Here is a 72,089-nt window from a genome sequence, read left to right on the forward strand (position 1 = left end):
AGGGAGGAAAACGGGTCTGCGACGTAGGAAGTGAGGAAGGAAGTAGTCAAGGCGAGCTGTCCGGAGTGTGGGATCTGCTTATGACCAATAAGGTATTTGCAATCCTATGATGCTATTGGAAAGGAGGGAAACAGGTCCGCGACGTAGAAAGTATGGTGAAGGAAGTAGTAAAGGCGAGCAGTCCGGAGGGTTGGAACTGTTTATGACGATTAGATTAATGTATCTGCAATCATAAAATGCTATAGGAAGGGAGGTAAACAGGTCCGTGACGTAGGAAGTGGTGAATGAAGTAGTAAATGCGAGCAGTCCGGAGTGTAGGAACTGTTTATGACCATTAGACTAAGGTATTTGCAATCCTATGATGCTATGGTAAAGGACGGAAACAGGTCCGCGACGTAGGAAGTGGTGAAGGAAGTACCGGTAGTACAGGCGAGCAGTCTGGAGTGTGGGAACTGTTTATGACGATTAGAATAAGGTATCTGCAATCATAAAATGCTATGGGAAGGGATGAAAACGGGTCCGCGACGTAGGAAGTGGTGAAGGAAGTAGTAAAGGTGAGCAGTCTGGAGTGTGGGAACTGTTCATGACGATTAGATTAAGGTATCAACAAACATAAAATGCTATGGGAAGGGAGGAAAACGGGTCCGCGACGTAGGAAGTGATGAAGGAAGTAGTCAAGGCGAGCTGTCCGGAGTGTGAGAACTGTTGTTGACGATAAGATTAAGGTATCTGCAATCATATAATGCTATGGAAAGGGAGGGAAACAGGTCCGTGGCGTAAGAAGTGGTGATGGAAGTAGTAAAGGCGACCAGTCTGGACTGCGGGAACTGTTCATGACGATTAGATTAAGGTATCAACAAACATAAAATGCTATAGGAAGGGGGGAAAACGGGTCCGTGACGCAGGAAGTGATGATGGAAGTAGTCAAGGCGAGCTGTCCGAAGTGTGGGAACTGTTTTTGACGTTAAGATTTAGGTATCTGTAATCATAAAATGCTATGGGAAGGGTGGTAAAAAGGTCCTTTACGTAGGAAGTGGTGAAAGAAGTAGTAAATGCGAGCAGTCCGGAGTGTAGGAACTGTTTATGACCATTAGACTAAGGTATTTGCAATCCTATGATGCTATGGGAAGGGAGGGAAACAGGTCCGTGACGTAAGAAGTGGTGAAGGAAGTAGTAAAGGCGAGCAGTCTGGATTGTGGGAACTGTTCATGACGATTAGATTAAGGTATCAACAAACGTAAAATGGTATAGGAAGGGAGGAAAACGGGTCCGCGACGTAGGAATGATGAAGGAAGTAGTGAAGGCGATCTGTCCGGAGTGTGGGAACTGTTTATGACGATTAGATTAAGGTATCTGCAATCATAAAATGCTATGAAAAGGGAGGAAAACGGGTCCGCGACGTAGGAATGATGAAGGAAGTAGTCAAGGCAAGCTGTCCGGAGTGTGGGAACTGTTTATGACGATTAGATCAAGGTATCTGCAATCCTTAAATGCTATGGGAAGGGAGGTAAACAGGTCCGTGACGTAAGAAGTGGTGAAGGAAGTACTAAAGGCGAGAAGTCTGGAGTGTGGGAACTGTTCATGGCCATTAGATTAAGGTATCAACAAACATAAAATGCTATGGGAAGGGAGGAAAACGGGTCCACGACGTAGGAAGTGATGAAGTAAGTAGTCAAGGCGAGCTGTCCGGAGTGTGGGAACTGTTTTTGACGATTAGATTAAGGTATCTGCAATCATAAAATGCTATGGAAAGGGAGGGAAACAGGTCCGTGGCATATAGGAAGTGGTGATGGAAGTAGTAAAGGTGAGCAGTCCGGAGTGTTGGAACTGTTTTTGACGATTAGATTAATGTATGTATCTGCAATCATAAAATGCTATAGGAAGGGAGGTAAACAGGTCCGTGACGTAGGAAGTGGTGAAGGAAGTAGTAAATGCGAGCAGTCCGGAGTGTAGGAACTGATTATGACCGTTAGATTAAGGTATTTGCAATCCTATGATGCTATGGGAAGGGAGGGAAACAGGTCCGCGACGTAGGAAGTGGTGAAGGAAGTAGTAAAGGTGAGCAGTGTTGAGTGTATGAATGGATTAATGTTTTGGTAATGCTAAAATGCTATGGGAAGAGACTGTATACTGTAGACTGTAGGTTAAAATTATTACGATGCACGAATCAATACATATTTTCGATACATGCAATCGTTTACAATCGAAATTTACAACTGAGTTGACAACAGCAGATTTTTACTCCATAGAGGATAAAAACTATTTTTACTTCCTAAAGAGTAAAAATTCTACTTTAGACCCGCAACGCATGCATTAAAAACGACTGTTATTACTGCAGTATAACCAAAACAATATAATATAAACCCTTGATGACTCCGCTCAATTTTGTGGATGCCTCTGCGAACGCCACCTAGTTGTAAAACATGTCTTTTTCCAGCTGTGAGAAGCATTTTTTTCTGTGGTTTCAGATCTGGTACCATGTGACAACACCATCACCACTATTTGCAATGTTCAACTTATAACCTTGTCAAGTTCCTAAAAAAATCAAACTAAAGAAATATATGTGAAGAAATTCTGAGCAGAGCTAGCTAGCTGCGGGGGTGCGGTTTATAGGCCTATCTAAATCGTTATAGTGTGTTCCTAAGATAGAGACAGTTCGTCAGTCCTCAGAAAAGTATTTATCTTTTGACTGTTCAAAACTTTTACCAAGCTGGTTATCTTGATATTTTGGTAAAATATCCCACCACCATAAGATATTTTGGTGGAGATATATCTTATATAATAAAACAAAACTCTAATTTTATTTACATAAATGATGAACTGACCAAGCAGCTGATGCTCTTAGTAAAAAAGGCCACTTAATGGCGACCTACGTCCATTCCATTCCTTTCCGTTGGAATAATATAAAATCTTATTCGATTAATTGATTTCAGCTGAAATCCACCCAGTTGTCTTACCATCTTTTTACATGGGTATGAGCAATGATACATTGTCCTTGATCAGACACAGGGTTACTTTTTATTAACTAGAATATTCAATGGAGAATGCAGTTGATGTATATGGAATCAGCACAGCAACCCTCATTGAAATACTTTCTTTGGCAGTAGTTGACATTGGTTGACATGTGCAGGGAAAACTGATGTGTTAAGTAGAGCTTTTATTGTTTAGCACAGGGGAGGAGTCTAGAAAGAATTAAGGTTGTACACATTATTACACCACTGAATAGTGAATACACACCGTTTATCGATTTTCATGGAAACATTGATTACAAAATTATGGAATCTTTCTTAGAGGAGTATTAGGGATGACCTCTCAGTTCGGCAATTTCTCATTCAGCCAATTCATTTCCTTACCTTGATGGCTATGCCTTGAAAACCAAGATAAATAGCAGTGTCCATTTAAAGCACCATAAACATCGTGCAAATGTGAAATGCTTACATTACAATTATCTCTGAACTCGATCATTCCACCTCTTGTTTTCTTAGTCCAATTCAAACACTTTTTTCTCTATTCACATGTATTATCTGACAATGAACTTTAAGCTGATGCATTGGATAGTAAATTAAATAACCACGCTTAATATTTGGAGAGAGCATGGACTTGAAATTCTTCAAGGATGCATTATAAGGGTAGATTCATTCCCACTATTAGAAGATGACCCAAAAACTTTTACATTTTTTGCTCAACAATATAATGTCAATTTGATATAGCCTACTGTGTAATATTACGTAAAATTTACGTCAAAATGAGGTAAATCTTTTTACGTCAGATTAACGTTAAATTAAATTAATTTTTTACTTCAGGTTGACGTCATTTAGATTTTTATTTATGTAAAAATTACATGAAAGATATCATTATGATATTGACGTCTTTGACATAAATTTTAGATCTAACTATCTAGCTATCACTCAAGTAGCTTTGTTGAAGACCTTAATTCATGGATAACTCACTTAGGAACTGACAAACTTATGATCTATGACTTTCTCCATTATTCTGTGGAGGGATTCATCAAATCACTTATGATAGGAAATTTAATCAGTGCACTTTTTTATTTATAGGAAAATATTTAAAAGGATATGTTTTTTCCACTACGAACGTTTTTGTGATTTAATATAGACTCATCTTGTTCTTTTTGTTTTATATTTATTTGCAAATAATGTACAGTTATGCTAATAACATGATTCAGAGTGGTTTTAAGAATCAATGATACTAAAAAACTACACACATACACACCACAGTTAACTGTTTCAAATGTGTACATGTAATAAAATATTTCAGTTTTTGTTTCTCTTGGAAATATTTGGTAGAATCGACTCTTTGAATATTATAAAGATGCTCTTTGGTGTTTCCTTTTCCTTTGCATCTTTTTCTGGCTTGATCCTGCAAAAAATTTTATTCTAGTATTATATTTGCCTACCAATTTGAAATGTGTTCGTGTAACTAAGATGGTTTGCCATCACACTTTGGATGCATACATTAGCGAAGCACCGAAGCACCCTTTACAAATTTTTGATGATCTAACAGAAAATCAGTTGTAAAAGCCACCACTTGTCTTGTCTTATATTTGATGTAATAATGGTACATAACCTTTCATGTTATATGTTAATTTTATTTCATATATATAGATAAAGACCACAATTTATTTAAATTTATTTCCTTTTGTATAATTTGTACAATATTCAGATTCAGTTTTCCATCTTCAGCTGACGTGTTCAATGCAACCTTAATTAAAGGTAAACACAATTTTTCTGTATTTTACTTATAATTTTTCTGGTTTTGACACTCTTTACTTAAAGTCCATCCAATCAATAGTCCATAATGTTTAGACTGATAAACTTCTTCTCACAATTTATTCTAAGTCTGAATAAATGACTAAAACCTCTTTACAACGTAAAAAAGATCAAAATAGCTCAATTGGCAAACACATTCATGAAAATTACAACTCACAAACCTGTATAATACAAAGTGTTGTACTATAAAAAGCATGTCAAAGCCGATGGAAAATAGCCCAAGTCCAAACTTGGTGGGGTCCCCAAGAATTGACACCCAGTCGTCTGAAAGCACAAACAAAATTATTAAGTACAGTTTTATCACATTATTTCTTAAGGGTTGGAAGACAGTGTGTGTCATTTATCACATATTTTTGTTTAAATAAATTTTTTTTGTCCCCAAAGTTGTGTTAGTTTATTGTTTTGAGTTGTATACAAAAATATCTACTATGACAGATGTTTCTGAAAAACATTTGCAAAAGAGAAGCTATTAGAACAGCAGTGTCTAACAGTCAGCCAGTGGCGGCCCTAGTGGTTGCGGGGGCACAAGGCAAAGTTCAATAGCGGGCCTCCCTTAATTCTTGAAATACGGCTGTGAGGGGCCCCTGAAAAAAGCATGGCCCGAGGCACCACCTTGTTCGCCCTTATTTAGGGCCGCCTCTGCAGTCTGCAAATAAATGTGAAATCTACAAACCACAGTTGTATGCGTTGATTAGCATCTGGAACAAACTGAAGCAGCTTCCGGTCAAATCACACAGAATACATTCAATACTCCAGCCTTCCGTCGTCTTGTGTCTGAAATGCATCAGGGCCTGCAAAATGTGCATTTACATAACTAATCACAATAAAAGGATAGGTAGCCTACTTTTAAAAATCCTAAAATGCTAGGTCCTTATGTGCTCTATAATACATCCTCAATCACAATAAAAATGTTTTACTGTCTGAGTACCTCACTGGATAAGTTAGGTTAGTGTATAGGTTTATTTGGATCCAGCTAGCGCTGTGACCGTAGCTGCAGATTTGTCGCACAAACTTTAACCTTGCTTACTCCAATAAGCACCACAGCAGGGAATTTGTCGAGACAAAATAATTTCCATTTCCCTGCATTCTGGCTGCTACTACCTTACCGGGTGGTTGTGCCAATCGTACCTTTCCGAACCTTACAGGTTGACCCTTCAATATCTATATATATAATACGTGAAGCCGTTTTTTGTTAACGCAACTCCTCCCTTATTTGTGGACCAATTTCAACGTTTAAGGTGTCAAAAGGTTCGTCTCAATGTTTAGTTTTGCAATAAGGTTTTAGAATTTTAAAATTCCTACTCTTAAGGGCGTGAGACCCTCTCAAAGGTCGGGTTTTCCCCGTAAGAAATACATAGAACAAATTGAAAAACAAAAAAACAGCTGTTTATAAAAAGAAACTCATTAGCTTTTTGGGAGTAAATATTAATGTTTGTAATATTCAGTAGGTTAAGACCAAGTTAGTTAATCAGTTTTGTTGGAAGAACAGAAAATGCCTCAATTTCAAAGAAGAAATGTTGAAAACGAGACAATTAATAATAATAAGATATCTTATGCGTATGAGGATAGTAGAAAAAGAGAGGCCTGGTCTAACAGACCCATCCAGATACACATTCACTTGGTGAGATGAATAATATTTGCCAGCTCTGTTATGCAACTTACTTTGGAATTGTTAGACCAAACATAAGTGAAGGAATTAGTGTTTATGTAGACAACGATCGAGTAGTTACTGTCAAGTTTATTTTAACATATGACTATGATTTTCAATCAAATATAAATGTTTAAAAAAATAAAATGAAAGCTTAATAGAGCAATGGGGGAATTGCGGCACCATCTTCAAATTGAATGCTTCGAATTTTTCGTCTAGTTCCCCGTAGCCTTAGCGAAACTGCTCGAATGATGGAAAGCTGGCTTTGGATCCTCAACCATCCGATAATTTGGGAGTATGGTTTTCTCCATTTTACAGCCAGGGCTTCGCTTGTTCTCCTCTGAAATGCTTCATATTCTTTGTGGGGGACTCCTTCCGTGGAACATATTAATGGTGTGAAGCTTCCTCTGATGTCTTCGGCTGCTTTGTCATATTTATTGTGTTTCTGAACGGCATGGTTTCGAGATATTGTTCCCCATTCTTGGTTGGCGTAAGAGGGAGCGTCAGCGTTAACAATGCGATTATCAAAAAACGCTACTCTCTCAGCCTCCCAAATACCATTAACTTTAAAATCAGCTTTTAAAGCAGGCACATTGGTTGCAGGGTCAGCTTCTCTCATAATAGGCTCGACTTCAACCCCTTTCCAGGCCATATTTGCTATCGCAGCACAGTGGTCTCGATGTTGATCATGCCCATGTTTGATCAATCCTCCTTTTTTACAATTTAATGCATGTGTTAGATTCATAGGTTGATCACAACCATCACATCGTACTGGTAAATTTCTTAGTGTGCGGCCATAGCGAATTGACAAAGCATCTCTGAATTGATCCGGGGACAAATCCGTATGATCAGATGCACATGGTGTCACAGTTAACCATTGGCCAGTATTCCCTGCTACAATTCTAAGTATTGGCTTCTTTTGACTTTCAGGAAGTAATTCCATAATTCGTTCATTATTTGCTTTAGCCAACATGTCTTTTTCTAGTTTTCTCTTCTTTATTACATCTTGTAGTGTTGATACATGATCATTAATCTTTAATGGTTGTCCATTTTTAATGGCTAATATTAATTTTTCTGTGCATTGTTTTGATGCTTCAAATGAAATACCATCGTTCTTTGTCGGGTCCTGAATATTTAAGCCTCCAAAACGAGTAGGGAGAGAGAACAAGTCATGTTCAAGTTCAGAAATCTCTTGTTCGAAAAGGTTGGGAGTGAAATGGCGATGTATGGCAGTTTTTAAATCTTCGTATTCTTCACTAAATCCCTCTGTTACTCTTTGGAGAAATGCCCATTCATTTTGTAATGACTTAGTAAAGGCAGTATACGCTGCTTGAGGACTTTTATGTGCAGCTATGCCAAATTTCTTTATACAATCAACCCATTTTTTTACTTTTTCTTTCACAAATTCCTTCTTTTCTTCTGAGCTACCAATAATACCCCCTAAAAACCTGTACGATGTTACAATTTTCACTTGTAGGTCTCTGAAAATTTCTTCTGCTTTTTCTTTATATTCAGGTTTTACTATCAATACACTTTTCTTGGGTTCTGGGTAATACCCCCATTTTGGCCCTTCAACACGTAAAGCGTTAAACCATTCTCTAACTTTAAGTATTTCACCGAAACATGCAGAATCATCAGCGTACCAGTTTTGCTTCCAATTTAGGCTTTTTAGTTTTTTTACCAAAGGTAATATGCCAATTGCATACATTAGCATGCCTAAAGGGTCTCCCTGAGTGGTTCCTTCTTGACTAAGGATGATTTTATTGCTTCCTCTAAACATAATGGTTGCATAGCCTTGGTATGTATTGAATAGGAAACGAGCGCAACGAGGCCAAAGCACCCTAGCATTCCACAGAGTTAAAGGCCTGCTCAAGGCGTTGAACGCATTTGAAGCATCTACAAGTAAAATACAATTTTGGTTCTTTTCATTGAATAGGTCCGTCATAGCATGTATAGCACCTTCTATTCCAGCTTTCGTTCCGGCGCAGAGTTGGTCAGATCCACATATTTCTTGAACATCGTCACCTGTTACAAAAGCCATGGTTTTTGCACATAGTCTCTGCAAAACTTCTCCAACTCCTATTGGGCGAATACCAGGGTATTTGTTCAGTGCTAATCCTCTTCTAGCTAACAGAGCTCTGATCGAGTTCCAGTTTACTATCCCGTTTGCCATCCATCGAGTTAACGATGCGACTGCTTCCCTTAAACGAGTGCTATGTGCTCCATAGCGTAGCAACATATTCTTCCATTGATCAGCATTTGTTCCGCTAGGGCCAGCACTTCCATGCAAACGTCTAGCCATTTTCTCTATGTGGTCACTGGATATATCTACATCTACCATCAATGGTAAGTTCTCATCAGCTAGAAAGGTATTGTCATTCGGAACCATTTGACGTGGGTGCTTATTTTTTAAAACTTGAAAAACATTTTGACCATCAGGAAGGATATCGTCAGGTGTGAGTACTCCATCGCCGGAGCGATCTGTGAGCCATCTTGTAGCTTCACGCAATTTTCCTTGTAATACCAATCTTGTGAAGATTCTTATTTTCTGGTCTTCTTCTTGGTGTTCTTGTGATGTTTTCATTTGCCGATCACATCTCTCAGCTTCACGTATTAATTCATCAAATTGATCATTTTCCCACATTTCCATTCTTTTCTTCATCAAACTTCTTATGTCAGACCCATTTTTTATCATTTTATCTTTTTGAAGAATGGTAGCACATAAGAAAAATATTCTTTCGGTTGAATTTATACCATTTGGGACTGCTTGGATCTCTTTGGCTAGAACATCTACAAATTGCCTTCCAATTGAACCTTGTGGTATTGTATATTGTCTTCCTTTTAATTTCATTGCACAAAGCCACCGTTTGTGCCATTCATTGTTTTCTTGAGAACTTACAGAGTTAAGAAGTGGAACTCCGAATCCTCTGGTAAATAACTTGTTCATAAAATTGTCTTTAATCATATCATCTTGATTGACATCGTCTGCTGTTACAAAAAATTGAACACTTCCGTGGTCATAGCATTCATTGTATACAGCTTTATTTGTATTATCGGAAATTGGAGTTGGTTTGGCTTTAGTTTTTACTTTTGAGGTCCTAAATTTCACTTCTCTGGAAATGCTTTTAGAAATTTTACTATTAGTAATCATCTCATCACATATTTTATCTTTTCGATTTATTTGGCTGACTATACTTTCATTTGGAATTAAAAGTTCAAAATGTCCACAATCCAAACGGCCGGTTAAAAGTAGGTCCGCTGTAATTTTATGAGAAGATCTTGATATTATTGTTGGTTTATTTTCCAAATGGATGATTCTAGTTTTAAAATGTTTAGCTTGATAAAATATTTTAATGATTCAGGGGAGGCAAATAATATACGCTGTTCAAAAATAGAAAATGAAAATTGCTATCCAAATCTTATAGCTACAAGAGTTATATCCAACCTATTTAGACAAATGAATCCATACTTTCAAAACTTTTGGACAGGTATTAAGAGATACTCCACTGAACAACGTGAGAACGTTCTGATGCGGGGCATATACTGTGACTGACAGACAACACGTTAAAATACGTTAACCAACTTTCAATAGTGTTCCTGCCTTAGCCTATTCAAAGCAGATTATGGCTGTCCAGCTGGTAGCCCGGAGTTTGTGGGTAAAAAATGGAGAACATGAAATGGTTGATACTGTATCACCCCACTTTACAGGATTCTCTACGGAGAAAATTTGTTTTATTAGGGGGCTGTCTCAAATCAAAGAAATAAAATGACCCAACTTAAATTACTTAACACAGGTGCAACAGTAAGGCAACAGTTTTCTTCAATTCCCAATGCTGGAAAAACTTTGTAGCATCATGTTAACTTGAATTGAAGCAGATCGTTTAGCATTCATTAGAAGTTAGTTATCAGTTAAAACTGAGAGCATAGAAATAATGTAGGTGAACCTTGACGACGCAAATACAGATATTTAAAATTATTTTCAAACAAGTGTTTAAACAACTCTAAGATGTAACTAGATTACTCGAAATTAAGCATAACGTTTTCCTCGGCGTTATGTTTCATACTATGCCGCACAGGTTCTCTAGTAATAATTTAATTAGCTGTTGAGCTATTATTTTGAAGGAAATGGTCAAGTGGAGGGGATAAATTTCTTCCCCTAAAACCTCCTAAACATTGTGAACGAAGTAGCCTATACCAATAAATGAATTATTTAATTATATCACACATAAAATACAAAATTTATTTTCCATTTGTCAGGCCATACAACTATTTCACTAACTACTTCACCCCATCATTGATTATTATTTTACTGCCTTAGGTTTTGTAAGCAATATTCATACCTGTGGTATGTACTTGGTCATGGTAACCATGAGCTTGATGAAGGATATCCAAACGACAGCATCGAGCCATGAGATGCAGTGTTGCGAGGCGAGCAGTAGCAGTCCACCCAACGCACAGATACCAACAGACAACAGTGCAACAGCTGTTTGTGACACTGTCTGTCCTCCTCTCTGTTAATTGAAACAAACAGAGATAAAACCACAGTTTTGTACTGTTTCCTCGCAAAATAAATACCAATACAAATAGAAGCTCAACAAATTGTAGAATAATTTGTCGAGTAAAGTATCAATGTAAGTGTTTTACTGCTTTATGACATATAAAAATAATTTATCATTGATAACTTAGGAAACTGCTAGTAAGTACTTATCAATCTGTTGTAGAATCTGATTCGCGTTTTTATGGGAGTTTCATGGTTTCATCTACGCCACAGAGAAGTATAGAGAAAACTTGTTTATGGGATGACTGTGTGCTTTCAGCTCTAGTATGTTAATGTTGTGCCGGAAATATCTTTGTGCCAAGCAAGGAATAGTCGAAGCCGCAAGCACTGTGTGGAAATTCTTATCACACCATGAGGTCTTTCCTCTACGGCCATGAGCGTTGTCACATGAGGCCAAGGGGGGCAGTGCTGGACTTAGGGTTTGGTCGTAACTCGTAATAGTGTTAAAAGCTGGCATGATAACAAAGAAAAAAATCAAAACATAAATTGTCTCCAGCTGCTCAATTGTGGGGTACGTTTATGGTTCATTTTACTTTACTTTAATCATTCTTAAACATTCTTTAAACATTCAACTTAAGATTAACAGTGGTGTATGTATAATAGATGTGTAAATCAGAACACACTGTATGTATATTACACACTGCGGACCTCTTTGCAACTTTTGAAAGCTGGTCCTCTGTAGATTTTTTTATATAAAGAATAATGATTGTTTGATATTAGATAAAACATTATATTACCTTGTAGACAAAGCATTGCATAATCATGACTGTGGTCGCAAGTAGTCCATGAACTGAAAATAAAACATCGTTGAAGAAGACTGGGTTGGTTGCTCCAGGGTGTCTCTTGAAATACTCGTCCTAAACACATACATAAGCATAATGTAGTAATGTTTCTCGTGCCCAAAAACATAAATTTAAACATTTATTATTATGAATAGCACAATATCTGATATTCATACGATTGTATGAATAGTACTTGCATTTTTTACTAGTTTGTTTTAAAACCTTAATTATATGTTTCTTTTTAGCAAATTTCCCCTATAGGGAACAAGCTATTCTTCTCATTTGTGAGAATATTTATTGATGGAATTTGTTTAAAAATATTCTTTTCATACATACGGTACTCAAATTAATTCATTTGAAAGGTTGTTGACACACTTGTTAAGTACCGGTACCAGTATGTCAATCTAAAGTTTTAGGTGGCTCCAATAGTAAAGCACAATAGTAAAGTAAGGTCATGTCATTACATAAGAGAGGTAAAAAAGATGACATGAGAAACTACAGACCTATCTCATTGCTCCCCACCTTTTCAAAGATTATTGAAAAGGTGGTTTTGGCACAGCTGCTTCAACATCTTGAAGTCAACAAGCTTCTCACAAAGAACCAACATGGTTTTGTGAAGGGGAGGTCAACTATTACAGCTTTAGTTGATTTTGTGGAAACATTAACGGATCGAATTGAAGAAGGTATATCAACCATGATATACTTTTAAAAAAGCTAAAAATTTATAACTTTTCAAAAGAATCTGTTTTATGGTTGACTTCATTCTTGACAAATCGATTTCAAAGAACAGTAATTTTTAAAAATAATGAAAAATCAATATCAGAATGGGAAAAAATTACAGTTGGTGTTCCTCAGGGATCAATTCTCGGACCTTTACTCTTTATTTTATATATAAATGACTTGCCTAAAAATGTTTCCAACAACCTTGTTTTATATGCCGACGATACAATTGCAGTTGTCAAATCTAAGAATGATTCAGAACTATCTCTCAAAGTTAAACAAGCCCTATCAGAATTGGAACGGTGGTTCAATATTAACGGTTTAAAAATGAATCAAGATAAAACCCAATTGGTAAAGTTTTGTACTGCTCAGGCAAGAGAGTTTAGTGACCAAAATTTATGTGTTCAAGATGATGCAAAATTTCTCGGGTTGTACGTAGACTCAAACTTAAATTGGAACAAAAGCATTGAAAATTTGATTAGTAGACTGAATTCGGCATGTTATCAAATTATATGTTTAAGAAACACAATTGACTAAAAAACTCGTTTGATGTTTTATTATGCATACTTCTATTCAATTCTTCAGTATGGAATTGAATTCTGGGGCTTTGCATCAAACATTGATTTAATTTTTAAGATACAGAAAAGGTTTTTAAGAATAATAATATTTGCACCTTGGAGAACATCATGTAAACCTATTTTTAAAGAATTAGGGATAATGACTGTTCCGAGTTTAACAATTTTTAAAACATTTTTGATGGTGGAGGGGAAAAAATGAAGCCCCATTTGAAAACTTGGTTGTCTTCTCGGCCTTTTTACACTGTTGAAGAATTTTTAAATTGGAAAGACTTTGATTTGAATGTCTTTTAACTGTAACAATAATTGCTTTGTTATTGTACTGAAATCTATTTGTTTAATTGTTGACACCATTTAAAATCTTGATGATTTTGTAATAAAGTTGTTCTCTCTCTCTCTCTCTCTCCCTCTCTCCCTCTCTCTCTCTCTCTCTCTCTCTCTCTAAATAACTATAACATTTAGGTTGAAACTCAAAATTACAATTAATAAACCTAATTTCTTTTATTTTTTTCTCTACTCAAAGAGAGAACTAGTTGAATATTTACAAAGAATGTGCTACTATTGGGGTTATATATCCTTCTTTTAGATTTCCCTACTGCTCTGTAATAGTTGATATGGAGTCATAACAGATGCCGTTGTATAAGGTTCCTGGTCAGTTTGGCATCATTAAATCATTTGAATGGAAAGAAAAATTTTTTAACGTAGCACATCGTATCAGGGATCGAATCAAACTCAGTTTTTTACCTACAATGCACAACTGGCGCAAAAACACAGGCGATTTTTCTACGACATTGCTTGATGCTATTTAATATAATATCCAGTAAAAGTTATACTTACCTGGATGGATGGTACGAAGTAGAGGCAGCAGTTGAAGATGGAGTAGCAGACGTAGCCAAGCTCGTTGAGTCCGAGGAAGTCAAAGTTCAAACCCACAACACTGTTAAAATTACGTTGTACTTTAAAATAATATCTATTAACAATATTAGTGCCATCGACATGTTTGAACATGAAGTTGCATTTATTTCAATGTTAAGCAATGGTGGGAATTCCCGTCATTAGCACCCAACGTGTTAATCGTGTAAATCGTATTAATCGTTTAATCGTGTAAATACAAGCTGCACACAGAGATGATGGATAACAGATATATTAATTAAAATTGTTAAAGATACAAAAGTGTGTCTGTGTGTTTAGCTGAACAAGTGTGTTAACTAAGATATTTGAAAGTTAATAGTTTTAATCTGATTGTAAAGCATCTGTAACACCTTATGTTTGTAAGACTGATATTGCTTTAGTTTGCAAAATACAATTTTTAACATGGGGCAAATTAAAATACCATGGCGTCGTCCTGTAATCCAGCTACTAGAAGTCAAGAATTGTGTATAGCTAAAGCATGCACAGGCCCGCTTTTATAAACGGGCAGACTGGGCATATGCCAAGGGTGGTTTGGGGGCGCCCGCCAGGGGCCTCCCATAACCACCGCCCACCTGCACTAGGTAAAAAGGGGGCGCTGCTTTTGGGGTTTGCCCAAGGCTCCACTGACTCTTAACACGGCCTTGAGCATGCACTGTGGATGCGATACGCCCTGGTGTGGATTAATGTCCGCACTAGTGAGTACTACGACTATCCACAGTACTATCCTGATAATTAGACCAATTCGATAATTTAATACCAAGACAAAAATATGGTTCGGATTCCACTATAAACTGAATGTCCCTTAGTTTCCTGGCTGTATGGGCTATTAATGAACAGCTATGTGTCTAGGAACATGTCGGCCTTAGTCAAGACTACAAGATCGCACCACTCATCCTACACTCATCTCTATTCATACTTGGCTTAAAATACCTCCATTCAGATTAATATCCATTCCGATCAGATTTGTTGCCATTTCAGATTAAAGTAGTTACCAGCTAGAGAGTGTAATCAAACAAGGGTGCTCCTGAATTTTGTTGCAAAATCGATGGCTTTCACACAATTGATCAAATTAATTACCTTTTTCTACGGATATTGGTAAGCAGCTGCGGATAGAAGGAGAATGTCCACGCAGAAAAATAGATCCAACCACAAACTAGACTGAGAGTCTGTAGCCAATACTTCTTGAGGACAGTGATGTGTATCAGACCTTCTTCAAAACTGGTAACAATCACAAAAAAAGTTATGTAAAATTGAATTCTGCAGCTATTTATTGTTACAGTAGTTTGTAACATTCCCCAACAGCAGTGATAGTTAGCAAATCCATTACGGTATATAAACAAAATTCTGTATATAAGTACAAAGTCTGTAGCTACGTAACCTGAAAAATTGTTTATTTGTAATTTTCATCTTATTCCGGTAAAAAATAAACTAACTAAATAAATAAAACAAGCTCAAATCAAATTAAATCAAATCAATAAAATTTTATTTGATTTGAGCTATTTGATTCTCCAGAGCGAGTTTATAGTTTAGGGATTTATACAATATGACAACACACCATAGAGAATGCTTATGTTAATGGGAAGATGAGTGAATAATGGGCACTGAATGAATGAGTTGACATCGACTTTGTTACTAAGCTGGTTCTTAGCCCAGGAACATTTTAAAAAGCCTATTGACTTTTACAAACAAGGTACGGTATGTAATCCAGAATCCTGTATAACAAGTATCTGCTCTTTACCTGATTCGAACACATTTTCCTTGCAAGTAAACATAACACTATTACTAGTCTTGGAGGTTATACTTTACTTACATATATCTTGCCTCTTTCTTTACATACCTGAAACTGTAAAAAAAACTTGACTATTTCTCAAACCTGAAGGAGCGAGACTGGTTGATGGCAGCTATGATGTGTGTGTAGCCCAGCTCATGTCCTGTAATCTGCACCTCCCACCAGGGGTGTGTGGGTCCTACGTCTTGTCTGGCTGGAGCTACAGTAGCAATATGATGTAGCTTGGTACGTAGGAACACACTGCTCCAACCACTGCAGTTGGATCTAGACAGACAACTAGGATACAGCAGAGGCTATATCTGCACCTCCCACCAGGGGTGTGTGGGTCCTACGTCTTGTCTGGCTGGAGCTATACAGTAGCGATGTGATGTAGCTTGGTACGTAGGAACACACTGCTCCAACCACTGCAGTTGGATCTAGACAGACAACTAGGATACAGCAGAGGCTATATCTGCACCTCCCACCAGGGGTGTGTGGGTCCTACGTCTTGTCTGGCTGGAGCTACAGTAGCAATATGATGTAGCTTGGTACGTAGGAACACACTGCTCCAACCACTGCAGTTGGATCTAGACAGACAACTAGGATACAGCAGAGGCTATATCTGCACCTCCCACCAGGGGTGTGTGGGTCCTACGTCTTGTCTGGCTGGAGCTACAGTAGCAATATGATGTAGCTTGGTACGTAGGAACACACTGCTCCAACCACTGCAGTTGGATCTAGACAGACAACTAGGATACAGCAGAGGCTATATCTGCACCTCCCACCAGGGGTGTGTGGGTCCTACGTCTTGTCTGGCTGGAGCTACAGTAGCAATATGATGTAGCTTGGTACGTAGGAACACACTGCTCCAACCACTGCAGTTGGATCTAGACAGACAACTAGGATACAGCAGAGGCTATATCTGCACCTCCCACCAGGGGTGTGTGGGTCCTACGTCTTGTCTGGCTGGAGCTACAGTAGCGATGTGATGTAGCTTGGTACGTAGGAACACACTGCTCCAACCACTGCAGTTGGATCTACACTATAGACAACTAGGATACAGCAGAGGCTATATCTGCACCTCCCACCAGGGGTGTGTGGGTCCTACGTCTTGTCTGGCTGGAGCTACAGTAGCGATGTGATGTAGCTTGGTACGTAGGAACACACTGCTCCAACCACTGCAGTTGGATCTACACTATAGACAACTAGGGTACAGCAGAGGCTATATCTGCACCTCCCACCAGGGGTGTGTGGGTCCTACGTCTTGTCTGGCTGGAGCTACAGTAGCGATGTGATGTAGCTTGGTACGTAGGAACACACTGCTCCAACCACTGCAGTTGGATCTACACTATAGACAACTAGGATACAGCAGAGGCTATATCTGCACCTCCCACCAGGGGTGTGTGGGTCCTACGTCTTGTCTGGCTGGAGCTACAGTAGCGATGTGATGTAGCTTGGTACGTAGGAACACACTGCTCCAACCACTGCAGTTGGATCTACACTATAGACAACTAGGATACAGCAGAGGCTATATCTGCACCTCCCACCAGGGGTGTGTGGGTCCTACGTCTTGTCTGGCTGGAGCTACAGTAGCAATGTGATGTAGCTTGGTACGTAGGAACACACTGCTCCAACCACTGCAGTTGGATCTAGACAACAGACAACTAATACCACCGGCGTAATGCTAAAAATTGAAGATTCCAGGAAAGATAGATACACCGTAAAAGGTCAAATCACATAAAACATATACTGTATTTTGTTTTTAGGATTTCTTTAGTGATTTGATTTTTAAATATAGAGTATCTATACTCTTGAAATAGGACAAATATGTGATGATATGAGACCTTTGACTGATTTATAAGAGAAGCACATGGGTTCTAATTTTCTCTGGATGACAAGCTGCTGGATCCTAATTCTTAAAAAAAATCTTTAAGATAGTGTTGAGTCTTTTATTATTTTTTAATAGGGACTGATATAAAAATACCCACTACTTTAGCAGGTGCTGTTCATTCTCCTAGACAGTATAACTGCACTTGTCAAGGATTGTATTCTGATGCTAGAATTTTATATTTTCCTGTAAAAGCTGGGCCTCTGTTAGTTGCTTAATAGAACCGATAATTTTAATTCTAAAACTTATAAAAATGTATCATATGGCAATGGATTGTCTATTTTACAGTAAATTACTACGTCTAATGACCGAAAATTTGGTTTTACTTACATCAGAGTGACAGTTTTTGATTCCCCTGGTTGTAAAAAAACCTCATCGGTTGAAGCTTCAAGTTTGGCCTGTGCTTGACATAATCCTGAAAATAAAAATCTCTCAATTATAACCCTTCATAAAATATACCAGATGATTAGTTTGATCGGTCAATGAGTAACGTTTTTAAAAAACCAGTTATCAGTAGTACTGATATTTAGTGGTATTCCAGCTGGTTTTAAAAGAGAGACTGTTTGATGAGTTAAGATTTATATTTATGTATTAACTTATTAGCCTCTTCACAGCAGTAAGGGATAATGTGGTTTTTATATAGGTACAGTGAATTAAATTTTCAAACATCCATAATCATTGATTCAACTAATAAAATAATATTAAATCAATCGTTTGTGTTTTTACAATACAAATAGATTCTACTGCTCGAAAATTTCAATCTCCTAATATTTATCATCTCTATCTATTCGGCTGCAAATTCATCCCAATATTATAACGATTATTATGATCCTCAATATTAGCCTATATCTTCCTCTGTTCTTAATGCTTATTTTATACATTTAAACAAAAGACAGACTTTTGGCTTTAGGTTTTAGGACATTATTGAGCATTGATAGTGATAAATTAACTTACCGGCTAGTAAAAGAACCAGAGAAGGTAAAGTGATCATATTTTCAGTGTTCAGATGTCTCTGAAATAAAATGTACAATTTAAAGAATTGTATAGCTTGGACATCAAGAAAGATATTGATAGAATATTAAAGTATAACTTTAAATGAAGCGGAAGCAGAGAAACTGGATAGTCCAAAACTAGACAAGAACTTGATAACAAACTATATATTTATGGGGATAGCATAACTTTTATTTATTTTCAACTCACTTTTCTTCAGAAAAAGTATAATTTATAAAAAAAATATTCAGTGACAGATTGAATTGTAGCAGAGATATAAAAGAATGTCACTAAAATCTTCCTCAAAGTTGAACTTTTGATAACATAATTTATTTTAATTGATCAGTTTTGTAACCAATTTTAAATTCTTACATAAATTTGTTATCTTAAATATATTTGAAAACTACAGATAAGTACTTATATCACAAGACTTCATACTTAATGATGGAGGAGTTCCTTGTTCCAATGCTCTTGATATTATTCACTGGATGACTTGCATTGTGAGACTTCCTAGTAGCCCAGCTGTTTGTAAGCTCCTTGCAAAAAATAATAACAAAATCAGTAAAAATACTTTCAATTTTCACTTTAGTCCTGTATATAACATTTTCATAATTTTACCATTGACTCTTTCAACTCAACTTAAGTTAACAACATTGTTACAATAATTAATTAGATTTAGTTCAAATTAAAATTTCTCTTTCAAATTTTACTATGATTTTATTCGTGCAATTGAAGCTGAAGTCCGGATTGATGACACAAGGTTAGTAATAGTTATAATTTAAAAAAAAAACTATTGTCAACAATATTTGGGCTACAAAACCTATGTGTTTGATCTTTTTTAAACACAAAACAAAGAAACCTTAAAACTCCATAGTTAAACACATACTTTCATTATGACTTAGAGTATAAAATTTTAACATGGAAATACAAATATTATTTAAGTTAAATTAAGTGAGTGTAGTGTAAATATTTTACCTGACTCCACCCTAATGGGTGATTACGTCAAACCCCCTAAATTCATCTTGCGACTCCCCTAAGACCTACACTAAGTATTCCCTTAGCTCCAATCACCAGAAAGCCACAAACATCAAGTCCACTGCGATCTTTGGTTTGGTAATGAGCTCATTGTAAAACCAACCTCTGAAAGAACTTCTTGTGTGTGTAAATGACTTCTCAGTTTACATATCTTTGACGTTAACTAATGAAGTCCGTTATCTGCTAATGTGTGCTAGATTTATTTTGCAATTTGTGATGCGCCCCTTTGCAATAACGTAATGTGTTCAAACCGAAACTCTCTAAATCTGCAATTTTGTAAATATTTACAAAGGATCTGAAATGTTTAATATTTATTGAAAAATTGCTAACTGTACAATGAAATAGTCTTTCTTGTTACTGTATTCTTTATTACCTAGTAAAAATATATTTTAGAGAAAAATCAAACATTCATAACAACAACAGTAGGTCTTACACAGTGAGTGTGTAGTCATAAATTTTCCAGGGCAGGAATTATAATTTTAGTAAGAACACTGGTCTTACAAAATCTGGAAATGTTTTATCACCAGACAATTTGAAATAAGTAAAACTATTTTATTCGATCAAACAAATTTTTGACCAACCAATGGTGATTTTTTCCTAAAATATTCAACAAAAGATTCAGTTCTGACTGGTAGAGGAAGTTTATTGATAAATGTAAGAGTCATTTTTTATTATATTTCAGTTTTTGATAGTCTGCCTTCATCAAGTTTCATCTTCCCTTTTGTTTTGTAGTTGTGTATTTTACTGTGGTAGGTAGTAAATTCTTCTTTGTAAACACTAATATCTTTTGAATGTTAATCACATAAGATTGCATAATGCATAAAAAGTTAATTTTTGCTGAAATAAACTCAACTACAATCAGTAAGTGAATCAACTACCGGTAGTACATTTTTGTCCTAAACAAATTGTAAGAACCTAAAGTTAGCAATGTTTCACATGTCAAATACCATAATTTTGAGTCTATTCATTCCCAAGTTCACACACAGTACAAAGTTCAAATAGTCAGTTATTTATACTTACCAAGGCAGTTTGGGAACAGCCTGTACAATATTGATTGATTGTGTAGTGTAGTCGGGTGATTAAAGAGCAAATCACTGTCATGTCTACAGTTTTACAACCTAGGATAGTATCTGATATCCGTGTTGAGCAATCCCAGTTTTACTGGAAAATATTAACTATTGGTGAGAAAACCCTTGAAGAAATATAAAAACTTCTTGCATGCACCTTTCATAAATGTTGTGTTTGTGGTGCTGTTTGCTGTTACCATGAGTTTGACTGCTTTTACCTGATTCTCTTCATGACCTTAACACAGCGATAGTAAAAACTTATCGTTCTGACTTCCATTTTGTTTTACAAATTTAGCGCTTTACAATATATACAGGACTATTATTGGAGTTAGGAAGCATAATTTTCTTTAACAGATTTGTTTCAAGGGAGTAGTTTTTCTCTTGTCCATCATTAAGTTCCCATATATGTTCATTTATAATCAAATTAACTTAAATCAGAGCTATTTATTTATTTACATAACAAGTGACTCCACCCTAATGGGTGATTACGTCAAACCCCCTAAATTCATCTTGCGACTCCCCTAAGACCTACACTAAGTATTCCCTTAGCTCCAATCACCCGAAAGCCACAAACATAATACAATGATTTTACTACATCAAAATCCACTGAATTTTGTTGATTTGAGCTGGCCTTGATGAGTGGTGCGGATTCAGAGCGGGGCCCCTTACTACCAAAAAAATTGTATTCCAACAATGATAACTAACAAACACCTCAATAATATTAATATTTATACTCCCGCCTTTTTCCTATTTTCATAATTGAAAAAAATTTCTTTTAAAAATTGGTTCTATTTTATTCCAAGAACGGTCTCCCCGAGGTGCGGGGTTCTGTTCGACGTCACCTTGATGAGTGGTGCGGATTCAGAGCGGGGCCCCTTACTACCAAAAAAATTGTATTCCAACAATGATAACTAACAAACACCTCAATAATATTAATATTTATACTCCCGCCTTTTTCCTATTTTCATAATTGAAAAAAATTTCTTTTAAAAATTGGTTCTATTTTATTCCAAGAACGGTCTCCCCGAGGTGCGGGGTCCTGTTCGACGCCACCTTTCGCTAATGCCGGCTCATTAAATACACTGAACATTTACGGCAAAAGGAATCTATACCAGCTAGTAGGTAAGGTGAACAATATGACTGTAAATTCTTTCGTTTTTGCCCGCAGGAGTTTTCTTGGATTAAACCATACTCTTGATCAAGTGATCAGGGGAAAATGCCCTCCTCTAAAACGTAATTGATTTTTCACCTTTGAAAAAAATTATTGTTGGATGTCTAAAAGCCAGGATTTTTGAGGAGCCTTTTTTTGTTACTTTTACTGCTACTGTTACTGTTACAGTTACTGTTACTTTGTATCCTATTGGTTGATGGAAATCGTATATTTTTTTTGGCCTGAGGGATCTTACTAAGGAGGAGGGGGGCATTTCGGCCAAATTCCTTGGTGTCCGGCTGGATCCTATTCTTTCTTGGTTGGATCACTCATCGGAATTGTGCATGAGATTGGCTTGTGACATTTTTGCTCTAAGAAGACTCTGTGGCGTCGTCTCGCAAAATGTAGTTAGAACAGCTTACTTTGGTTTATTTCATGCTAAGATTACTTATGGTTTGATTGTCTGGGGCAGTGCCTCAGCATCAAAAGATGTTTTCATCCTACAAAAACGTGCCGTTCGAATCATTGCTGGAGTTCATTATAAAACTCACTGTAAACCATGGTTTGTTCATTTAAAAATTTTAACTCTTTATTCTGCCTTTATTCTGCAAAACTTGCTATTCATCAAAGATCAACCAGATTTGGTGCATAATAATGACGTGCACTCTTACAACACCAGAATAAGACATGACTTACAATTGCCTTATGTTAGATTAAGTAAATCAATGAAAAAGCCATCTGTACTAGCCATAAGGTTATTTAATAAGCTACCCCTTGCTATTAGGGACATGAACATTATTTAATTTAAAACTGTTGTAATTAGGTTCTTACTTGCAAATGCATTCTATTCAATTGATTAATATTTGACAAAAAAATTGACTTGCAATGATTTTGTGTAAGATGGGCGAGCCCTTTGTTCAATTCATTATTGTATAGATTATATATTGTAACCTGACATATCCAATGTATTCAAAAGAATATCTAACGGAAATAAAGATCTTATCTTATCTTATCGTATAGCTATAATATGTTCACAAAATTTAGGTGGTTGTATGGGTTTGAAGAAATCTATCCTCTCCACTTGATCCTTTAAAACACACTTCACATTAAAACACTTACCTTTAAAACAATAGGCCATTGTACTGCCGAAACGTCAGCATTCAGCTGTAAAATGTCCATTAGCAAAAAAGTAATGGGGTAACTTCAACTTAAATCTCCTAAATTTTGTGAACGGAATATAGTCTAAATACTGCTTATGGTCTCCAGGACTCCAGGATTTGACTGTGGGGTTCTAGAATAGAAGCTCCGTGCACCAACCACTATTCTAGCCATGTCATTTTCTTCTTCTTCAGGTTCCACAAAATTATTCAACAAAGTAGCTCATTCATAAAATGTTGTTGTTTGTCAGGAAGGCCTTAAAAGTAAGAAATAGGGTTTATAAACAGACAGGTTTAACAAAATGTACCTTTAATCAGTACAAAATTACAAAACTAGATTCTTATCACTATGTCATTGCTTATTGCACATAATTTATATACATATCGATAGATTACATAGGAGTCCACAGTGTCATGGCGGGTGCCAAGTAAGTAGAGCAGTTTATTTGACAACACTGAATATAATTCGATAAGCTAAATTTGTTGTAAAATTACTCACACTATATAATGGTAATACTTTCCCCATTTCAAAACACATAGATCACAATAAACTGAGCGCTCATCATTTCCAAATTACACGATTAATAAATTCAGTACTTAATGCAAGTGGATTTTACAATTTCCAATAGAATATTTTGGCATTTTTCTTATCAAATAACTTAAGTTATGCTTTAGTAACTGTAACTGGCCTTGTCCACAAAATATTTTGAATGAAATATTCATATCAATGTTTAATGAGAATGAAATGCGTTTTAAAGTATGTGTAGCTTGTAGCTAATACACCATAACGGTTGTTAGTATTTGTAGATTTTAAAATGATTCTATGATTTCGATGAGTGATAGACTATGTTAATGCATTAAAATAAAAATACATTTCAATTATATACAAATACTACAATTGTGTCAATTCTGTACCAATTTCAAAGTAACCAGTTAAACATTACTAAGATATGAGACAGAATTGAAATTTTTTGATTGTAGTAGTTTAACTACTGAGATAGGTTAAAATGTATTGAGCCTAGATAACCACCTTTTATAGTACCATATTTGATTTAGTTTTGATTTATTGTATATATACATAGAATTTACAATAAATATAGGCACTATACATTTGGTAGATTAGGATTCACTTTTAATCCTTTGCTTGCAAGAGCATAATCAAGAGGCAGATGCTGCAATTCTATAATTTACTGAGGGGTAGTTCTGCTGCCTTTATGTGAAGTTGTCCTGCTAAATTCTTCTCCAATAGTGTCGATTCCATCGTACTCAGATCCCGTGCCTTCGTCGTAGTAAGCGTAGTCGTAAGAGGCGTCCTTCTCTTTGGTCACTGTAGGTTTGGGAGCGACAGTGCCTTCCGGAGCCTTGCTGAACGGCCTGGGTTGAGGAGAAGCAGCAGTGGTAGACTGGGCGTAGTAAGCGTTGCCTCGGCTAGCAGGTTGGTACGTGGTTGGATTCTGTTGGAAAGGTTTGACTGTCGTCTGCGATTTTGTCGTTTGGAACTGTTTGGGAGAGCTGTAAAACTTGGATGTTGGTTTCTGTGTGGTTTGAGGGTTGGCAAAGTTGTATCCGGCCGAGAGTGTTGCGTTGAAGCCTCCGGCAGGCTTCTGGTAGCTCTTGGCGATGGCGTTGAGGTCGCTGGGTCTGATGTTGGAGCTGGGAGCAGTCTTCAGAGATTCTCCTTGGCTAGGCTCGTCGTAGTTGTCGTTACCCTTGTAGGAGTTGTAAGGGTTGTAGTTTGCAGTGGAAGGTCCAGCGGCATTCACGTTGTAGTTGAACTGGTTCTTAGTTTGCTGGTAGACGTTTGCAGAGCTGTCGTAGTATTTCTGTGTGTCAGGGGCAAATGTAGTGGAGTAAGCCACAACCGGAGTGTTGGTTGAAGTCTTGTAGTAGTTGTCGTAGTTGGCTGTGGTCTGCTTCTGGTAGTAGTTCTGTTTCAGCGTGGTAGCGTCGTAGTTAGAGTTAGCATTAACAGTACTAGGAGAGTTGTATGCTGCTTGGAAGTTGTTTGTGTTTTGGGGTTGGTAGTTGTTGTTCTGATAGTTGTTGAAGCCTGTTGAGGGTTGTTGGCTTGCTCTATTCTGGTAAGCGTTATAGACAGTTGAGGCAGGAGTCGAAGTCTGTTGGTTGTAGTTGAACTGGGGAGCGACAGTCGTCGGTGTCTGGTAGTAGTTTGTCTTGTAGTTTGTAGGAGCAGCAGTTGTTGATGTCTGGTAGTTGTAGTTGGTTTTGTAGTTTGTAGGAGCAGCAGTAGAGGATTGAGTTTTGGTTGAGTAGAAGTTTTGGTTGTAAGCTGGTGCTGCTGTTGATTGCTGGTAGTAGTTGGTTCCTCTGAAGTTGTTGTTTTGGTTGTAGTTGTTAAACGCAGGGGCAGCTGTTGTTGTTACCTCCGGTGCAGCGTTTGTGGAGACAACCGGTTTCTTGTTGAAGGCAAAGTTCTGGTTTCCTCTGAATCTCTGGAAGTCCTGAGGAGTTGGCTGTTGCTGGTTATTGTTGTTGAATCTCTGGTTGTTGTAGTTGTTGTTATTGGGTGGGGCAGTGGTGGGGTAGTTCTCTGTGGTGGTGGTTGGTCGGTTTCTCTGTACAGTGTTGTAACGGTTGTAGAAAACTGTTGTGGTTGTGGTAGGAGCTTCAGTTGGGGCTTGGGTCACCGGCCTCTTTCCTGTCAGTAACTTTCTCACTTGGTTTTTGTTCTTCTTCTTGTTCTTGATCAGCTCTTGTTCTTTGACTGATGGAGCAACATAGTCATCGTCAGGATCTTCCTTGCCCTTGTTTCTATTGCTGAAGAAGTTGCTTGAGCTGCTTCCCCTGCAATACAAATTGTAAATATTAGTAATGTATCTCTATAAGCCAACTCTAACCTGTTGAAAATCTATTTTGCTCATTTAAGAAGCTCATGTAAGATAATAACCCTAACATCAGTCCACCAGACCAATTACAGCTTAAAAATGGACTTTGGGACTGCACAAGAATATAGAATGTTCCGGTTAAAAAAAGGTGTAACCAAAAATAGGTCCTTGGTGTTCTTATAAACTTGTCTTTTAAGTTTGGGTCTCACATTCACCACATCTGCGGCAAAGCTTCGGATGCTCAAAATGATCTCCACTCTACAATATACTGTTTGAGTATATCCATGACTTCCTTTGTGTGCCAACAACTAGAATACATATTTTGTAATCTGCTCGCCTTTTTCACTATCCTCGTTTCGTCCCTATACGGGAAGAATGAGCGTACATCATACTAATATTATAAATGTGAAAGTTTGTGTGTTTGTTTGTTTATTTGTTTGCTTGTTTGTTTGTTTGAAGTTCAATCACGCATTAACTACTGGTCGGATTGTGTTGAAATTTGGTATGATGATAGCTCACATTCACATTCCCGATTAACATATAGACACATTCTTACCTCAAAAATCCTTTCGGGCTCCGCCCCAGTGGCTCTAGAGTTTCCCATGTTAACCTTATGAGTATTCATGTTTAAAAGGAATTAAATAATTTTGCCAGCTGTTTCAACTACACAGTTTGTTTCTATGATATTCAATAGCATTAAAAGATTATACGGTTTACCAACAGGGAGCAGCACCATTAGTTCTTTATACATTTATGACAACAGCTAATTTGAACCAAGCAGCAACAAAAACCTGAGTGTGAGAACTTTACTTCTTTCTATTATTTAGGTGAAGTGGTAGAACATTATGGCTATGGTAAATATTCTATATACTATAGTATACCGTAGATTATAGTAAACCAAATTTTCTCAAAACGTGTCCTCTCTCATTGCAAATGCAAAGCACGAGTATTTAACTACAACTACAATAAGCAATATATACCTACCAACCCTGTACGAAGGACGGGTACTCAGCTAGTCTAGTTTATATATGCGACTTGTGTCAGGATTAATTTAAATTCACCAATGAACGTTTTAATAACAAATATTTCAGCTAGACAATAAATGATTATATTAACCTGAGAAGATCCTGAGAGACTCGTTTGTCACCAGCATCAGCTCGCTGCAAGTACAGATCGTCATCAGACTCCCCGACGGCATTGTTGATGGGGGCATGAGGGCGGTGGGGCTTGGGAGGATGCGGGGCAATACGTGGGGCACTGCTAGGACCCAGAGGGATGGGTGTGGCCTTCACTGGGTTGAAGTTGTTGTCCTGACCTGCAGCAGCAAGAAATCATCAGTCACAATTTCGTTTGTATTATTGTTTACAATGTTTGGTATTATGTATTTTATTCTTACTAGGTTTCTTTCCTTCTTACTAGGTATTCAAAGATACTTTAAGTTGGTTTTCCTAAGCGCAGAGGCAGAACTCAAAAGCAGAAAGCAGAGTCCACTCTCCTCTTCGTTTAGGTAACTTAATGATACCGTTTCTTAGAAGCAAAGCGGATCACTACTGGACACCAAAAAAATTGCTTTTCCTACAGTTACCTAACAATGTACATGTTCTCTCACTGATTTGAGAAAGCAAAGTGGCCAATTTGCTCATCAGTGAGACAATGTTAACATTGTCTCACTCTAATTACTTTGTCTCACTCCAGATTTGCAACGTGAAGGCACGAAATAGTGAGCGCGTAACATGCAGGCAACGTCGTATGCGCGCGAAATACGTTGGCAGCACTGGCTGTAAATCAGCTGGTCAGCTGTTGTACTGTTGTATTTGTCACTTCACATTAAATGATATATTAAAAGTTCACTTCTGTGTAAAAATAGGTTATGTTTCTTCACCAATTTATTTGTTTTATGGTAACTGTAGGAAAAGTATAATGTGCAACTCGAGTTCAAAGTACAATTGCCTCACTCGAGAAACCATTCCTCACTCGCCTACGGCTCGTGAGTAAGGATTTCTCTCGAGTGAGTCAATTGCTCACTTTTCTCACTAGTTGCACAAATAACTATTTCCCCCAACTCCGCTTTCTACATTCTGTTCCCCGCATCTGCGCCTAGGAAAACCCAGCTTAACATATAACAAATTATCAGTTACACCAATGAAAACTGATCAGTTGAGAAATTTATCCAATGAATTTTTAACTTCCATGATATCTTTTTATAGCAAAACCTAAAAGTATACAGTGTCAGTTTAACAGCTGATTACTAACTCAGACGGAAGAGGTCAAAGTTGTCGCTGTAGAACAGAGTGGATGCCTCACAATCAATGTTGTACCAGTCATCACAGATCTGGTTCTCTTGGTCAAAGGCTGTGTCATTGGGACACAGGAACCTGAAGTCTTGTACCTGAAATACATAAGAAAATTTGTCATTAATCTGTGTGGTATCTAAACCGATAAACAGGTTTTTATCAATTTTTTATCTAAGAATGGTGTGCAGCTAAAAAAGTCACAATCTGGAAGAAGTGTATGAGGAGCTTTGTTACTTTATAATTTTTAACATTTTATTTGAAATATGCTATCAAACACAAATGAATTCTAGAAGATGACAAAGTATGTTCTAGTGATCTTAATAGTTTATTTCCTCCCCTTACCTGTTAGAGTAACTCAGCTATTCATGGTAGTAATGTCTTTTACATGTATCAATATAAAATAAAGGAATGTAACTTAGTCTGACTCTGACTATTAAAACCGATAACTATTTAGCTTACTAGCCAGCTATTGAGCTGTTAATTATAGTCGGTTCACAAAATTTAGGCGGTTTAAGGGGGAGGTTCCCCCACCACTTTTTTTGGATTAATCTGTATATCAGCTGACCAGATGTTGGCTGTTGTTTCTGTTATAAGCTAGCGTTAGGTGGAGGGGCTGGAATCTCTTCCTCTCAAACCAAAAATCCAACACCTCCCCTCGCCATCCTATCCTACAATGCTCACGGTAGAGGAAGGGGTTGTTCTCTGTAAGATAGGAATTTCCGCATAGTGCCCGCTTTTCAGGCCCCTCCTTGTTTGTCACAAGTATATTTCCGGCACAACATACCAGAGCTGAAAGCACATGGTCGTCCCATAAGCAAGTTTCCTCTGCACCTTACTTATCTGTGTTGGTATGAATCGCTCTCGTCTCCTACACTTGATTTCTGATAACTTCTACCTACCCCACCCAAGTAAACAACCCAGCTCAACCACAACTTAACATACTTGTACTCATAAACCAATGACACTCACCCCCACACCAGCAACACGCACACAAACGTGGAACATCTGACAGTCTGTCTCCGGGTCTGAGTAGTATCCTCCGACGATCTTGTCGTAGCAGGAAAAGGAAGTCTGGATGTCTGGCATCTCATCTAGGGAATAGTTGGGAGGTCTTCTCTGGGCTAGAGCTACCCCCACCACCAAAGCTGTTGGAACACAGGGAATATTGTTAGCAGAGCTAGAGAAAGCGGAAAGTCGTCAGTTCCCTTAAGTTAGAATCTTGATGGTTCAAACGTTGATTCAGCTGTCATTGATCATTGGGCTTTCAATAAATGGTCCTGGGTAGAGGAAAAGTTGGTCTTAGTGAGTTACAAAACTGCCATCCCATTTATTCAAAACTCCATTTGCTCAACTTTACCTAATACGAACTTTGGCGTGTCTGCATCTAAACCTAAAAAATCTTAAAATCTAATCTAGGTGTATGACTTAATATTGCAACGGACACACCCTTCATATTGTGTTTGGTCACTGTATATAAGTTTGTGGAATTTTACACTATTTGCATGTTCAAACCTCGGTCTGTTTCACTACCCCAATGTTGACCTTTACTTTGATAGCCAAATCGATATATTTATAAATTACAAAATAGCAGCTGGGCTCAAAATTCACTCCACTTGGAATCTAATGAGGAGAATTCAGATTTGAAGGCAAGCAGCATTACTACTCAGCAGTGATGGAAAGAACTGGCCCCAGAAATTTTGACACCTACCACTGCTTTCTCAGAAATGAGTGGGGAGAGAGGTCGCTTCAACTTCGGTAGCCCTTGCCACATACGATTTTATAGCATATATAATGTTCGAGACAAATATAGGCCTATTGGTTTTAGTTGTATGTGTTCAGAAAGTTCTAGAGGAGCATGTTGGTTATTATAGTCGTTATAGTGTGTGACTTCAGTTCCCGAGGCCCCGGGCTCAAATCCTGCCAAACCACCAATGGATTTTATCTAAGTGATAAGGCCGCAACTAGCCTGAAATAATGTGAAAAACAATCCCAGGCTCGCTCCTAGCATCTTAGGATAAAACATAGTTCACAAGGTTACAAGATATTGCTTCTGGGCCGAATTATAAACGTAAAAATCATTTTAAATAATCAAATTAATGCCACTACTTTAGAAATAATTTAAAAATTTATGAGATTAAATTAAACTGTTAGCTATCAAAATAACCTATTAAGGTAATTTCGTGATTGTCTCTTGTTCTAAATATAGCTTGTGAGGATTTCGTTTGTTTAAGCTGCATGACTAGGAGTTCTATATTCGTAGGCCTTCACAGGTTTTATTACTGCTTCTTTTAAGTTTTTTTTCAACACACCGTCAAAACTCACGAGAATTGTTTGCATTCAAAATTCAGTGTAATTAATGGAAACAATAACATGTATCAGCAAACAATGCGCCACGCCGATGACGCAAAGCACAAGGATGAGCCGTGGAATGTGTTGTGAACTTTACTGAATCCTACTTTCACCGAGGTCAAAGCATTATACAACACGCACACACACATTGACAATAGTACACAGGCACACGCGCATTGGTGACACGACACAGAAACACACGGACATCGAAGTGTGAAGCTTTTTGATGGTTCGAAACTGGGCCCAGCTGTTCCTGATCATTTTGTTTTAAACTGACTAATGAAACAGCTGATCTTAGTCAGTATGCTACACATTGCATCACACTCCATTCTACACCCCTTTCAGTTGTATTTGGGTTAAAATACACATATAGGTGGCGTCCGTATCTCAAATTTTAATGATAATGGCGATAAAAACGAAATTAGATCCAGATGGCTCAGATAATTGGACGTTTAAATAGTCTTATCGAAAGAACCAGTATATTTTAATCATTAACAAAGCTATCATTTCATTAATTTTACACTAATCTTCACCCTAAAATGTACAACCTGTTGTTTCGGGATCTACATTGTGATAACACAGACACACACACGCACACATTGACAGTAGACAGATATCGGTGAAAGCATAACCACGACATGAAAAATTTATCCCTACAAAAGCAAATTATTATGAACACGAACAGCTCATATTCAATATACTGAATCGGAGCTATAAAAATTGTGATACAATAAAAACTACAGTAGAAAGATGAACTATAGCATTTAATTATCACGAGCACAGAAAATCAACTTATGTTTCATTCAAAAATGCATTTTAAATCCATAAAAGTTATTTGAGAATCACTTGAATTGATACCAAAATTCCAACATGGTATATAACTGTTTGTCTAGACAATAAATTAAGAACTGTTAGAAATCGGCTAATGGGTTTTTCTTTATTTCCTTGATTGATACTTAAATTTAAAAATCACTTTAAGCTTATAAAACAAATGATAACTTCAAGTTTGTGGAATGTATAGCTTAAACAAAATAATCTGCATTTTTCACTCAATGCACTGATTATTACATGGCGTTCAAGTAATGTATTTATGTAAATCATAACTAACTAGTTAAGTAGTTTTACAAATGTAAATAACTAAACAACTTACCTAACACGCATATCGTTGTTTGTAACCCCATGTCTTATTCCTGAAACAAACATAAAAGTAAAAATACTTTTCTCATAAATGAAATTATGTATTATTTTGTAAACTGTTATTTATTTGACGAAAGTAAGAAATGGAGAATATTGTTGGAGACATTTCAGCGACATAGAAAAACTTGAAATGAATAATCATCTTCATCTTTTATATCACAGCAAAACTGTTGGCTCTAAAAAATAAATGCTTAACGTAAACAAACGTATAAATATGAAATTTGTAATCAGGAGCCTAATGGACGCAGTTGAAAAACATTTTTACGAACCTGGAGAATTTTTTCATGGCCAACGCCATCGGGAAACGGTTTGTAATATCACTTTAGACTAAAACCATATACATAATTAGCTCCAATGTACCTTGCAGTATACAGGGTGTCACAAAAAAGTGTGATGGGCTATACAGGACCTAATTCTACATGCAAAAATAAGTCAAAAATGAAGAATAACATTTTTTGGATTTCGGCTTAGTTTAGCCGTAATCCGCCATTTTGTTTTTTGGGGAAAATATTTATTATTTCAAAATCCCTTTGAGATATTTTTACGAAACTTGGCAAAATTGTTTATACTATAGTAAGTAACATTTATAAAAAAAATTATTACCTATTTTAACTTTCCAAATTTAAAAATGGCGGCCGTTTGAATTTTTTAATGCCAAATTTAATGAAAACCGGTACCTAAATCAAAATTATGTAAGACACAAAAGTTTTAGTATTTATTATGACAAATCCAACAACTCAAAAATAAATAAAATCGGTTCATAAATAAAGAAGCTGTGTTTATTTTAGTAATTTAGACTGAAATTACTTAATACGTTACATAAATTAATACATTACATTTAATACATTTTAATATTAATAATTTCAGTCTAAATTACTAAAATAAACACAGCTTCTTTATTTATGAACCGATTTTATTCATTTTTATTTTGTTGGATTTGTCACAATAAATACCAAAACTTTTGTGTCTTACAAAATTTTGATTTAGGTACCGGTTTTCATGAAATTTGGCATTAAAAAATTCAAACGGCCGCCATTTTTAAATTTGGAAAGTTAAAATAATATTTTTTTTTATAAATGTTACTTACTATAGTGTAAACAATTTTGCCAAGTTTCGTAAAAACATCTCAAAGGGATTTTGAAATAATAAATATTTCCCCAAAAAACAAAATGGCGGATTACGGCTAAACTAAGCCGAAATCCAAAAAAATTTATACTTCATTTTTGACTTATTTTTGCATGTAGAATTAGGTCCTGTATAGCCCATCACACTTTTTTGTGACACCCTGTATGTTCCCTTTATCATGTTTTTATTTACCCATTTCACCATTAAGATGAAGCCCATAAGAAAAATGTGTTCTAGAGCACAGTCTTGTGTAAAAGTTTTCCATTTTAATACAGCTAAAAATAAAGAAATTAGATGTTTTAGAAATTATTTTGAATATATACTGTTTGACAATGAGAAATAATATAGGCTCGATCATACCCCCTTGTGGTGTAACTTTCCCACCCTACATATCGTATTGACCCAGTATTATTATCATCGTTTTTTATACACTTACAACGAGAAATAATATCGGCTCTACCACACCACCTTGTGGTGTACCTTTCCCGCCCTACATACACTATTGACCCAGTATTAGTATAATCACACACGGACAATCCCGATCCTGATCCGCAGGTCCTTGAACATCCAACATCCTCCCACGTCCTTCACCCCCCCCCTCCCCCCTGGATCCCTTCACTCTGCTAATATAATTACGACCGACGCTCCTAATTGATTCCTTCTCGTGTTTCGCAATCCTCAATGGCTACCGTAATCTTTATGGTGCTAATGGCAACGTTTGTGTCATCCGTTTGTTTATGGTGAAAACTGTTTTGACACGCGAACTAGTCTAATGGCTACAGACACGATGGTGTAATTCTTTTCTCGACGTTTGAGTCGCTGAAACTTAGCCTAATTGTTTAGAATTTAAAGTTTGCAGGTGGGTCAGATAAGGTTTTAGAGCTATTTGATGAGTAAGGTGGCTACGAAATTCCATAAGCCTAAATTTGCGGATTTTTCACTGGGGAGTTTGCCAACATAGCGAACATTTTCGTAGTCTTAGATTCTTCTTTGCTATTATTTTTTGTTTATAAGTAAATGGACCTTTAACTTAATGTGGTCATCGAACTATCAGCATCGAGTCACGATATTATCACTTAGCTAAAAGTATTTTTGTGTTTGACGGGATTCGGACACGAGTCTTCCGTCTTGAATGGCTCACTCCACACATCACAACTGCGGTGCCCCAAAAAGCCAGTACATTATTACAGTAAATATACGTCAATGCTACATGTCGATATCTATAAATCATTAATAGGCAGGTTTAACTGATTTGGTTTAATTTAACTACCATTGCTTTTTTAACGTTTCTTCCTTATTAGACTGATTTTATATATTGTTTTGTTTCATGTACAATGTTTATAGTACTAAATCCATTTATTGCACCATATTTAGACAGTTATCCTTTATATTGATTTGTGCCTCTGCTATGTTTCTGCTTTCATATCGAATAATTAATATGAAAGAATTTAAATAACACACGATTGGTGTAGTAAAAGTGACCTCCATGAAGGTCATACAATGATTTATTGCAAAATTTAATAAAATGTTTTAGAGCATAATGGATATTGTGTAATTTTAGAATTCTTAAATGTAACAAGCGTAACCTTAATAGTTTAGGATCACAATAATACCTATTAAAAAAGGTTGTATGGCTTATAGTGTTGGGAGTTCTCCAATACAGAAACGTATCACCTTCCAGATTTATTTATTATTATATTTTTTAGGTGATTGGTGGGTTTTGAGCCCAAGACTTCCATCTTCTAACCACTAGACAATTATACGTCATACTTATAAAATCCACGGTCGCAAATCATATAGATTAATTATAATACACATTTTACCATGAAGAACAATGTTTTTTAAACTACTAGAACGAAACCGAACGAAAAACCGACAACAACAACTTAAGTATGATTGACTTTCAACACTGTTTCAAAAACTCACTCTAACCCAGATAGTTCTGACACAAGAAAGAAAGGCGGTGAAAGAAACTCCCTCCATTACAGAACAAACGCAAAGATGGCGAGCTATCACAACACATCCAGGAAGATATAGTTATGTCACTGTAAACAAATGCCCTCCATTGAAAACCTCCATTACAACTCATTCGGGCCATTCTTCTTTGGCCAGTATTATTCTTGCGGTTTGTTTTGTAGTTGCATGCAAGCGAGTAGAGTTAAATAATGTTTCTAGGTTTTGGATGATGTTCATTAAGTTTTCCCCCGCGAGAAGATAGAGTTTAGGTACAGTTTAAGAAATTTAAATTTCTTTCCTGTACTGATTACTTTGGAAAATATTTGTACTGGTTTATTCTAAACCTCGTATATAGTTCTTTTTTCGTCCATTTAATGAATTGCTGGTATGTAATTTCATACCTTTGTTTCGATTTCGGTGGCAAAAGGTTCGCACAAACGGTTTGTCCTCTCATTTCCACCTCGTCAACTTCACTTTCACTAAATGACATTTTTAAATCAGTTTCATCTACCTTCCTTTATCTTCCACCAACTTAGGTTAAGAATACGCGAGTATCAACAAGAACAAGTCGGATCAACAATTAAAGTTGTCAACTGATCAGCTGTTTAGTTGACGTTCGAAGCATTACAATTTTACTTATTTTCTCTCAATCCTTGAACCTCATTGGTCCATTACCCGTGTTGTTATGAGAAAAACTATGCTGTTATGAAATGAAACTATGCTGTTATGAAAGTAAACAGCTGTTAAGTGAAACTTTTCAATTCTAAGAACTGAAGTGAAACGGCTACTTTAAAAAATGGTCGTAGGTAAAATATGTTAATCTTTATTTACTAATAATTTTTGGATAGTAAATAAGACACTATTTGGTTTAAAATATTGTTGAATGACAATAACCCTGCAAATCAGCTGATTTAACGATAAACCGTAAATTTGCAGGGTTTGCATCCAATTAGCAAATACTGATTTTGCAAGCATTTTATGGGTTCATCCACAAACTCTAAGGTTAATTTAATTTAGATGTCTTTTGAAGAAACAACAATACAGGTGTACACATTATGAAATATACAGTTCTTATCAAAGGGACGTGATAATTATGAGAAACCGTCAACCTACACTTACTTAGTGTACATTTATATTGTAGAAGATTTAAAACTATATTAAGAACAAATCAACTATTTGAAAAACGAATGAAATAAGAAATATATATATAAAGCACTGTTCTTTTCCCCTTGTCTTGTTGTCATATTATGTTCTAACGAAAATTAATTAGAAACTGAAAAACAGAAAACATTTAAGCTCTCTACCAAATACGATAGCTTGACCTATCAAAGTCAATTTACTACAGTGTCCATGAATATCAACACAACTTGTTGTATGCTCAACCCATGTTTAATTGCACATTTATTTTCATGCACTATTATGTGTGCAGACAGCACAGTTATCCGTGAGACGATCAGCGGTATGAGAACTGTGCTAATTAATGTACTACGTAACAACTGTGACGTCACAGTCCAGCTTCCGTGAGACAGGCTGTATGACTGTGGAGCTTCACTCTGAGATAAGCAGTCGTAGAAGTTTGGAAAATTGTGATCTTAAAAGGTGAATTTATACCAATGAAGGCTACAAATACTTGTTTTTCAGCTAGAATGCTACTGGGTTCAAACCTAAAGGTTAATTAGAATTCCAAATACCAAGTTACCAAAACAATAATTTTCGTCACTGGGGTTGTGAATCACCAAAACACACAAACGAACATGAATATTTAAGATAGAAATAGTAAAAAGGTCGCCGAGTCGATCCTGAGAAGTGTGTAGCTTTTTGATGTTTCTAAACTGGACCCAGCTGTCCTTGATCATTGGGCTTTAAATAAATGGTCATAACAGACGAAACAGCTGATCTTAGTCAGTAAAAAGCTACACAGATCATCACACACCATTCTACACCCATATTTGGGTTAAAATACGCACCCAGGTGGCGTCCCCATCTCATATCATGTGGTAGTAATAATCTATATTTAATACGCAAGCATGATTTTTGTGACAATTACTCCTCTGAAACTACTGGACCGATTGTCATGTTTTTGGTGTCATTGGAAAGAGCGTAGCGTGAAGTTGTGCAGGAAACTTTCTTTTTAGGGAAATAATGAGAGAGTGAGGCCCTGGAGCCCTTTAAAGTTTCGTATTTCTCCATAAGATTAACATTGGAAACAAGAATTGTTATGAAACTCCAGCTGTTGTCAGAAATCAAAAGTAAGAAGAAGAGCATAGGTTAATCCTAAACAGTCAATAAGTTTGCTAATATAGTATTATAACAGTTTGCTACAAATATTTACTTAGCAATTGCTCGAATTCGAGCAACAGGGACACTAGTAATAATAATTTGACAGTATATAGTTAGTTTAAGCCCTTATATCGTGTAAACATGATTCAGAGGCTGAAAATGTTTACATTTACACACTAAGGCTGGTATCAGTTGACATAATCAAAAAGAAATATCTATGGCTGGTCTGTATCAGTTTTATAAAATTTCGTTAAAAACTCAAATTACTTGCAGAAAATTTGGACATCGCTTGGTTGCAAGGCCAAATCTTAATTTCTAATCAGTTTAAAGGGTGTGGATTCTTGCTTTATCATCTGGTAAAGCTAGTGAGGGGTGATTGTTCAAGTTAACTAATTGATTAGCGTTGTTATACATTGGTTTCAACTATAATATAAAAGTGTTAAAGAAAATCAGATTCTTTTATTGTTTGGGTTTCAGCTTCCTTCGCGTAAAATAGTTTTTTTTATGTTAATGGCATAGCTATAGGTCTGTGGAAAAGTCAAAGGACTATTTCAAAACTATGGATGGTCGTTATACTCCAAATTAATAGAGTAAGTAAGGAACTTAAGGTAACACGCCAACACACTGGGATCCAACAGAAGTAAGTATAGGTTTTTGTTAGGTTAAACGTTATGTTTAGGCCTTACCAAGACAAAATGTTTAAAAAATGTATTTTTTAATTGGGAAAACTATTTTATGTGATTTACAGGCTATTCAATAAAATTAACAAAGAAAAAAGGACATTATGAAAATTCATTTTTTGTAAATATTAAGGTATATCCCGAGCTACCCTTATTGTCGTAATCAATGTTACCACCCTATTAACCAAAATATTATATTTATAGCTGTTCAATTACATATATTTGGTTATAAAATTTACATTATGTTCAATGACAATATGAAACTTAATTTTCTAACCTCAGTAGGCAGTTCGTTACAGCGTATTTTCTATTTCAGCCAATCATACGGTAATTATCTGAAAAACTTGCTGCTTACGGCATGATAGTTAAAATTACTTCACAAAAAAGCAGTGTCTAAGAACTATTTCTTTCGCGGAGGGAAGTGATATAATTAATACATTTACCAAAAAATTATTCCCGCGTAAGGATTAATCAGTATTTGATCTGATACCTAAGCCTGAGATTGTTAAGGGACACGAAATAAAAGTTTTAATCATTTGAGGACAAAATAGTATATTTCATACCTAGGGTCGAAAATGAGGTTTTGCTGGCTCGGGATAGTTTTTAAGCTATCTTGCCAGCAAAACCATTTTGGTCCGTGGTACGAACGCGATTTTACACCGCCTATTACCGCTATTCACCACAGAAATAATGCACACTGATAGTCAATACAACTTTAAGGTTATGTAAAGAAATAATTTGAGGAATCAGCAAAAATAATAATAAATAGTTGCTAGGCAGTGGTGAAAATAAAACAATTCCATTGCATTGCTATGGATACTGATTGTGTATTTAAAGCGGGCAGCTGATTTTGCGGCCCTAAGGGATATAAAAACCTGCTCGGTCCCCAATGACGATGACAGCTGGCATGGCTAGCAAAACGTAACTTTCAGCCACCAATTAACGTATGTAAAACAGCTAAAAACATCATAGTGTGGTGAAAAAGAATTATACAATAACCGAAAAGCCATGTTGTACACAACAATTAACACGGTGTATTATAATGTATAGGATGCAGTGTCTTTATTTTCCTGATATGTATTTAACTTATGTAGAGTATTTTGAAACATATAACTAAATTTAAATGTTCAACAAGGCCAATAATAATTTGTTTTATTCACAAGTGCTTACGAAAACTAGGTTTCCATCAGGCTGTGTTTACAGTACACTAGCTAAACAAATTTCGAAAGCGCTTATGAATAAAACAAATGATTACATATTGGCCTTGTTGAACATTTAAATTTAGTTGTACATTTCATTATTAATTGCCAATATCTCCAATATGTAGAGTATTTTAACAATTATATCATCAATCAAAACAAATAATATTACAGTAACTATTAAATTAATGATTTGAAAAAAAAAATAACTAGCAGAAAACTATAACTAAACATTTTAAAACGTTGAAATATTCACAAGTGTCATTAAAACCTGAAATATCGTAAACTATTTTACTAAACTATTTATTTTTTTACATTTTAACTTCCAATTATTTCAAACACTAAGATACAACGGCGCCGGCAGCAATTCAGGTACAGGCATGTTCTGCAGGGTTTGCGTCGTAATTGTGTTGAAGGCGCTACCGTTTGTAAGGGACTACAGTAGTGTGCTGTAACACAATCACTGGGTATGGCCGTAATCACTACATCACTAAGTTACTACTACATCACTAGGTATTATCACAGTGCTAGATTAGTCTATGTAATTATTTTTGACGGTTGTAGGCCTATACATTTTTATCATGAAACTAATGTATTCTTAAATACGCTATGGAACAAGTTTTGGCCTGTAACGGTTATAAATTGTATTTTCTCAATAAAATTAATTCTGATTTAAGTATTTTATTCTGATTTAAAAAAATTTTTGTAACAACACAAAACTTTGTATAAACGATCAAACAAAAAGCTAAAGTGTTTGAAGGCTTGTTAGACTTGATAGTGGTTAGTGTATCAACAACAGTTAATAGTTTAATTTGGTAAAGTGGGCTATGTTATATCAAAATTCTAAGGAGAGGAAATTCTAAGGAGAGGAAGTGTTTCTGTAGTAGATTATTTGTTTTACCGAATTATTATACCATTAATAACCTTTAAAGCCATATAGATATCATTTGTAGCAATATCTTATTATCCTATTATGAAAAGTTAAATTTATACAGATTGGAGGATTAGTTGTATTTACTAAGTTACTGAGTAAATTATTAATACTAGCTGTAAGTGGTTACTTAAAATTGAGGATACTAATCGTAGCCAAAACCAAAAAATTACAGCACTATAATAAGAGTTAAAAATAATTTTTAATTGTTTGACAGTTTTTTTGTTACTTTTGAATAAACGAATCTGTATAAAGTCAGTCAATAATACTAGAGGTCTTCTTTACGTAAACCTTTTAATTATATTTACCATAGTTAGTTATATAGCTTTTAATCTATATCATACTAATATCAAAAATGTGAAACTTTGTTTTTGTTTGTTTGAAGTTCAATCACGCATTAACTACTGGTCGGATTGGGTTGACATTTGGTATGATGATAGCTCTTATTCCCAACTAACGTATAGACATTCTTATCTCAAAAATCCTATCGGGCTCCACCCCAGTGGCTCTAGAGTTTGCCAAGTTAACCTTATGAGTATTCATAACTAAAATTAATTAAAGGATTTTACCAGCTGTTTCAACTGCACAAGTTGGTTCTATGATATGCAATAGCATTAAAAGGTTATAAGGATTAACAACGGGGAGCAGCTGCACTATTAATTATTTTTGAATAATTATTATATTACTATAAAAAAGCTGTGAGAACTTAACTTTTTCCAATTGTTTAGGTGCTGTGGTAGAACATTATGGCTATGGTACATGTGCTATACTATAGTATACCGTAAATTATAGTAAACCAAATTTTCTTAAAACGTGTCCTCTCCCATTGCAAACGCAAAGCAGGAGTATAACTGCAATAAGCATTAATACTTATAAGCCAACCCCGTACGAAGGACGTGGGTAGTTGTATATAATCTATTGTTACAAGTTTTAATTCGATCGTATGTATATTTTATTAGTTTTAATAATATAGATGTATGAGAGTATCCAATAAACTACATTGCCGCCTAAAATGTACCTTGCATATTCAAAAAGGGTAGTATTATTTTTAAAACACACTAAGTTATCTATTTAGCACTACTATCTATTTAGCAACCTTTAAAACCCCATTACAAGCGTCAATAACATTTAATATACAAATTTAAACAATTTTATATCCATCTTAAAGTTAAAATATTTCTAGTTCTACTAGCATAGAGAGAGCAATATTGGTAACAGTGGTAAACTCAAAACGTTTAAATAATGTTGTATACCCGTCATTGAAGTTTGTTACTGATTAAACGAAAAATTAGAATTGTCAAACTTAACCAATTTTGTTTATAATGAAATTCATAATATAATATTTATATTTTTGTTGGAGTTAGCCACTTTGTTCACAAAATTTAGGCGGTTTGAGGGAACGTTCCCTGCCACTTTTTGTTATTTAATGAATGTTGCCAATGACTATACATTGAAGAGACTTCCCATGTAATGTAAAAATTTGAAGCCAAACACTTGGTGCAATCTGTTGAGATGATCTACCAACTAATGACAATATTCTGTGTTAAGTGATAAATCAATCAGCTGTTCGCTATGATACAGCATTGATTTTAATGAATATTTAACACAAAACACAAGTAACCTCTGGTGAGATGGTCCTGAACTCCTTCTATTTCCTTGGCTTCAAATATTTACATTACATGGAAAGTATATTTTGTGTAGTCAATTATGTAGCTTAATCAGCTGTCGAGTTATTATTTTAAAGGTAAGTGGATAGATTTCTTCCCTTAACCACCTAAATATTGTGGACGAAATATTAGTTCCGTACATCTCGATTTAACTACCAAACATTTAACATTTAAAAATATTTTAGACTCAAGTCGTAATTGAACCGTTGCACAAAGTACACAAAACACTGTCAAATACATTAGAAATAGAAATGCACTTCACCGATTGAGAGTTTGCCCTTGATCTCTGTCACAAAGAGATTTCTCATGTATGAAAGAGCACTTCCAGTTCAAGTCATCCTTGTTGAAAAAGAAGGAAAGTCAGCGACAGATTAACGACCTGGGGTTTGTCAATTCATCTTGATATCCTACTGGGATATTGTGTGACTAAGTGTTGAAGAAAGTTATATTAGTGCTTGTTACCCTCTCAGTGTGGTGAAAATGTCTATAGAGTATATCCAGCACTGTGCAAATCGAAATTTGTATATAATACACTACATGATTCCCCATTGATAATTATTGAGAGTTTTTTTTAACTTTATTGATTTTGTAATATTTATCTAAGCGAATTTCAATTTACCTGGCTGGATTTTTACTAAAATACTCCCTTAAAAGTGTCAGACTTATTTCCTACTTAAAACATTAATTGTAATGAGTACTTAGGTTTGCTGCTACAGGGAATGTATTAATGTGTTTATTTCTCGAAATGTTGATAGCTTAGTATAAAATAAATATATCGGCAAAATTTGATTAAAATATATCCATAAACAAGCAAACTACAATAGTTGATTTATTCTCCATAAGAATAACATGGGAATTTTTAATTTAATTTTTTTTATTATCTCCGTAACCGCTAGGCATACAACAACGCTCCAACATACAAAATTATTTCTTTTTTAAGCTTTTTTAAATTGTTTGAAAGGAAATTTATTGTGAAATTTTGTGTTCGTAAACTCGTTCGAATAAACGTAGGTTTACACGTTTGTACCGAATTTAATCAATATAGGATCATGTTTGCTCGAATTATCGTGCTAAAGGACATAATTATATGTATACTGACAGGTTATATATGAATTTGTACGGAGGGTGTTTTTGGCCTCTGGGGACCTCAAAACGGAAAAGTAAATCGGCCCCGGGTCTAGGTCTTACTTCATAGTAAGACCTAGATCTGGGGTCGATCTCATGACTTACGGTAATAGCTTATTCCCTATATAGGAAATTCGCTATAAATTAAACTAGTCGTTGTTTTGAGTTAAAACGCGTAGCAAATTATAACAAATTAATGCAATTTTTCTTATTTAAATAGCTATAGTCGATCATAATTTCAAAAGAAGTGTTCACACCAATAGTTTTGGAAATCACACAATACCTATTTAGAGAACTATTAATAACAAAATTTGTTTCTACACGTCTTTCAAGAATTCGTAAAATAGTTCGTTTAGTGATATTTAGAAGGGGTTATCTCAGTGTTTAAGGATTCAATATAGAAACATTTACTTGACTATTAGTACAATTTCCCGCATTTTGCCACCCCAACTTTCTGTTATACTTGTAAATCCCGTCTATGGGGAAATGTATATTTATTTGAATAAATGAATGAATGAATTTATTCCACCACACATATAAAATTACACAACCAATACACAAAAAGGAAAAAGGTTTTATGCAAAACTAAACTATTTAACTATAACTACTTAGCTATATAAATGTGTCAAAGGTTGTTCCTATCTATTTATATAATACTATTACAATGAAAAAAGTATTTTAACTGTAAATAATTATTATTATAGATTTGACAAGAATGCAAGTTAGAAAGGTTTACGTGTGCATGCATATCTGTTTATATCATTTTCTTATGACTACAAAGGAGTGATTTCATAATATCTTACACCTAAATAAACTGCCAAAGTGATATTATTAAGTTGATTATTATATGATTTTAGTACATACAAGTATACATACTGATCAGTTATGAAGTTGTGGTTTAATAGTTACAATGAAAATTGTTGAGCCAACGTTGTCAAATAATCGAAAATAATAAACTATCATATATTTTGTAAATTTAAACCGTGTTATTAGTGACTAAATGTTTACAAATAAATCTTCTAAAATGATGTATCAAGCGATTAGGTTTTAAAATTCTTTTTTTATATCTGTTACTTATATTTTTAATAAGTTTATCAATTTTGTTTACAATAAAAAAATAGTTTTCACGTAAAAGCAGCATATTTAGTATAACGCGATATTTCTGATAAAATCGGGTAATCATCAACTGTGCAACATTCTAGGAATTAAAAGTAGTTAATATGCGATGTTTTGCAATTCACTGCTAGCTGATTTTTCAGTTATATTATAACTAGTACTGTTGATAAAATCGATATTCAATTGAAATTTATAAACCCCTTTACAACATTCTTTTCTGCACTATCTTTTTACAGGTTTCTGTTCAATTAAATGTATTCGGACTTACACAATTTTAAAGTGTTATAATATAATATTCAGATATACTAAAGTGACAATAGTTCGACTCTTTCCTCCACTAGGTGGATTTTATGTATACACATAAATTTATAAATATGTTTTCTTCTTCTTTCTTTTTTATAAAAGAGGTTGGCGGCCTCTTTTAACCTTGCATTTGCCCGTCCACATAGACTACAGATCTGTGCGTGGAACGTATCCAGCAAAGCAAGGGGTAAGCCGGTACAGTACAAAGGTGAACTGTACTGATAAAAGTTAGTGGCAGTGACCAGGATCCGAACCCACGACACTGCTGCCTTGGGCCCGAAGTCCGCGACGCTACCGACTGAGCCACCGACTCACCAAATTGAGTTACATATATTGATCAATATAGGACTTATAACTTTACAGAAGCAATTTCGTGTTTATCTCAAACACTTTTCGGCACCTAAACAACTTCGTATAAAGTGGCTTGGAAGCCTTGATAATAAATATTCTAAGAGTTTATCGAATATATCTCAATATACTACTTTTACCCCTGAAATCGAGTTTTATATTAGTTCACGACATTCTTCGTCTTGTGGTCCCTAAGATCAACAATTATAAATTTAGTTACGCACATTACAAATCCATGTGTTTAAATTAGGTCTAATCTTTTGTGGAACAACTTCCCGTTAAACTCCATAATTTTGAAGCAGTTCTCGACTGTATTACATATTAAAATATGTAAAATATGTATATATATAATCGATTTGCACACCACCTCTCGTATAAGACTCCCTTATACCAATGCGTAGCTCCCTTTTCCTTTATGTACATAAGGGATGTAATGTACTTAAGGCTTATGCTTTACGTAGCTCCAACTGACAACGAAAAATCTGTAATTATTTTTGGACTGAGTAAACTCTAACAGACACAAAATCTCAAGCATATTGCATAAGTATATGTAAAATTGTATGCGTAAATTGTTTCCATATTGCCCCTTGCACTTTACGAACTAATCCATCCGTCAACAAATATGTAAACATTTAAGAACGCAAAATTTAAAAAAATTGTAAACCCCAAGAGTTATAAGTAAGTATAAAATATTACACAACAACACCATTTTCATGCCATAACTCTCTCAACCCTTATATTTTACATGTGTCTCATTCCGAAAATTTTTTTTAAAGATCATTTGTTTAGATAAAAACCCAAAACCTCGTGAATTAATAGCTGTAAAATTTATTTCTTCACACCCCTTTTCATAAAGTCACTAATACTTCGTATGGCCTTTTTAGGCATCAACAAAAATCTGTCAACATTTTTGGAAGGATCTACCTAACAAAACTCTCAAAACTGTGAGCCCCATTGTACACTATCCACAGAGAACATACAAGTACCAACCTGTTCAGGTGAGGTATCCAACACACTGCACGGTCTTCACGATACAGACTGAGGGACCCGTGGACGACCCTAGGCCGCGACTCCTCCATTACGTCATACTTTCTCCGTCTCATCCCCCCTCCCCCTCCTCCCACGACCACTGTTTGTTTAATTAATCACCTATTGATTCCAGGAGCTTATGGTTTGGCGTGTGACTTGCGGCATTTTAGGTTCCTGAACGTGTGGTTTTGAAATTCATTTAGTGAGGTTCTTGAAAGGTTCATGCATTAATTACGCCAAAGAGTTCCTTAATTGCACCAAGCCCTCAAAGGGTCCCAAAAAATGTTCCTCAGTTGTGCCAAACCTAAGGCAGGTAGGGGTGAGTTGCCGGCAGAAGGGATTTCCTTGTTAAACTTGTCATCTATGACTATTCCAATAGTTAACGATGTCACCCTAGCCTAACCTAACCTACTCAATTGTACAGACAAAGAGGGTCGCCAATTTGCTTGGGGAACGTATCGGGTGGCTCCCTGGAGTAGTTGGCGCAATTCAGGAATACCCGACTACCTGACTCAGGTCAGTTCTGCGCAATTGATACCCGCCCTTTTGAAAGGAGGTGATTTGTAAAATAAGGAATTTTCTGACTCCGTAGGCTATATAGTGTATTGAAGACAGTGAACTACTTTATAACATCAGTGGTTATAGTGATCGCCTTGAAATCAAAAGATATTCTTTACGGTCTCCCGTAGAACTGCTCATTTCACTTTTACCGTAACAGTATTCATATTCATTTGAGATGGAGCACCACATATGTACGTATTTTAAGTCAAATATCAGTAAAGGATGAGTGTAGAATAGCGTGAGATGATCTGTGTAACTTTGTTACTGACTAAGATCAACGGTTTCATCAGTCAGGATAATTTATTTAACACGTGCGTTAACTACTAAAACCGGGTGCTTCGAGAGTTGGAGCTTAATCTAATCTTGCAATTGACAGGATATGACCCCGAGTTTTTAATCCTAAACCTCCATTAGGATCTCATACCTTTATCGATAATTATTTTATTTCATTTATATTTTTGCCTTACAAGATATCTTTGGTGTTCAACATATCAAAAACCAAGCGTGTTCACAAGCTTAGTCAAAAAGCATTTTGGGAATTTTGTTCTTTTAGTTCCGTACATATACATACATTTTTAGACACTGAATTCGACTGAGGATTGATAGCAAATTATATTGACAGAGCATTGAAATCTTATAATTTAAAATTAAATTTATGTATTCATTTATTCCTCCAACGGCCAAAGGCCAGTACATAAAAATCAGATGTGTAGTTACTATACTACAACTTTATTCAACAGGAATAAATAACAAACTTAAATGACAATACAATTATAAATTATTGAAAACAACAATTTAAAATTGAAATTTACACCGAGGCTTTGTATTCCTTGACCCTCCCTTGTTACCAAAATTACATGGTAAATTAAAATCAATTGTTCCTTCCACTAATATCTTATTTTAAAAGTCGACTAGAAAAATATAATGCCCACTACATTTTAACGTTTACTAATAGGATTTCCTATTCCTAATTGGGGCGAGCTGGTCCAGTGGTTAGAGCGCGGGACTTCGGTCCAAGAGGTCCCGGGTTCAAGTCCCGCCAAATCGCCAATGGATTTTATCTAGGCCTAAGTGATAATGCCGCAACCCCTAGGTCTAGCCTGAAGTAATGTGAAAAACAATCCCAGGCTCGTGCCTAGCGTCCTAGGACAAAAAAAGGATTTCCACTTCCTAGTATTGCATATATAGCCAAAGGTACTGCGTGTAGATAGGAAACATTTCCACTTTGATTATGACATTGTCAGTTGATTGTGCTCAATTTCAAGCTACTGGAGTTATGATAAGACGTTTATGTCTTCATAGTTTCACCTTGTCCTTTTCAGCCAGCATAAATCAACTGTTCACATTAGTTGAGCTTTGCAACAATACGCTATAAACAGCTGTTTGTGATTGAAACGTTTAGAAAGACATCGTTATGTCCATTGTAACATACCGTAAATAGTTATTTTTTTACCAAATTAAGTTAGTGGTTTTATCATGTTTTAATGATTATAAAAGTCAACATTAAGAAAAACCAATGTGACAATAACATAAGAATGTAACACAGGACCTTTTTTATAAGTTTGGGTGTTTATGTATTTTGAAATGAATTACTATCACGCGGTATAATATGCGTTATTATGATGTAAAAAGTTATTTATGATTTAAAGCTCCCTTTTTATTTTTAATTGAATTACCACCAATGAGATCTCTTTGTTTGCCGTTTGGCAAGTTGCTTGAAAACTTTAAAATGTACTAATAATTTTTTTTTATAAGAATACATAGCTGATTCTGAGGCCGTAGAACGATTGGCACACATTTTTAGCCGATTTGGAATAGCACGACTGGCACAATCATTAGAGGGGATTAAGAAGGGCCAAATTGTAAGGTTCGGAAAGGCACGATTGGCACAACAGACCGGTAAAGAAGTAGTAGGCAGGTAGCCAGAATGCGGGAAAATGGAAATAGTTGTGTCCCCACAAAGTCCATGCTGTAGTGCTTATTAGAGTAAGCGATTACTTCATCCATGGTGTAAGTTTGAGCGACAAATCTGCTGCTACGGTCACTACCCCAGCTGGACCCAAATAAAACTACACTAACCCAACCTAACTTAACTTAACCTAACCTAACTTCACTTAACCTAACCTAACTTAACTTAACTAACCTAACCTAACTTAACTCAACCTAGCCGAACCTAACCCAAGCTAACATAACCTAACCTAACCATTGAAAATACACGATATTACCGGCAAATGTCTGTCGTAGCAACTTCCCGTTTCCCCTCGTTCGATGGCGTCTACCTGGTCGAGCGGTTGTGCCAATCGTGCCTTTTCCAAGCAGGCGAGTTGACCCTACTTATTCCGCTCAAATGATTGTGCCAATACTGCCATGGGCAGAAGATCCAAAAATGTGTGCCAATCGTCCCGTTCCCGATTCCGATTAAGAAATATTTTACAGTCAGGAATAGTATTTAATTCACCCACGAAATGCTATTCAAGCTTGAATAATTAATTTTAGTGCTATAATTATAAGTAACATGGTACAAATAATACAGTACTAGTGTACCTGTTGCTCGAATTCGAGCAATTGCGAACCATTACAGGCGTTATTTTAAAACGAATAACGGTCATAATTTCCGATGACTTTATAAAAGTCGACTCAAAGATTATGGAAATACTCACGATGTACACAACAGTTAGATATAATCAAAATTGTTTGTAAATACACAGTATCTTATCTTTTTTCAAAAGCTGATCTTGGTTTTTAGAGTTTTCTACAAAATTTTCCCACTCATAGCCGCATTAGGTTCACTATAATAACGATTATAAATGAAGAAAAAACATTATTTCTATTTCTTCTACTTGGTTGTGTTGTATGTCTTTCTTATGTTTCCATAGTTAGCAATCGGCTCTTTCAATGATTGCTCAAGAAACTTAGCACAGTGTTAATTCAGTTTTATTTTTAGTAGGCCTACCTATATCAAATTGTCCAGGATTTCTCGCTTTTTTCCATTGTAATAATTACACCAACCCAAGTATCGTCTACAGATGCAATATGCCAAATAATATCATCTACGTGCAACACGCCTACGTACAATCTCCAAGAAGTGGTAAAAAAAGGCAGAAACCAACCCATACAATAGACATAAGTTAACGTCATAAGAAATAATTTTAAGAGTTACTGTGATATTAGTATTTTCCACTGATTTGGCAATAGAACATTATATTGCAAAACATGACACGATGCAGAAGAAAATCGATTTTAAATATAAAAAAACCATTGCAAATACTTCATTTTGACAAATTCAGTAAATCACAATTTAAATATTAACAGCTGTTTCATTAAAAAGTAGTGTAAAATTATACATATGGTCATAATAACAAATCTGCTGAATGTGTTGTATGTAGTGAGGTTTAGATGCGTTGTTCGACCTAGCTACATTTGTACATCAAAGTAAAACCCCTGTAGGCCTGCACATTTTTTAAATACCTGAATTGAAATTAGTTCACCTACTTCACCAAAACCATAGATGAAACGTACTCCGTAGTTAGTATATTCCAAAACTTGAACACAGCTCTCATCCTCAATGCAAGTTACTCATCTATGACACAATTAATTTTCAACCCGATTATCGAAAACTTTCATACCAATAAATGAATTTCTGGTGTTCTCTCTTGAATTAAAAAATAAATGGTGATTGAAAGTAGGAAAAAAGGCAAGTGGAAACCTTACAATATATATAAGCTAACCCGATAAGGAATAATTATATGTTCCTTTGAAAATGATATGTCACACTTATTTCATAATTTAAAATTTTCTAAGAGCAATAAAGCATAGATTTTTGAACAAAACATTTAAAATGTATCATAAATTCATCATTTTGTTTAAACTATAAAAAACTTACCATGTAGTGGAGAATCAATTGAAAATCATAAATAATAATGTAAACATTTAATTTTGACAGTTTCAGTAGACCTTTGAATACAATTTTAATATTAACAGCTGGTTCATTAAAAGTAGTGTAAAATTATCCATATGATCATAATGTAAACAAAATTGCTGAGTGAACTTTAAAGGCCTCTGGGGCAGAGCCCCAAGGAAATTTACCTCGTTTCTCTTTTGAGGGCTCACCTACAGACCAATACCTTTCTTTAGACACCCCTACCAAGTTTCTACACCCAGCCGTTCTCTCAAATTAGCTGTGACAAAACCCCCGTTTTCCTCCATAAGAATAACATGGGATGGGACTTTAAAGGCCACTGGGGCAGAGCCCCGAGGGAATTTACCACGTTTCTCTTTTGATGGCTCATCTACAGACCAAGACCTTTCTTTAGACACCCCTACCGAGTTTCTACGCCCAGCCGTTCTCTCAAAATAGCTATGACAAAGAAAAACAGTTTCAAATTAATATATAGATTGGCTGTTTCAAAGACGCCTTTCAATTTTAAAAACAATATTTAATTTGGACTTAAAAAGCTGAAGAGAAAAACTAAAAAACACATTTAAGTTGCACGATTACCAAATAAATTAGTTGTATACCTACAAGTTTATTTTCAATTACTATGTTTTACCAGAACTTCTCATACAGTACATTTGTTTAAAGCTTGTTCTTCTTTTTTCATGACAAAATATGTTCATTTAATATTTTAATATGACACTCTTTGGCATTAAATGTTTGAGTAGGTATTCAAACACAATGTCGATTTATGAAGAGGGTGTTATTAGGGGGTACTGGTTTTTAAACAGTAAACCATGCGAATACCCACCAGCAATTCTAGTATATCTTCTGTATATCTTTCCACGATATGCAAAAGTCTTCCGCCTCCTCTTCGGGTGATGCAATGAAATTCTTCTCTATTACAAAATTTAGCCTTTCACGCGCATAGACACGTTCGATGCTAGTCACCAATCCTTTCCTTTCTGATCTTATCTTCAACGTACGACTCGGTAATTTGACTGTCTGCGGCCGTCAGACGTACGAGCCCCGTTCATCATGAATCGTTCACTTTCATCCGACCAAAGTATTTATTGGATCAATTTTTGGAGTCGTTCCCTTAAAACGATTCCTTTCAGAAGATGTTGTAAAGCCAATAGCTTTAGAAGATTGATTAACCTAAATTCTTTTTGAAATTTGTTACAGCCTATTTTTATAATTCAAATTATCAATTATCAATTAATTGGGATGGGGACGCCACCTAGGTGCACATTTTAACCAAATGAGTGAAGGATGAGTGTAGAATGTTGTGAGATGATCTGTGCAGCTTTGTTACTGACTAAGATCAGCTGTTACATCAGTCAACACAATTTATTTAAAGTCCAATGATCAGGGACAGTTGGGTCCAGTTTTGATCCATCAAAAAGTTACTGACTTTTCGGTGGAAATGACTCAAGGGTTAGTGTTGAATTGATGCGATAGAAGCTTTATTAGTGAATAACGGCAGGTAGTTCTTTGACCAACACCATTTAATGAATTCCCAGTAGTAAAAAGCACCTGGGTCCAGTTACGGACCTTCAAAAAAGCTATTAGCTTTTATCAAGATCAGATCTGTCATCTTTTGATTACCTACCTTATAAATGCACCCACCGATAATGCAAGTGAAATATCATATTTGTTATCACTAGGGCGTAAAGTGACTCTTTTCAAGTTTGACAAGGAAAATGAGTGAGAGTTGAAAAAATGGGTACTTTCCTGTTAAAGGGAACATTCATTACTATCGATCTTATTTCTTTCGATATACCGATATTTTTGTTTTCCTTTATGATCCATACCATCTGTTTTTAATATCTTCAAACACATTTAAATTACAAATTGACAACTGATCTTGTTTAGGCAAAACATAAATAAGGAAAACTGTTCTAAACTAACCTAACATAACCAACCAAACTTGCTGGGTTTGCTGTATCATTTCAAAATTTCGTTTGATAACAGAAAAGGCATGTGAGTAATAATGAAACAGAATTTAGAAATTTTACAGCAAGTTTGGTTGGTTATGTAAGGTTAGTTTAGAACATTTTCATTTCAATATAATATTCTTATATTGTTTGTTGATACTGAACAATATTTACTTATCGTAGTTGTCAGCTGACATCTCGTTCATTATCGGATCAAATATAGAATACCGATGTATCGGAAAGAAATCATCGATAATAATGAATGTTTTAAATTTTATTGCAATTTTAAAATTTGATGCAAATCTGGCCTTTAACAGGAAAGTACCAAAAAAGGTTATATTTATTGTGATGACATATTTATTGTTCATGACTATTTTCTTCGGCCCCTGATGATACTTTTTCATCATATGGAGAAAAAGAGTTACTTATGCCCCACAACGCAAGTGTTGAAAACTGCTGTTTTTACTGCAGTGACGAAATATAGTTCATCACAAAGACCTAATTTTTTCAACCCTTGCTCTTTTTCGGACCTCGGTGTCGTCTCGGAAAGAAACACTTTAGGCCCTATTAATAAAATATACTATAAAACTAGACCATCAACAGTATGCAAATTCTACAGCTTTCTTTTAGAGGATAAACCCACATGTTGTGGGATGCAAAGTTAGTTGGACAACTTCCTGACTAGCTTACCGGACTCTTATTGCGCCATACTGGCTGAAGAACATCTCCATACAAATTTGGGGATTCAACATTCCTTCCGATCTTGCAAAACTTGTTGACCGCCTGACCCCTAATCAGCTGATTGTCCGAATAATAAAGTGATGGTTCCATTCGACGTCTGCTTCCCACTTTCTCTAGTACTTTTGAATAATTTCAACTTAAGCCTCATATTACCGATGATTCATAGCTTGATTTCAAATTTTGTGATTGAAAGAGTGACGCTATGGGGAGACATACATTAGAAGTATCGGCGATATAAAGAACTGGCAAAGCTAAGATATTTGTTACATAACAGTCATTCAGGTAATATAACATTTTCTTTTTGTATTCCAGTTATGTTTTCCTTGAAACATCTTTTGCACGAATATTAGAACGGAAACGGTATGGATCATAAACTAATGATGTCACTGGCCCGAAATAACAAATTATTTTATTAATTTTAAAATGAAACTGTCAAGCCAGGTGTTACAGCTATTAGTATAGACATTCGGGATAGTGACCTCATTTGTTTATGAACCATATTCGTGGGTCCTAAGCGGGTCTTAAGTTAGAGATCCGATTTATAATTAAAAATTCCCTCTGGTCACAAGTTCCACTATTATTTTTGACGGAACAGCTGTTTCGCCGCGTCCACTATTATTTTTCACAACGAAATAGCTGTTTCGCCGCGTCACCTTCTTGACAACTGGAGGATCCTTCACAGATTAAACACTAGACACCGGACACCTGTCACGGCGTTACGTAATGCAGACCAACGTAACGTTAGCGTTATCGTCCATTGTCTAGCGGACATATCCGATGGTTTTACTCGAACAGTGGGTTTGTTTTACTTTATGGTTGGACAGGATGTTCTCGGGTAACAGCGGAGGAATGGGAAACAAGGAAATTACGCAAAACATTTTGAGACGTTTTTATTAACTTTTTTTGTTATCAATCCGACTCTAATGTTGAGTGTTTTTAAACGTATAAAATCATCAAAATTGAGAAGTTTCACGTAAACAAACGTAAGTATGGATTATTATCATCAAGAAAAGCTTAAGGATGGGGATGGCGGCGTCGTCCTGTAATCCAACTACTAGGAGGTCACATTTATAGGCATGCACTGTGGATGCGATGCTCCCTGGTGTGGATAACGCCCGCACGAGTGAGTACTACGACTATAAGTACTATCTGGATAATTAGACCAATTTATTAATGACTAGGGGAAAATGTGGTTCGGATTCCACTATAAACTGTAGGTCCCAGTTGCCATTGGCTCTAGGGGCTAAATTAACGTAGTTTTTTAAATTAACAGCTGTGTCTTAAGGAATATGTTGGCCTTAGTAACTAACAAGACTACAAGATCGCGCCACTCATCCTACCCTCATCTCCATTCATACTTGGCTTAAAATACCTACTTTGTATGTTCGCCATTTCAATGAAAAGTAAAGTATAAAAGGTATTAACAAGTAATTAAGGTAGGTAACAAAATTTGCTTCGAAAAAATATATTCCTTTACTAAATCAACCAACAGTTAATGTACAGCTTTGTCAAAGCTCACAGTTAAGAAGACACTCATCGCACCCCATCAAGTATGGGATGTACAAAACTTATTTGCAGAAAAGTGTCTCCATAATTCTTTCGCGTAATTCATAGCTTAAAGCTAACTAATAGTATTAGCTTTCCCCACCTATACGACATACCTTCAGCTCCAGCAAGTGGCTGACCCTCACTCGTCTCCGGTTCACAATTGAATGGCTCCTCGGAAAAACGTTCCAAGCGCCAGAATTAGAGTTTGCAGGTTTTTGATAGAGAAACGTTCCTCGTACTTTTGTCTATCAAGTGGTGACATCTTTTGGCCGATTTTATAACTAAAACATTGAATTATGGGTAGGGGAATTTGGCACTCCCTGGAAGAACGTTCCTTGTGCAGCGTATTGGGCAGACAAGACCATGTCTTCACCGGTGTCAGGCCTTATTAAACAATTAAATAGAGGCAAAAAACTGAAGTTAAACATAGATTTTTGGCGCGCGTACAGATTGGCCAATGGTTTAAGGGTCGTTTCTAACATACAGATTGACCAAAGGTCCTAATGAGCAGGGGCAAAAAATGGGGGCGGAGCTTACAGCAGTGATGTGTGTGGGGGAGGAGCTAGTCTATTCAAGTAAACTGTTTGTTAACGTTTTCTAATCTTACCAGATACAGAGGTGGTCTCATAAGTTTAACATGGGAAACTATGGAGCCATTGGGGCAGAGCCCGAAATGTTTTTTTTGGCAATATGTCTAGATATGTTAATCGGGAATGTAAGCTATCTTCATATCAAATTTCAACCCGATCCGACCTGTAGTTAATGCGTGATTGGATATCAAACAAACGAACAAACTCACAAAATTTCACAATATTAGTACTACGATATATTGTAGTTTTTAAGGGTGAAAACATGATGTATCATCATATCTCTATTATTTTCATTGCGTGCGCCATCTCTTCAAGGAAACTTCAGAAAGATTAATAATACTAATGACACATACTATGAAAACAAAAAATCTAACGTAAACCATTTTCTTCTTTACATTTTATACAAAACTAGCTGTTGTACCCGTACTTCGCAACGGGAAGAGGACACAAAATAGAAACATTTTAATCTTTACATCTGTTGTATATAATAGTTACACATCCGCAAACGCTTTTAGAAACAAAATTCAACTTTTATGGCCTTAATAGAAAAGTTAAAGTTATAACTTTTAAATCTGGTAAATAGCGGATAGCACCATTTTGGTGCATAAACGGGGCCTAAAATTGTGAAATATGCAGTTTAGCAGTTCTTCTTGTTTACATTTAAATGTCAAAGCAAATGTAAACAAACATTGTTAGTGTTCTCATTGCAGCCATGGAGACCAATCAATATCTACTTTTATAATGTTCACTTAAAATGTAGAACTTTTAAAGCCAAAGGGGCATCGAAATGTGAATAGTCCAATAATGGTCCTTGTTGTGGTAGCTATAATTTTGTAAAATTTAAGCCCAGTTGGTTCAGTAGTTTTGCACCTATTAGTAACACACATACAGACAGACACCATTAGATTTTTATATAATAGGCCTACTGTAGTATAGATAATACAACATTTTCTTGATTTAACTTAAACATCACCGACTTACAGATAACCCAATTTTCGTATGGATGTAAACAAAATTGTACTATGGACATATGTTTTGATGTAAACTTTAACAAGTTCAGACGATTGACAACAGAATTCAGCACAAACTATGCAATTTTAAAAGCTAATATGACGAGGTTATATGCTTTCACAGGATATCATCCAAACGGAATAATACCTCCAATTTGGAGTTATTATTTTCTTTTAGCGGCAACTGAAAATGTAGCTGACTGAATATTAATAACAAATTATTATTTATTTCAGGATTTTAAGGCAAAATGTTAAAAATTATTTGAAGTTTAGAATTTTAATTTTTGGTTTACGTAAATGTTGAATACGGTAAATGAGTAGATTTTTATACTCTGTGGTAGAACATTTTATTCAGGTTATTTCACTTCCAATGGAATATCTTTTTATTTTTTGTTTTTACTTTTGTTAAAATGCTACTCCTATAATGAATATTGCTAGATTGGTTTTGTGAACTTAAAAATGAACATCGTGTGCGAAATACTAAGACAGATATTCAAGGTAATTTTCAAACAACGGGTATACACATAAAAACGAGAATGCTTATGCTTTGAATCTTGAAAGTATCAAAATTAGATATTTCTTCATCAGGGAGCTTGTAGCGGAAGGACAAGTCAAGGTTAACCATGTACCAGCTGAGTTCCAACTGGCAGACTGTATGACGAAACCTCTTCATAAGCTAAGACTGAAGACTTTGTGGCAAGCTATGGGACTTAACTAATGACTTAAAAAATTCTTTAAATGAGGGAAAGTGTTAAGATATGTGATTAACTTATCTATCATTTAAAGAATTTTCCTCTATGTTTTTTTTTCTTTCTCTCAGCTGTGCTATTATTAATTATGCAGTTTTGTATAATATGAGTTTGTAGATAAAAACATAACAAAAATGTCTAAACCCAATTATTCTTTCCTCATATTTAATTTCAACAGAAAGAACACTTCAGGACTTTTAAATGGTAACATTATCCCTATTGCTATAACTAGGTCAAACAATTTCGTAACCAACTCGACCTCCCAAAAAAATTACTTTGTGTACTTAAAAAAAATTGATAGTGAGTTAATAAGCAATTAGTTAGATTTTACAGCCTATTATTTGTATTAGAATACCGCACTGTTTTGTTTAAGCTACAGTTGAATTTAAAAACCTTATTTGTTTACTTAACAGTTTACATAAAACTTAGTGTTTTAAAAAGTAAAATTCGTCTCTTGAGCTTGGCCACCTCTGTGATTGGTAAGATTAGAAAAAGTTACCAAACACTTGACTTGAATAGACAAGCTCCTCCCCCACGGGACATCAATGCTGTAAGCTCCGCCCCCATTTTTTGCCCCTGCTCATTAGGACCTTTGGTCAATCTGTATGTTAGAAACGACCCTTAAACCATTGGCCAATCTGTATGTGGCCGATTTTTGGAAGGAGAAAGTTAAGAAGAGTCATAGAAATAGCGGGAAAGAGTAAAAAAACTACAAAAATGAAGTAGTGCCTGAAAAAGTACCTATTTCTGAAGTAATTATTAACACCCGGAGTAGCTTATATCCTCCGCTGTCGTGTTAGTTCCACCGCGAGAGTCAACTGTTGTTATCTTCACTGACTTGGATTGTTTGTTGATTGCGGAAGGAGTTTGAATGGAGTTGCATTCACTGGGCTTTGTGTTCCATGAACATTTATTATGAGCTTTGATATAATAATTAACTTTCCACTACGAAACCAACTCAATAGATCAAATAGACTCTTGGGTAAATTAATATGTCTTAAATATTAAATACATTGGTAATGTGTCAAATTGTGTTCATGCTAGGGGATGGATATAAGCTTGAAGAAAGTCTTTCGAAATTTCTCATAAAATTGGAACTTTAGTTGTAAAAATAGCAATGATAAATTCCAAGTTTTAAAACGTATCAAACGTTAAACGTATTTAAAATTCCGCGTCTCTAAAATTTGACCCTTTGCTAAGTAATATACTCAGCTATTTACTAATTGTGGTGGGTATCAAATCACACCACTTTGTCATAAAGTTTATTTTGTGAAAAAGGATATAAGTGCAAAACTATTAAAAGTTGATAAAATAAAATGATGACATACCTTATCCAACCAGAGGTTCCCTTCATCAGGTCATTGTGTATTCAACCCCATCATCAATACGGTATGTCAATAAATTCTTTAAAAGACTGCCAGAATCACATTAATTGAAACCTGTCATGTTGATACAATAATTAAAATGGAATATAAATTGATAAAACTGATTAAAACTGTACAGGCTGGGCAGCACTGGCTTATCATTGCCACCGACTAAATAAATCTGACTGAATCATGATGTTTCTTCTTCTCTCCAGTGCCACCTGTATTTCAATTTGTTGTGTTCTTATTTTATACTTATTTGATTTGAAGCTTGTCAATATATATATAAAATACTAGCTGTTGTACCCGTGCTTTGCAACGGGAAGAGGACACAAAATAGAAACATTTTAATCTTTATATCTGTTGCAAATAATAGTTACACATCCGCCACACTTTTAGAAACAAAATTCAACTTTTATAGCCTTAATAGAAACGTTTAAACTATGACTTTTAAATCTGGTAAGTAGTGGATACCACCTTTTTGGTTTTGATTTATTTTAAATCTTGTCTAGGCTGATGTGAGAAAAACTTACCAAATCTTCAAATAAAACTTTTACATACATGACTTACCTTCATCTCCCTTAATTACATATCTTTTAATTTATTATTGACATTTTAAATTTCAATCTTGAAGTTGCAAAAATACTAATTATTAAATTTAAATGAACATTTGTTTAAATTTCACTCTTCTTTATATTAAATCACTAATCCTTCCATCTTCTTCTTCACTCACAATAAATCATTGGCAAAACTAAGTCAGCTGTTATAAACCTAAGAAATATTGCTGTTAGTTCCTTATCAATACAGTCTTTTGAAATATTAAAGAAACTATATCTATAGGTACTATAAAAAATTGTAAACAAATAATTTAGCAGTAAAGTCAGCAGACAAAACTAATATGGTTATCAAAGCATCAAGAACTGAAAAATGTAATGGCAAATACAGTATATGTTTCATTGCATCTCTGATTCTACTATACAAAAATATCAACAAACAAGTTAATATACAAAACAGTTCTTTTAATAAATTCCATAGACCATTGCCTTTAAATTTTCACACTTACCATTAAGTAAACATACTAACAGATTGATATTTTCCTTGGTTTAATTTAATCAGTGGTGTGGACACAAATAATAAATGTATCAAATAAAGTAAATGCCAACTGAAAGCTATGTTAAGATAAAATAAGAGTATTTTGTACTACCATTTGATAATTAAATATAGTTACACATATACAACAGATTTTAGAAAACAAAAATCAACGTACAATTTAGTTTTTATGATATTCTTTAGTTTAATTTAAGCATAGGCTTAGCAAAACACAATAACTTAATTTACCTAAATATACATATAAAAAACAATGTGATGTGCAAGTTATGTTAAGTTAATCAAACACATGTTAAGCAGTTAGAATTCATTTAAAGTAGCCTCCAAATTCATACAAAACATCTATACATTGTAATTTTCATACTGTTTCCATAAAAACATATCAATAAAATTATTTTCATAACAAAATCCAAAGCAGAGCCAGAGTTGATACAGCAACAGTTATAGAATCTTTTTTCCTATAATGATTGACATAGTTTTATAATAAATAATCCATGATAAAAGGTTAGATTAAAATAAGCCTACCTCATTAGTTATGGAAAATATTATATTTAATTTCTTTGAATCAGCTGTCTGAAATTGTGAAATATGCAGTTAAGCAGTTCTTCTTGTTTACATTTAAATGTCAAAGCAAATGTAAACAAACATTGTTAGTGTTCTCATCGCAGCCATGGAGACCAATCAATATTTCCTTTTAAAATGTTCACCTCAGAACTTTTAAAGCCAAAGGGGCAAAGCCTACGGTCAGTATCGAAATGTGAAAAGTCCTATAATGGGCCTTGGTATGATAGCTATATTTTTGTGAAATTTAAGCCCAGTTGGTTCAGTAGTTTTTGCACCTATTAGTAATACACATACAGACAGACACCATTAGATTTGTATATAATAGTATAGATAATATTTGACTGGAAAGAGGTCTGAATATTTAAAGTGTTACATGGGTCAAGGACTTTAGCTTTGTAGATGGCGAATTTTTCTTTAACATCAAGCTTGACACTTTTTGGTAATACTATAACTATTTCCACGTTCTTATGTTTAGTTGTGCGATTCCAATATTAAATGTTCGGCATAACTGAATTGCTGGTGTTGTGATCTTTTAGGTATATGTTCGTAATCTTTGTTTGAAAGATCTTCCAGTTAGGCAGATGTAGTACTTTCAACAGTCGTCACAGTTCTTTTAAAGGTGTTCGATATCCATTCAGCAGAAAATTATCAGTCCGAAATTTAAAATAAACATAGTTGACATCCGATAACTCTTTCACGTGATGGAGTAAAAAAATATGCAAATTTGGATGGCACACGTGATCCAACCAGGCCAACCACTTTCAAATCCGATATTCTCACACTTACATTTAGCCCTCGACATTCTAGACCGACGCGAACTAATTGAAAACAAATCATAAATTTATCGGCAATAACTTGTAGAGTTCGGCTGTGTCGCAATGTGTTGGCTGGACTTGAAACCAGCTGATGTAACAGAACAGCTGATCATTACAACAGCTGATTACAGACATCAATGTGTCCGTTTCCTCCTCCAGATGACATGAGTCGTCTCAATAATCTCCTACTCATCTCTGTAAGGCTAATCATATTGCAGCGACGGACGTGGAAATTATAGCCTGTCTTTATAAAGACTCAATTTCTGTTGTCTTGTTTGTGTATTCGTGAGTTTTCCTTTTCTTAGCTCCAAAAAATGTATTTGAATACTTAATGAGATTATGGTTATCCATAAAAAGTAGGTCTAGTAAAATCTGTTTATATCAAGGTTACCATTTTGTCTTCAAAATGGCTCCAATATTCCCCATTATAAGTTGAACTGTTTTTCGAAAATCCATTTTATTAAGTCTCCGTGATTAGATGAAAGATTTTGCAAGCAGTACAAAAAACATTTCAGTAGAACATACATTGCATGTTTCATAACCGAACCGTAGCTACAAGAAAGCGAAATATTTTGAACACAAATCTAGTATACTAGATGTACAAATTAAAGACCTTTTTACAAGCAAAGCCCGGTCCCCAAAGCAAAGCTCGGCCCCCAAAATCACTCAGAGACCACCTACTAGTAACCTGGCCTGATCAGTATTCAATCAGCAAGTTACCGTAAAATCGGTTAGCCCCGCATCGGACTCCGCAGTTAAATAGCCTATAACCATTCCAATTTCGAGTTTTACTACCACCATTAGCTTCGTTTTGAGCTCCAAGTGAGTTAAACGTGTTTTATGATCTATTGCTCGCTTTCAACTGTCAGATTCGTAAAAGTACATCTACGTCTCTTGCGTTGGGTTGGACTGTCCTTCTGGCTTTCAAAAGTCATAGTTAATTATATCCGGATCATTTTAGATTTTGCAATCGAATGACTCTAATTTGGAGAGAAACTCTTCATAAAGAAAAGCTTAACTTCGCCAGAGACACCTACACCTTTATGTTTTTAAATCGGTATACCTAAAGATTAAGGTAGATTCCAAACGACCTGATATTGGTACCTAAATACCAAATACCTAAAAGCTATTGGTGACTAACAAGATCTGAACCAGGTGTTCCAGGGCGAAAGTTATACCATAGACTAACCAACACAAGTCAAGTAGACTTCTCATCCCATTGTAAATTTTGAAGCTCGTTTTTCGTATCTAGTTCAGTTTCAGGTGACACCGATTCCTAGTGTCGACAAAATTTTGTTTCTATTATTTTTGGGTTATTTTTTTGATTTGAACTTTTCTGATTGCTTATGTAACTAGGGCACGAGTTATTGTTTATGAGTATATCGTTCTATTTGGTTAAACGAGGGTCTTAAATTACTGAAAACACATGAACAAAATTGTAAACAAAACACGACATCTGCAGTGCGCCGGACAGAACTAACGATAAAATTGATTTTACCTGTCTATAAGGATGAGAAAAATCTACTAAAGGAGTATGCTTTTTAACGGTAAAAGTTTTAACTGCTAGACCAATAGTACAAAGTGCTGAAAAAGGGTAACGAATTTGAGCAAAGTTGCCAAATGTTACTAATTCAAACCTAAGATCCGCACAGTTGTTACGATAACAGTTCGGTTGAACCTTTTGTACTATGTGAACTGTCCTGACTTTCCTCGTATTTTCAAATTGTTTTCCTACTAGGTGTGCTTGGAAATGTATTTAAAACTATTTCAAAAGTTATACATAAAAAAACATTAGAGTACCTGATGAAATAGAGCCTATCTCGATTCTCGAAACTCCAATCCCTGCTATCAACAGCTGTCCAACGGTCAATTACTGGGAGTTTCCACGGCTTCAAAATCCCGACAGAATCCATTAACCCGACCTTTCATCCGCCTCCCACCTCTTCATATCCTGACAGTCGGAACAGGCTACAATTAAACGCTTCTTCTTCTTCAGGTTAACCTGTGTCGCAACTCTTACATAACACATCGATGGTATGCAGCCAGTTGGTGTTCAGCTGGTTTATTACCAGAAGACTTATTGTTGTCTTCCCTCTATCTCAAATTTCAAAGTTGTTGACCTTTTAGCTTTACGAGGTCCCGGAGATGAGATAGGTTACAGAGAGAGATCATGGAGGGAAGAAAATTGACTTTGGTTTAGTAGCTCACCAAGTATGCTTCGTAACTTGTTGAGGGTATACGGAACAAGATACTGTACATTGCATTTTCAACAACTCAGGAAGGAGGGTATATTTATTTATGAAATGGGCCAAGGACTATTAGCACTTACGGTTATTATTACGGTTGGATTTATTGACCTTTTGATAAATTTCACAGTAATGATTGTGGTTTACTTTTGTACAAATCTTATTTGCCAAAACTATGTGCCCATAATCGTTTTGAGGATGGTCACAAAATATTCTATCAGTATGGAAACTGTATTATGTAGGCTGCATTTAAATCTAAAATCATATTTTTATGAAGTTTCTTGAATTTTTACATCGATGGGAAATATTTATTTTTAGATTTTCTTGAATTCTAGCTTTATCCAAAAATTAATAAGTTTCTTTGCATTCAACCTCCTAGTTTGGAGGGGTGGGGCTTTGAAGCTTCATCTGCCAAACATCTGCCAATAAATTTTCAAAGTGCAGTAATTACTTATTAGATTATATTAGTTGTTATATTTACTGCATTGCCATCTACTGTAATGTTTTACGCCCTGTTCATTTTACTATTAAATGCCGTTGATGATAACAAGGTGCGATTCAGAAGGTGAGCAGTAGTTTTAAATATACATATAAACAAAGCGTACAAACCATGTATACAATTCAAATAAATACAGAAAAATTATCAAGATTACGTTAAGGCCTGAAGTGATCCTTAAACCTATTTAACTGATATAAAAAATATTCCTAAACATTAAGTCAATTTCAAAACTAGTAAATAATTAAATTTTTCCTTGTAAATGGTCTCCAAGCTGCACATTGAGAGAAATTATAATTGGATGAGCTTTCCCTAATTTAATTAACAATCCGTAGTTTAAATCATGACGCGGACCGTGAACCATAATGTGTGACGCCAACGTGTAAACTGTATATGATATGTTTAATTCAAACCCTCGAGAAGATTTTCCTTGCTCTTTTTTGCGTTTGTGGTTACACCGTACGGGTTTGAGGTGCTGTAACTTCTCTTCAAGAACGTAGCATATTTAACACGTTAAACATTTAAACCGACTTTAAAATTCCGAATTTAGAAGGAGTTCCAGTTAAAGTAGTAGAATAGTACTTTAGTACTAGATTGAATAGTAGTTTATCCCGAAGATGGAACTCTTAGTAATTGAATAGTACTTGAATACTAGGTCGAACAGTAGTTTGCCCCGAAGATGGAACTCTTAGTAGTTGAATACTACATGGATACTAGGTTGAATAGTAGTTTGTCCCGAAGGTGGAACTCTTAGTAGTTCAATAGTACTTGAATACTAGGTTGAATAGTAGTTTTTTTCCGAAGACGGAACTCTTAGTAGTTGAATAGTACTTGAATACTAAGTCGAACAGTAGTTTGTCCCGAAGATGGAACTCTTAGTAGTTGAATACTACATGGATACTAGGTTGAACAGTAGTTTGTTCCGAAGGTGGAACTCTTAGTAGTTCAATAGTACTTGGATACTAGGTTTAATAGTAGTTTTTTTCCGAAGACGGAACTCTTAGTAGTTGAATAGTACTTGTATACTAGTTTGAATAGTAGTTTGCCCCGAAGATGGAACTTTTAGTAGTTCAATATTACTTGAATACTCGGTTGAATAGTAGTTTGTCCCGAAGACGGATAGCTGCTACGCATCCGAAACATCGTCATCTAGTATTTCTTTCAACAACGACGTAATTATCACCCGAAGACCAAGATATGAGAATCTGCTGGGACCGTGGAAGCCTATCTCCTTGATTCAGGAAACTATAGTTTATCTTACATCGTCACTCTCTAGGGTTGTTTTACAGAAATAAACTCCGTAATAACCGTTATAAAGATATCTCGCAGACTGCACGATTTTATAACCAGCAATCAATGCACTTACTGATTGAAGCACAAACAATCTCTGGTATTGGGCACAGAGGAGCGTCCAAGTGACAGTGTCTCAGTGATGTCACTTTATTACCAGTTATGTCACTGAAACCGGCTCTGAGTGGACCATCCTCAACCGGTCGGTAAAATACCGGTGTGAAGAAGTATAAGTCATGTAGGATTAGGACTTTACATAATTCAATAACCGTCATAATGTATAATCACGTTTGTTTGAGGTTTCGTTACCGAGACTAACTTGTTTTTATTTGAGAGGCCTTGGTATTTGTTTATTGATTATGTACAGTATATTGTTTGAATGTTTTCTTTCCCTACTGGCTTTTGACAGTCCGAAGTTCGCAATGGAGTTCATGCAAACGTTTGAGTTGTAACTACATGATTGTAGCTAATTATTACAAAATAGAGCTTTAAGATAGAACGATTCGTATCTCGTAGGCACTTGAAACTGTATTAAACACAGATCACAGACTGTATTTTTTTCAAGACTTCCAAATTATCTTTTATAAAGCTGAGCGATAATGAAATTCTGGACCTTACCGTAGCTCTTTGGAGCTAAACAACAAATAATGGAATGTCTCAAAGCGTTGATTCCCAAATTATAACATAACCCACCAGTTTGAGAATCATTGTTAAAATCCAGACTAGAACTTAACTAGGAAATTAAATAAATTTAAATAAAATTAAACTAGGAACTAAACATATCTTCAAATGGATTAGTTTATCATCCCGTAGGATGGGTATAAATAACAAAATATTCTTGCTCCATAGAGGGATATTTTATTAAGTTGAGCACTCAATGTTATTTGAATGGGTTTCATTACTTCACCGAGTGAGATTTTGAAAATTTACTTCACCGAGTGAAGTAAAGAAGATGTTTACATCATGCTTGCGATAGGGAAGTTTAACATGGCGGGTTGGGTAAAATACTGATTCCTCTTGGATAAGCCAACCTTTTAACCAGCCTATGACCAATGGGAGAACTTCTAAACTACGAGACATCTTAACTTATATTAGTGAAAACAAAAATGAGGGAGAAAATATATTTTTAGGCTGCAGTACAGTTCTGATAGAGGCTCATTCGATCATGATTTTAAAAATGACATACATTAGCAATAGCTGGGCCATATAGATACAATCTACTTTGGTGACCAAAATTCAATAAAAGCATGTAATTGTTTTTAGGAACGCATTATTAAAGAACAAATCACTACCATCTCCTTTGTGTTCAAACATTTACCAATAACACTTGATTGTTTAACTACCTCTCTGACTTGCGTAGTTTACAACCTGTGACGTCATTTGATTGATGTGACAAAGCGTTGTCTGCAGATTATGTAAATGTTATAACCACCAGATGACGTTGTAAATCTAACAACGAGTAAATCACAGCTGTCGCTCATCCTGTGATCATCACAATCTGGCGACAACGAGCAAATCACAGAAATGACGATCATCACGTCTTCCTCATATCCGACAGATGAGCGTTGAGTTCCGACGACTTCTAGACGACCTTCTGCGTCACGAGAAATTACGTGACTTTTGAGTTTGTGTTTTCTAGGACGTGTGACAGTAAAAAACAGGTATTTACTCAGGGGAGGTATAGAAGAGGCTACGATGACAGCTGTGGGCTTCTTATTAGCTGAGGGAACGCCATTACCGTAACAAAACGGTAGACAGCCATCGGCCTCGGTGGTCTAATGGTTAGCGTGCCGGGCTGATATACTGTAGGTCCCGGGTTCGAATCCTGCTGGTTGCATTAACTTTTTGTCCAAGATTTATTTATAATCAGCAAGTTTGGTTGGTTTGGTTCGGTTATTACAGTTTAATTTTATTATTAAGTCATTACAAAATTTTAATTGAGCAAATTCTAGTTTTATTTAATTAACAGAATTATTTTTCCGATTACTAAACTTTTGTTATATTATTTCTTTATCAGCAAGTTTGGTTAGTTCGGTTAGGTTATCATGGTTTAATTTTATAATTAAAAAATAATAAAATTTAATTTGGGACATTTATAATTCTATTTTATGAACAGAACTATTTTTGCGATTAGCAAACCTTCATTGCCAAAGTGCTCTCTACTACAGCGCTGTTCACGGAGGAATTTTGAACTAAATGCCTCATTCGTACCTCCCCTAAGTCAGACCCTAAAAAACATGACCCACTTGAACAGTATGAACTGGGGTTTTTCTTGCAATGGAAAATAATTGATGAAACTGGACCCAGCTGTTCCTGGTCTTTGGGCTTAAATAAGATTCAGGGTAAAGAAACAGCTGTTCAGTCGGCAACAAAGCTACAAAGATCATCCTACTCCATTCTAGGTGGCGTCCCCATCTAAATGATTAATAACTTATAAAAATGAGATGTTTTTCAGTGGTTGTAGATGGTAATCTAAATTATTATATAAAAATCTAATGGTGTCTGTCTGTATGTGTGTTACTAATAGGTGCAAAATCTACTGAACCAACTGGGCTTAAATTTTACAAAAGTATAGCTACCATCCCAAGGACCATTATAGGACTATTCACATTTCGATACTGACCGTAGGCTTTGCCCCTTTGGCTTTAAAAGTTCTGAGGTGAGGATTTTAAAAGTAAATATTGATTGGTCTCCATGGCTGCGATTATAACATTAATAATGTTTGTTTACATTTGCTATGACATTTCAATGTAAACAAAAAGAACTGCTAAATTGCATATTTCACAATTTCAGACAGCTGATACAAAGAAGTTAGATATAATATTTTCCATAACTATGAGGTAGATTTATTTTAATCTGACGTTTTATCATGGATTATTTATTCTAAAACTGTCAATGATTATAGACAAAAAAGATTCTATAACCATTGCTGTATCAACTCCGGCTCTGCTTTGGATTTTTTAAAGCGTCTAAGTTATGAAAATAATGTTATTGATATGTTTTCATGGAAACAGTATAAAAATTACAATGTATCGATGTTTTGTATGAATTTGGAGGCTACTTTAAATAAATTCGAACTGCTTAACATGTGTTAGATTAACAACCACACACCAGAAAACCCATAATGTGATGTGCATAACTTGGACACCACATTGTTTTTAAATGTATATTTAGGTAAATTTAGTTATTGTGTTTTGCTAAACCTATGCTTAAATTAAACTAAAGAATATCATCAATAACTAAATTGTACGTCATTGATTTTTGTGTTCAAAAATCTGTTGTATATGTGTAACTATATTTAATTATCAAATAATGGTAATACAAAATACTCTTATTTTATCTTAACATAGCTTTCAGTTCACATTTACTTTATTTGATAAATTTATTATTTGTGTTTTGCCACACCACTGATTAAATTAAACCAAGGAACATATCATAAAACGAAGCAGTATACAGTGTTTTTTTTAATTTCTAAAATCAATGAAATATATGTTACTATGTTTACTTAATGGTAAGTGTGAAAATTTAAAGGCTATGAACGATGGAACTGATTAAAAGAACTGGTTTGTATATTAAGTTGTTTGTTGCTATTTTTGTAGAGTAGAATCAGAGATGAAATGAAACATATACTGTATTTGCTATTACATTTTTTAGTCCTCGATGCTTTGATAATCATATTAGTTTTGTCTGCTGTCTTTAATGCAAAATTATTTGTTTAAAATTTTTTATAGTATAGAGATAGTTTCTTTAATATTTCAAAAGACTGTATTGATAAGGCTCAACAATATTTCTAAAGTGTATAACAGCCGACTTAGTTTTGCTTAAATGATTTAGTGTGAGTGAAGAAACTGAAGATGGAAGGATTTGTGATTTAATATGAAGAAGAGTGAAATAAAAAAAAAATGTTCATTTAAATTTAATAATTAGTATTTTTGCTGCTCCAAAATTGAAATTTAAAATGTCAATTACAAATAAACGATATTTAATTAAGGGAGATGAAGGTAAATCCTATGAAAGTTTTATTCGAAGATTTGGTCATTTTTTCTCATATCAGCCTACACAAGATTTAGAATTAATCAAAACCAGAATGGCGGTCTCCACTACTTACCAAATTTAAAAGTCATAACATAAACGTTTCTATTAAGGCCATAAAAGTTGAATTTTGTTTCTAAAAGCGTTGGCGGATGAGTAACTATTATACGCAACAGATGAAAAGATTAAAATGTTTCTATTTTGGGTCCTCTCCCCGTTGCAACGCACGGGTACAACAGCTAGTATAGAAATAAAGAGATTAGTAACTTGGAGATGAATGGAGGGTGAAAAAGGATGAGTCATTAACTTAGTACATATCATTACAGAGTAGGAGATTATAGATACTGCAGGTAGTTTTTAACACAACCCAAATTACACGTTCAGAGATTTTTTGTTTAGGGATTCAACAATTTTAGCTAGGATCACTTAATTAAACAGAAGTTGAACAGGTTAAGTTGTATTAGGTAAAGTAAATTAGGTTAGGTACATCTGTGACGAATCGTACATTGTATTGGTAAATTATGTTTAATTGATCAAATGTTATAAGTTAATTGATACTATCATTTAACTTAACTCTCTTGGAATTTTTTTGTTCAACGAAGATAGCTTACTTTTAGTCTCCTGGTCGTGAAGCAAGATTTTTTTTACATCCAAACGAATATTAACTTATTTAAGAAAGTAACAATTTTTTTTAAAAACTTGGCACAGTTTCTTACAGCAACCTACACCAAGAAGAAATACATTATTTTCACCCTCTTTCCGTAGCTTTCAATCAAGTTAATGTTTAAAACAGTTTTGTAAACAATGATATTTTATAATCACCTCTCTGTAGCCCCCCTTGAACCACGATCAGCTGACCAATTGCGCACCTCTGTGGGAACGAGAGTATCACATTGTTGTTTATGTTATCAGCTGATTATCAGCTCGTAGGAGTCAGTCCTTGGCCCTCTTCCTCCTCCCTTGCGAGTGGAAGGCACAAGAACAAGTAAACAATGGGAGATCATAATAAAGATATGAGCCAAGTCGTAAACAAACAATCTACTGTAGGTCAGTGACTCATAAGTTTGTGTAAAGATATTGTTAATGTGGTTGTATTTATTACTTAACCGTTTGACCCATATACAAGCTGTATTTGATGAAGATGTTCTGTGGATACTTACAATAGAATACTTCATGTAAAATAATGTATGATGAATGTTACTAGAAATTCTGTCTGTCTTTGCAATGGCTCTTTCTTGGTTAGTTTAAATTGTTCTACTGTCTTATTTTAGGTAACTATATCAAATTATGCAGATTTTATGTTCTTGGGAAAAGTTTAGCCCTAAGTGGCTTTAAAAGCTGGAAGATATTATAGGAAGTTTTTCATATCTTTCATTATACAATCATTATAATATACAACAGAGAGTTTTTATCAAACCAAATTACACGTTCAGATATTCATTTTTAGGAACAAATTACTAACATTATCAATTATCAATTGAGATGGGGACGCCACCTAGGTGCGTATTTTAACCAATATATGAGAGTAGAATGGAGTGAGATGATCTGTATAGCTTTGTTGCTGACTAAGATCAGCTGTTTCATTAGTCAGGATCATTTATTAAAAGCTCAATGACCATAAAAAACTGGGTACAGTTTCAAACCATAAAAAAGCTATTAACTTTTCTCAGGACTGATCCAGCAACCTTTTGATTGTTAGGTGTTAACGACCCAGCTATCCAGCCAGTAGGTACTTGTAATTAATTTGGCTTGCGTGTTTAAAATGCGTCCTGCATACTACCTGTATCTTTTTGATTATAGATATGGGTACATTCTTATGAAAAACGTATGATTCTTATTTTTCCCATTCAGATTTAAAAGGAACATATTATTTACTAGCTGTACCCGCGGGCTTCGCCCCGTTTAACTTCATGAGTATTCGCATGGCTCATTCACGTCCTGGTTGAAGTTCGTTCGCTACGCTCACTCACCTTTAGGTTGGAGCTCGTTCGCTGCGCTCACTTGCCTTCAGGTTAGCTCGTTCGCTACGCTAACTCGCCTCCAGGTTGAAGTTCGTTCGCTACGCTCACTCACCTTTTGGTTGAAAATTACCTGTTGTCATAAATAAAAAAAAATAATAATAGTGCTGCACCCTGTTGGTAATCCTTGTAACTTTTATGCTATTGAACATCATAGAACAGAACCAACTTGTTTAATTGAAACAGCTGTTAAGATTCATTAATTCCTTTTAAATATGAAAAATCATAAGATTAACATGGGGAACTACAGAGCCACTGGGGCGGAGCCCGAAAGGGTTTTTGAGATAAGAATATGCTTTAATGTTGATCGGGAATGTGAGCTATCATCATGCCAAATTGCAGCCCAATCCGTCCAGTAGTTCATGCGTGATTGAGCAACAAACATACACACAAACTCACAAACTTTCAGATTTATAATATTAGTAAGATAAGATAAGATGTTTTGGTTTGTATCATTAAAGCATCTTTTCTTTAATCCGTTGACAAACCAACATGCAAAATTACCTGTTTCTCACTCTGAATCGTGTAAACTCCTCTATTAGAGAACAAATCTTAGGAAGTAGCGTTGTGTGGGGAAGGAGGATTTGTATAAATAGTTTTTGTTTCTCATACTTTCACCGTCTCAGACACAGTGGCTGACGTTAGGTAACTTCTATTCACACCCACACACCCTACTCAGATACTCAGCTACGCAGCTACTTACCTACTTAGGTACTTAGCTACTCAGCTACACAACTAAGCTATCTAGTTACTCCGCTACTCAGCTACACAACTAAGCTATGTAGTTACTCCGCTACTCAGTCATTTAGCTACTAGCTACTCAGCTACACAACTAAGCTATCTAGTTACTCCGCTACTCAGCCATTTAGCTACTAGTAACTCAGCTACACAACTAAGCTATCTAGTAACTCAACTACTCAGCTATTTAGCTACTAGCTACTCAGCTACACAACTAAGCTATCTAGTTACTCAACTACTCAGCTATTTAGCTACTAGCTACTCAGCAACTCAGCTATTTAGCTACTAGCTACTCAGCAACTCAACTATTCAGCTACTAGCTAATCAGCTACACAACTAAGCTATCTAGTTACTCAGCTACTCAGCCATTTAGCTACCAGCTACTCAGCTACTCAGCTATTCAGCTATTAAGCCACCTAGCTACTTTGCTACTAAGCTCTTCAGCTACCTAGCTACTTTGCTACTCAGCTCTTCAGCTACCCAGCTACTCAGCTACTCAGCTATTCAGCTATTAAGCCACCTAGCTACTTTGCTACTCAGCTCTTCAGCTACCCAGCTACTCAGCTACTCATTTAACTTCTCGTCAGAATATTTTTTGTAGAATCTTGGTTTTCGGGTGATAAACGCGCATTTTGATTGGAAAAATAATATTAGCCGTCATTTCAAACCCGTTTCAGCAATTTTGCCTAGGGGAAAACTATAATCGTCTGAATAATGATCAATTAATCCCAAAGAATAACCCTTGAATTTCAGTTTCTTGATCCACGACCATTTATTATAAACAACCCAAAATCTCGCAAACGCCGTAGTCGTACATCCAATTAGTATTCAACCAATAATTAAAACAATCTCTACAATAAGGAT

General features: G+C 35.3%; 2 protein-coding genes across 2 annotated transcripts; both read right to left on the reverse strand.

The window, feature by feature from the left end:
* Window positions 1-4,123: 4,123 nt before the first annotated feature.
* Window positions 4,124-19,749, reverse strand: LOC128995557 (cystinosin homolog). Its single transcript, XM_054420575.1, has 13 exons — window positions 19,607-19,749; window positions 18,596-18,653; window positions 17,972-18,056; window positions 17,292-17,402; window positions 16,539-16,640; window positions 15,859-16,050; window positions 15,063-15,203; window positions 13,911-14,010; window positions 11,734-11,853; window positions 10,779-10,949; window positions 5,464-5,581; window positions 4,952-5,054; window positions 4,124-4,380 (listed from the first exon to the last, which is right to left on the reverse strand). The coding sequence occupies exons 2-13, from the start codon at window positions 18,630-18,632 to the stop codon at window positions 4,275-4,277; spliced, it is 1,386 nt and encodes a 461-aa protein (XP_054276550.1). The 5' UTR covers window positions 18,633-18,653; window positions 19,607-19,749; the 3' UTR covers window positions 4,124-4,274.
* Window positions 19,750-23,333: 3,584 nt separating this feature from the next.
* Window positions 23,334-45,506, reverse strand: LOC128994996 (GATA zinc finger domain-containing protein 14-like). The gene is made up of 6 exons (XM_054419861.1): window positions 45,447-45,506; window positions 31,680-31,719; window positions 29,150-29,325; window positions 28,140-28,275; window positions 27,003-27,201; window positions 23,334-25,845 (listed from the first exon to the last, which is right to left on the reverse strand). The coding sequence occupies exons 2-6, from the start codon at window positions 31,708-31,710 to the stop codon at window positions 24,228-24,230; spliced, it is 2,160 nt and encodes a 719-aa protein (XP_054275836.1). The 5' UTR covers window positions 31,711-31,719; window positions 45,447-45,506; the 3' UTR covers window positions 23,334-24,227.
* Window positions 45,507-72,089: the final 26,583 nt, after the last annotated feature.

The sequence above is a fragment of the Macrosteles quadrilineatus genome, unplaced genomic scaffold (assembly GCF_028750875.1).
Source record: "Macrosteles quadrilineatus isolate MER2022 unplaced genomic scaffold, UCM_ALF_1.0 Scaffold_5__1_contigs__length_97177068, whole genome shotgun sequence".
NCBI classification, from domain to species: Eukaryota; Metazoa; Arthropoda; class Insecta; order Hemiptera; family Cicadellidae; genus Macrosteles; species Macrosteles quadrilineatus.

What these genes read in the sequence shown, in the direction of transcription:
- LOC128994996 (XM_054419861.1), bottom strand. Translation starts at nt 31,710, where the DNA reads ATGGGGTTACAAACAACGATATGCGTGTTAG. An exon ending in TGCGTGTTGCTGGTGTGGGG is followed by an intron (nt 28,276 to 29,149) that starts GTGAGTGTCATT and finishes TATGTATTTCAG; the next exon opens with GTACAAGACTTCAGGTTCCT. An exon ending in GTCTCTCAGGATCTTCTCAG is followed by an intron (nt 25,846 to 27,002) that starts GTTAATATAATC and finishes TTTGTATTGCAG; the next exon opens with GGGAAGCAGCTCAAGCAACT.
- LOC128995557 (XM_054420575.1), bottom strand. Translation starts at nt 18,632, where the DNA reads ATGATCACTTTACCTTCTCTGGTTCTTTTACTAGCCG. An exon ending in TCTGGTTCTTTTACTAGCCG is followed by an intron (nt 18,057 to 18,595) that starts GTAAGTTAATTT and finishes TTTTATTTTCAG; the next exon opens with GATTATGTCAAGCACAGGCC. An exon ending in ACTTCGTACCATCCATCCAG is followed by an intron (nt 11,854 to 13,910) that starts GTAAGTATAACT and finishes GTATGTGTTTAG; the next exon opens with GACGAGTATTTCAAGAGACA.